The sequence below is a fragment of the Acomys minous genome (genome assembly GCF_964271855.1).
Source record: "Acomys minous genome assembly, chromosome: 16".
In the NCBI taxonomy this organism is placed as follows: domain Eukaryota; kingdom Metazoa; phylum Chordata; class Mammalia; order Rodentia; family Muridae; genus Acomys; species Acomys minous.
Genome location: NC_140498.1, coordinates 2,184,233 through 2,253,048, shown reverse-complemented (window position 1 = coordinate 2,253,048; position 68,816 = coordinate 2,184,233). Strand labels below are relative to the sequence as shown.

The 68,816-nt window shown below is 50.8% G+C and overlaps 3 protein-coding genes, 1 long non-coding RNA gene and 1 pseudogene across 7 annotated transcripts; 3 read left to right on the top strand and 2 right to left on the bottom strand.

Annotated features, from left to right (window-relative positions):
- Positions 1–4,375: 4,375 nt before the first annotated feature.
- ASGR2 (asialoglycoprotein receptor 2) lies at positions 4,376–25,981 on the top strand. Of its 2 annotated transcripts, XM_084764108.1 has the most exons (10): positions 4,376–4,493; positions 7,614–7,692; positions 12,852–13,065; positions 17,054–17,170; positions 17,919–18,014; positions 18,781–18,852; positions 19,028–19,114; positions 19,199–19,344; positions 25,386–25,492; positions 25,742–25,981. In XM_084764108.1, exons 3-10 carry the CDS (start codon positions 12,942–12,944, stop codon positions 25,896–25,898), a joined length of 906 nt encoding a protein of 301 aa, XP_084620234.1. In that variant the 5' UTR covers positions 4,376–4,493; positions 7,614–7,692; positions 12,852–12,941; the 3' UTR covers positions 25,899–25,981. The 2 variants fall into 2 exon arrangements, with proteins under 2 accessions (XP_084620234.1, XP_084620233.1); XM_084764107.1 differs by lacking the exons at positions 4,376–4,493; positions 7,614–7,692 and adding an exon at positions 12,444–12,589.
- A 14,379-nt stretch (positions 25,982–40,360) lies between these two features.
- LOC311587385 (large ribosomal subunit protein uL24-like) lies at positions 40,361–41,062 on the bottom strand (annotated as a pseudogene). Its single transcript has one exon. The product of its transcript is annotated as a large ribosomal subunit protein uL24-like (transcript).
- A 720-nt stretch (positions 41,063–41,782) lies between these two features.
- On the top strand, positions 41,783–49,521 carry LOC311587380 (C-type lectin domain family 10 member A-like). Its single transcript, XM_084764104.1, has 10 exons — positions 41,783–41,920; positions 46,285–46,431; positions 47,236–47,352; positions 47,751–47,846; positions 47,932–48,003; positions 48,239–48,310; positions 48,458–48,544; positions 48,640–48,791; positions 48,877–48,983; positions 49,115–49,521. Exons 2-10 carry the CDS (start codon positions 46,323–46,325, stop codon positions 49,272–49,274), a joined length of 972 nt encoding a protein of 323 aa, XP_084620230.1. The 5' UTR covers positions 41,783–41,920; positions 46,285–46,322; the 3' UTR covers positions 49,275–49,521.
- On the top strand, positions 41,895–67,706 carry LOC311587381 (C-type lectin domain family 10 member A-like). 2 transcript variants are annotated; one of them, XM_084764106.1, is made up of 10 exons: positions 41,895–41,920; positions 64,577–64,679; positions 65,462–65,578; positions 65,965–66,060; positions 66,146–66,217; positions 66,377–66,448; positions 66,596–66,682; positions 66,778–66,929; positions 67,035–67,141; positions 67,287–67,706. In XM_084764106.1, exons 2-10 carry the CDS (start codon positions 64,613–64,615, stop codon positions 67,441–67,443), a joined length of 927 nt encoding a protein of 308 aa, XP_084620232.1. In that variant the 5' UTR covers positions 41,895–41,920; positions 64,577–64,612; the 3' UTR covers positions 67,444–67,706. The 2 variants fall into 2 exon arrangements, with proteins under 2 accessions (XP_084620232.1, XP_084620231.1); XM_084764105.1 differs by lacking the exon at positions 41,895–41,920 and adding an exon at positions 63,289–63,658.
- Positions 60,875–65,452, bottom strand: LOC311587387. Its single transcript, XR_014775842.1, has 4 exons — positions 64,870–65,452; positions 63,603–63,748; positions 63,003–63,295; positions 60,875–61,214 (listed from the first exon to the last, which is right to left on the bottom strand). It is a non-coding gene; the product is annotated as an uncharacterized lncRNA (long non-coding RNA).
- Positions 67,707–68,816: the final 1,110 nt, after the last annotated feature.

Sequence of the window (68,816 nt, the reverse complement as noted above, 5' to 3'; positions counted from 1 at the left end):
TCATCGGGGCTTGCAGAGTAAGCAACATGGTGGTCTAAATTCACGAGAGGCTTCTTCTGTGCCTCATATGCACTGATGTTCAAAAACACCATGCTTTTTTTTTCTTTCTTGTTTTGTTTTGTTTCTTTAAAACCACGTTCCTGCTATGTAGTCCAGCTCGGCCTGAACTGAACTCCCGAGTCTCCTGCTTGTGTTTATTGGAGGTTGGAATCATAGCCCAAACAATAAAATGTGATCCGCTGGGGGCAGAGAGATGGCCCAGCAACTAAGAGCACTTGGCGCTTTTTCAGAGGAACTGAGCTCAGGTCCTGGTGTCCACATTAGGCAGTTGGCCATGAAATTCTGCCACGATGAAATGTTTGTCTGAAAACAAGATGCAGCTGGCCAGCCAGGCTCAGTGGCTCACACCTGTAAGCCCCGTGCTCATAGAGGCAGAGTCAGGCGGATCTCTGTGAGTTCAAGGCCAGCTTTGTCTACAAAGTGAGTCCCAGGATAGCCAGGGCTATACAGAGAAACCCTGTCTTGAAAACCAACCAACCAACCAACCAATCAAACAAACAAAGTGAAAGTAAAGGCAGCAGAGAGCTCTGGGAGATTCCGTCCTGATCTGAAGGCTCTCGCTCTCTTCAGGGCACAGCTCTTCACCTGGCTGGAACTGCCTTGGGTTAGGTGGGTGGAAGGCAGGGTCCAGGGTTGATGGATGTGCTGAGCCCCTGGTCCTGAGATCAAGCTGAGACGGAGCTTGTTGTTGGGCCTGGGGTGGGAGTGCCAGCCTGCCCACTTGTCCTTTCCTGTTGTCTTTCTAAGTTCCTCATTCCTGTATGTGGAGCCACCTCAGAGGGATCAGAATCCTCTCTAGACCACAGCTTCTTTCACTTCCTGCTCTTGAGCTTCCTCAGATTGCTGGAGTCTCCAAATCCCCCAGGAGAAGTTCTGCTTTTATCTCCCAGGATGACCTACTGGAGTCGGGGGCGCTCTGCGGTGGGGTCATTCTGATTCCTGTAATTTCCAGAGGAGTAATGTGGACCAAGGAGCTGGGCTGGGTGGGGCTGGGTGGGGCTGGGGTGGGGCTGGGGTGGGGCTGGGTGGGGCTGGGGGGTTTCTCTGTAGCAACAGGGGTGGGGGTGGGGTGAGGAGATGAATGCACTTTTCTCAGTACTTACTGTAACCTGGGCTCTGGGTAAAGGCTCGGCATTAGGCCGGGCGTGGTGGCGCACACCTTTAATCCCAGCACTCGGGAGGCAGAGGCAGGCGGATCACTGTGAGTTCAAGGATAGTCTGGTCTACAAAGTGAGTCCAGGACAGCCAAGGCTACACAGAGTAAATCCTGTCTCAAACCTCACCGCCCACCCCCTGCCAAAAAACAAAAAAGTTTTGATTGTTTAACTCTAAGGCCCAGTCTGCTTCCCAATCCAAAAGTGAATCATCAAAAAAAACAAAAACAAAAAAACATATATATTCATGGTCTGTCCCCAGTTTCTGTTTAAAATTATCATTATTTATTTTATATATATGGAAATTTTGACTATGTGCGTGCCTGGTGCCTGTGGCAGCAAGGAGAGGACATTGGTTCCCACGGAATTGGAGCTGCAGATGGTTGTGAACATGATCTGGGAGCGTCCAGTGCTCTTAACCATGAGCCATCTCTCCAGCCCCACCTCCCCTCCCCCTTTTTTTTTCTGAGTATGGTTCTGGGCACGGAGTAGTGAATCAAGTAGTTCTTCATTGAGCACAGACAAGATCACGTGGTTTACACTGGCAGAAGAACGCGTGGAGAGACAGTGGAGACACTGCCGTTATCCCTTCTCACAGCACACCTCCCGAGGTGTCCAACTGCCACAAGGCCCTGGCTGGTGCTGATGGCTTACACGTGAAGAGACAGCTTCTGCTCACGTGGCATCTCTCTTCAAGCCTGTGCGGAAAGATCCCTAATCGACAGGATGCATGCTATGCTGAACGGTGACAAGCCATATGCAGACAGAGACGGAGAGTGCTGAGCGCAGGGGGCCAGGGCCGGCTGTCCCCCCTCTTGGTCTTTCAGGCTGGCACTGGTGAAACTGTGTGCATTCAATCTGGACTATTTGCTTGACGAGAAGGAGTTTAGGGTGCCCCTGTGTGTGTGTGGGATGTTATCGGTATGGTTGGTGAGTTTTCTTAAGTGGCTTGCCCTGGTCCCCAGACCCTTGGCGTGTTGAACTCAATGTCAAGGTGAGGTTTTTGCTGTCTGAGGTGGTAGTTGTGCACGGAAAGAATTATTCACTGTTTCTTGTCTCACCAAAAGTTAATCTAAAATAAAGTTCAGGGTTTCACTACACAGCTGGCCTGGAACTCGTTATGTAGAGTGGGCTGGTCTTGAACTCATAGAAACTTGCTCGCTCTTGCTCCTAAGTGCTGGGATCGAGGTGTGTGGTGTCACTACACCCAGCAAGGTACTCCATGTTCCAGTTTAACAGCCAGATGTGATGAGCACTTCTGCAAGCCCAGGACTTATGAGGCAGAGGCGGGGAGGAGTGTGAGTGAGAGGACAGTTAAGCCTCCATAGGAAATTCAAGGCTGCCATGGACTACATAGTAAAAGATCTTGCCACAAGCAAATCAACAAACAAATAACTGATATTTACAGGGCTAATTAAAAAATTAGTATACTAAGCCAGGCAAGGTGGTGCACACTTGTAATCCTAGCACTCGGGAGGCAGAGGCAGGTGGATTGCTGTGAGTTTGGGGCCAGCCTGGTCTACAAAGCGGGTCCAGGACAGCCAGGGCTATAGCAGAGAAACTCTGTCTCGAAAAAAACAAAAGAAAGCAAAATTAGCATACTGATTTTTCTTATATATTATAATACCAAATATAGATTATTCTTAAATTTAGCACATGTACTGATATGTTTGATTTACCTTATTATCTCTTTTATTATTAATTGCTTGTTATATTAGTGTCTGTGTGTCTGTGTGAGTCTGTGTGTGTGCCCAGAGGTCAGCCTCAGGTGTTATTAATGTGTTGGGTTTTTTTTTCCCCCCTGAGGCAGGGTTTCTCTGTGTAGCTTTGGCTGTCCTGGACTCATTTTGTTGACCAGGCTGGCCTGGAACTCACAGAGATCTGCCTGCCTCTGCTGGGATCACAGGTGTGCACCACCTCACCCTGCTAATGTGTTGACTTTTTTTTTCCCCCCAAGGCAGGGTTTCTCTGTGTAGCCTTGTCTGTCCTGGGCTTGTTTTGTTGACCAGGCTGGCCTCAAACTCACAGGGTGCTGGGATCGATCCCAGGGTGTCCCACCTTGCCCTGATAATGTGTTGACTCTTTAATATTGGATCTCTCATTGGCCTGGAGCTTGCTATTTAGGCTAGCCTGACTGGTCAGCAAGCACCAGGGATCTGCAGGTCTCTGCCTCCCCACTGCTAGGTTACTTAAGTGTGAGGTACTACGGTCTTCATAAATCTGGATATTTTAGGTGAGTTCTGGGGATTGAACTTAAATCCTCATGTGTTCAAGGCAAGGACTTAACAACTGAGCTGCTTCCAAGTCCTAATTAGTTTTGTTTTAGTAAGAAAAATGGGAATTAAAAAAAAATTTTTATTTGTGTTTGGTTTGATTTTTTTTTTTTAAGACAGGGTTTCTCGTTGTAGCCCTGGCTGTCCCAGAACTCAGTCTGTAGACCAGGCTGGCCTTGAACTCAGAGATCTGCCTGCCTCTGCTTCCTACATGCTGGGGATCAAAGGTGTGTGCTGCCGCCGCCGCTGCCTGGCTCTGACGAGTCCGTTTTGAAGTGATGGATGAGTATGTTGCTCAGGTTGGCTTTGGCCTTCTGCTTAAATAATCTTTCTGCCTCAGCTTCGTGGGTGCCGGGGACTGCAGGCCTGCAGCCTTGTGCCCACTTTGTCACGGATATGTTTAATTTCAAACCTTCCTGTGGTTGAGATACACGTTTTTGAAGGAAGAGCACAGCTCGCCTGAGACTGCTGGGGTGGTCGGGTGGCCCCAAGCTGCGTGCTGGTGGACCTGGATGTATGGGATCCGGTGTCCTGGGACCCCAGGAGATGTGCTGTGCCCTCTCTAGGCCTTAAGTCCACGTTTCCAGATGGCCTTGGGCTCAGGGCCTGTGTCCCCTGCACCCTACACTATTTTGGCTTGGATTTGAGTCGATGGGATTGGGCATAATCACCTTGTGGTGCTTTGAGTGAGAATGGCCCCCACAAAATACATTTGAATGCCTGGTCCCCATTGACGGAAGTGTTTGCAAAGGATTGGGAGGCGTGGCCTTGTTGGAGGAGGTGTGTCACTGCCGCCATGCCCCTGCCGCAGTGCCGCCGTGCCCCTACCGCAATGCCGCTGTGCCCCTGCTGCCGCGCCCCTACCGCAATGCCGCTATGCCCCTGCCGCCGTGCCCCTGCTGCAATGCCGCCATGCCCCTGCCGCGGTACCCCTACCGCAATGTCGCTGTGCTCCTGCCGCCACGCCCCTGCCGTGATGGTGATGGACTCCTGTTCCTCTGAAACGGTAAAGCCCCTAATAACCCTTCCTTCTATAAGTTGCCCTGGTCACCGTGTTTTGTCATAACAGTAGAAAAGTAACTATGACAAACCTCCTTCATGTTGCTGCCTTTGTGTAGGATACAAAATTCCCTTTTTGTTATTTTTTGTTTCGTTTGTTGTTGCTTTTGTTTGTTTGTTTGTTTGTTTGTTTTTTTTTTTTTTTTTTTTTTTTTTTTTTTGGTTTTTCGAGACAAGGTTTCTCTGTGTAGCCTTGGCTGTCCTGGACTCACTTTGTAGACCAGGCTGGCCTCGAACTCACAGCGATCCGCCCGCCTCTGCCTCCCAAGTGCTGGGATTAAAGGCGTGCGCCACCACGCCCGGCTCGCTTTTGTTTGTTTTTTGAGACAGGGTTTCTCTGTGTAGCCCTGGCTGTCCTGGACTTACCTTGTAGACCAGGCTGGTCTCGAATTTAGAGATCTGCTTGCCTCTGCCTCCCATATGCTGGGATTAAAGTTGTGCGCCACCACGGCCATCGATGCAGAATTCTTAATCATTTATTTTTTCCAGATTTACTAGGATCTAACTTTATTCTGTGTCTGTGCTATGCTGTGCTGGGCTGACAGCCTGATGGGGAATCTGACGACGTGGATGTGTTATTTAGGGAAATTATGGGATATTTTGGGCCCCGGAGACAAAGGCCTCAGGGATGGAGTCAGGTTATGTCTCCTCTAGTTCTGACTCAGTTCCTGCTTCCCTGTTGGCTGCTGGGTGTGAGGCCCTCACACTGCTGCCACTACAGCACTGCCCACTGCCCACTGCTCACCTCCACTGCCCACTGCTCACCTCCTGCTGCCCACTGCTCACCTCCTGCTGCCCACTGCTCACCTCCACTGCCCACTGCTCACCTCCACTGCCCACTGCTCATCTCCGCTGCCCACTGCTTACTTCCACTGCCCACTGCTCACCTCCTGCTGCTCACTGCTCACCTCCACTGCCCACTGCTCACCTCCTGCTGCCCACTGCTCACCTCCACTGCCCACTGCTCACCTCCATTGCCCACTGCTCACCCCCTGCTGCCCACTGCTCACCTTCACTGCCCACTGCTCACTTCCACTGCCCACTGCTCACCTCCACTGCCCACTGTTCACCTCCACTGCCCACTGCTCACCTCCACTGCCCACTGTTCACCTCCACTGCCCACTGCTCACCTCCACTGCCCACTGCTCACCTCCTGCTGCCCACTGCTTACCTCCACTGCCCACTGTTCACCTCCACTGTCCACTGCTCACTTCCACTGCCCACTGCTCACCTCCACTGCCCACTGTTCACCTCTACTGTCCACTGCTCACCTCCTGCTGCCCACTGTTCACCTCCACTGCCCACTGCTCACCCCCATTGCCCACTGCTCACCTCCACTGCCCACTGCTCACCTCCTGCTGCCCACTGCTCACCTCCACTGCCCATTGCTCACCTCCACTGCCCACTGCTCACCTCCACTGCCCACTGCTCATCTCCGCTGCCCACTGCTCACTTCCACTGCCCACTGCTCACCCCCACTGCCCACTGCTCACCTCCACTGCCCACTGCTCACCTCCTGCTGCTCACTGTTCACCTCCACTGCCCACTGCTCACCTCCACTGCCCACTGCTCACCCCCACTGCCCACTGCTCACCTTCACTGCCCACTGCTCACTTCCACTGCCCACTGCTCACCCCTTGCTGCCCACTGCTCACCCCCACTGCCCACTGCTCACCTCCACTGCCCACTGCTCACCTTCACTGCCCACTGCTCACCTCCACTGCCCACAGCTCACCCCCACTGCCCACTGCTCACCTTCACTGCCCACTGCTCACCTCCTGCTGCTCACTGCTCACCCCTTGCTGCCCACTGCTCACCCCCACTGCCCACTGCTCACCCCCACTGCCCACTGCTCACCTCCGCTGCCCACTGCTCACCTCCACTGCCCACTGCTCACCTCCACTGCCCACTGCTCACCTCCTGCTGCCCACTGCTCACCTCCTGCTGCCCACTGCTCACCTCCTGCTGCCCACTGCTCACCTCCACTGCCCACTGCTCACCTCCGCTGCCCACTGCTCACCTCCTGCTGCCCACTGCTCACCTCCTGCTGCCCACTGCTCACCTCCTGCTGCCCACTGCTCACCTCCACTGCCCACTGTTCACCCCCACTGCCCACTACTCACCTCCTGCTGACCACTGCTCACCTCCCACTGCCCTCGCCCCCCAAAACCACCAAAACCCCAAAAAACTAAACTAAACTAAACACAAAAATATGTCTCCTTGCATAAGGTTTATTCAGGCTAACAGAGACAGATTTAAAGATATATATCTAACCTCCTTGTTTTTATGAGCATTATTAACACGCAGCTATTCTTTATGAACTGAGTCATACAAGGAACTGTAATGTTCTATAATGGTACACCACGTAAGGACCGAGGGCCCACTCTACATCAAAAAGTCTTATATTGATACTGAAAGGGCTTCAGTTCAGAAATTTTCATTTTTATTGTAAACTATTAAGGATCAGAAAAATACAAATATACAGTTACCTTATAAATGATCACATTCTTTGAGATATTCAGAACTGTAGTTGTCGTCATGCTAAATACTAATGCTGTTATTTGGCCTCCGTTTTTTTTTTTCCTAAGATCTAATCTAAAGTAAACAATTAAAAACAGAAGAGGACCAGCCTGGTTTACAAAGTGAGTCTAGGACAGCCAACACTACACAGAGAAACCCTGTCTCAAAAAACCAAAAAAACCAACCAAACAAACAAAAAACCAAAACAATTTAAAACAGACGAGGATTGTTTAACTTAGCTATGCTCAGTGGATACTAGCCTGTCAAGCCTGTCAGAGATCTTCTGAGCAGGCCATTTAAGACCCTTAGACCTATGACAGACAGAGGCTCTCAGATCTCAGCAGTGGTACCTAAAGTCCCCAAGAAGATAAAGGGCACAGCAAAGACTCCACCTGGATTGTGGTAGCACTGACCATTGGGCAAGACTGCCCCAGTGCCTTGCCCAATGCTAGAGCCCAACAAGCAGAGACTAGAGAGTTGACCGCCCCACTTTGCCTAGACAAAGTAAGGTCAGCCTGGCCCATGCTCCTCTTCCACAACCTCTCAGATTTGCTGGGTCCGGCAGCTGTCAACAATGAAGCCATTAACACCACAAGAGCCTGATGGGATGGCCATCTGGATAATGAGTAAGTCTGTCATTTTATTTTATTATTTATTTATTTTTTTCGAGACAGGGTTTCTCTGTGTAACCTTGGCTGTCCTGGACTCACTTTGTAAACCAGGTTGGCCTTGAACTCACAGCGATCCCCCTGCCTCTGCCTCCTGAGTGCTGGGATTACAGGCATGTGCCACCACTGCCCAGCAAGCCTGTCATTTTAATTCAAACACAGGCTGTTTGGATTACACTTCCTGCCATGCTTTATCCTTCTCAGATCCCTGGCGGCATCGGTGGGTAGGCTAACTGTAGGTTTGTCAGCTTGGCAGCAGCGGGCAACCAGCTCCTTTCCCCGAGGCTGCAGCCACCTTATTAGTGCATTTCGTATGTGAAAATCAGGCCTTGCTTTTTCTAGATCAACTAGGTCTCTTGTTAAGGGAAGGCAATCAGGTTTGTCCTGCTAACAGGCTTCATATTAAAATATAAACAGGTTTCATGTGTAACTTTTTTCCCCCCCAAGAAAGGTTTTCTCTGTGTAGCCTTCGCTGTCCTGGACTCACTTTGTAGACCAGGCTGGCCTTGAACTCACAGCGATCCACCTGCCTCTGCCTCCCAAGTGCTGGAATTAAAGACATGTGCCACCACGCCCGGCTCAGGTGTAACTTTTTCTTTTTTCTTTTTCTTTCTTTCTTTCTTTCTTCTTCTTCTTCTTCTTCTTCTTCTTCTTCTTCTTCTTCTTCTTCTTCTTCTTCTTTTTTACTGTTCTTTTATTTAGGAGAACTTGCTTTGCAATGACTGCTCTCAATAATAACTACTCATGTCTCTGACAAGTGATTAGACAGAAGAAAAAAGTTCTAAGATGTATAAAGGCCTGAGATATGAAAGCTTAAATAAGTTCTGAGGCTGTAAGTAAGTGACTTGAGGTATATATATATATATTTAAAAAGGGAAATGTTTCAGATTTCCTTCCCTCTCTGCGCTATTGCTGGATGATGATTTAAAAAGTCCAGATTTTTAACATTGATACCTGGAGTTTTGAGGAGCTGATGGAGCCCGGCCGCTTACAGTTCAGTCACAAGCTCAGGGCTTTGAATTTTCTCCTGCTGTCTTCTAGATAAAACTGGGAGAAGCTTTTCATTGGCCTAAAACATCTCTGTCCGATCTCTGAACAACAACAACAACAACAACAACAACAACATCATGCCTTTTAACCTAAAGCTATAGTTTTCTCTGGGACTCAAAGGCTCGAATCTGCTCCTGTTGTTTACAGACATCTGTTAACTGCCTTTTCTACAGCATGGATATCAGTGTAATGGTAATGCTGATATGTCTAAACTCTTATCTCCTTCTCTTTCCTTCCTTTTCTTTATCTTTTTTCTTTTTTGTTTTTGTTTTTTGAGTCAGGGTTTCTCTGTGTAGCCTTGGCTGTCCTGTACTCACTTTGTAGACCAAGCTGGCCTTGAACTCAAAGAGATTCACCTGCCTCTGCCTCCCAAGTGCTGGGATTATAGGTGTGTGCCACCACACCCAGCTTAAAAAAAATCTTCTTTTCTAAACTAAAAAATTATATAAACATCAGGGAAGCAAAGAAGTCATGATTGGATCCGTCTGCCACAGATCAAGTGGACTCCAGACTAACACAGCCTAAGTTTCTGCACTGTCTGTTCCTGAGGGCAGGCGTTTCCCCTCATTGTGGGATTCTTCCTCTTTCTTGATTACTAGGAAATTTTAACTTCTGTCCCTAGTCTATGTTTGTCTCGGCAGATTCCCACCTGGCTGACAACCGTCATGCAGGGAGCACCTGTGGACTGCAAACTGCGGAGCTCTGGACTTACTGAAAGCTGATGTGAACCAGCCCGGCTGATGTGATTGCTCCCTGTTTCTTCACCTGGATGTTTCTGAAAAAATGTCCCATGGCCGAGCTTTTGACTAGCCTTTCAGTCTTCCCAGGCCCTGACAACTGACACCCCAGTTTCAGCTGGAAGCAATTACAGAAGAGAATACATGGCCATTCCTGATCCCTTAGGCTGAAATGCTAAGTCAAAAAATAAAATTCCCTTTGGGAAAAACTTGTTGTTTTTATGCCATGCATTCAGGAGCAGTCTGGAATACTTTAGCAAAAATAAAGCAAACCCTTTAGCTAGGGAGGCGCGAGGGAGACAGGTCGATAGCTGGTTCTGGGATCCCTTTGATTGGCCTCTTTGGCTAGCTGCCTTGCTCACCACCTTAACCAGACCACTAAGCCCTCCTGTTCCTCATAGGGCCTTGCGCTATCAATGCTTTAGCTAAATTTATTCAGTCTAGAATCAACTCAATTACACTCATGGTGCTAAGAATCCAATAGAACCCCCTATACTTATAAACAGATAATTAAGGATTTGAATTAGGTACAGAGACAATGGGGAAATGGTGAGAGCAAGCAGGAGAAACTTGTTCTAACTGCTGCCATTTTGTTTCCAGACTCCATTTAATCATAGGGGGAAACTAAGTTCAAGGTCCGAGGTCCTAGGGGAGCTGGGGACTTCCCAACAGCTGAACAGCCCCTGTTGTAAGGGGACAGTAGTCTGAGTCCAGCCATCACAAGGACGACTTCTCCATCTTCTGGGAAGGATCAAACTAAGTTGATGTTCCTAGGCCCAGGAACCTACTCCTATCCTGATTGGTGGAAAAATGTAACAATAACTTGGTGCAGATGTTTGTGGTTTGCAGGCTTAAATACTGTGTGATATTCTGGCTCGGGGCCACAGTTCAGCTCCCTAGAGTCTGTTCTGGGGCCCTGATTGATCATTAGCAGTTGTCATCTGCATTGACCTGGTGCTTGAGTTATCTAAGTGGACCCCAAGATAGTTCAGATTCATCATGCATTTGCTCTATTGATTTGGACCCATAGTGCGGCAGTACATCACGACAGAGGGAGTGGACTGGGCAAGGCTGCGTGGCTCCTGACTGCAAGGGAAAAGAGAAGTGGGATCCACAGTCACCTCTTGGAGGCATGACTCCCCCAAAACTGGAGGATGCTTCCCGAACTCCCGGCATTTTCAAATAGTGTCACAGTCTGGGGACCAAGCCTTTAACACATGAGTTTTGGGGGCGACATTTCAGATCCAAACTACAGTATCAGCCACCTGCACCAAGTCATTTACTCTCTTGTCTTCCACTGACAAAAGTATCAGAGCTCACAAGGTGTTTTGTTGTGAAGGTTAAATGAGAAAGCGTCTATAGACAATGTGTGTGTGCAGGCGACGTGTGCTCACCTGTGCCAGTGTGTGGAGGCCGGAGGTTGATTTTTAGTGTCTTCCGCTATTATCCTCTACCTGTTTCTTTTGAGGCAGAGTTTTGTTGCGGCTACACTGGTCCCATAGATCTGCCTGTCTCTGTCTCTTCCCCAGTATGCTATTGACATAGGTGTGTGTTGTCATGCATGGCTTTTTCTTCTTTTCTTTGGTTTTTTCTTTCTTTCTTTCTTTCTTTTTTTTTTTGAGACAGGGTTTCTCTGTGTAGCCCTGGCTGTCCTGGACTCCCTTTGTAGACCAGGTTGGCCTCGAACTCACAGCCATCCACCTGCCTCTGCCTCCCTGAGTCTTGGCATTAAAGGTGTGCGCCACCACAACTGGCCATGCCTAGCTTCTTACACGGGAGCTGGGGATACAAACTCAAGTCCTCACGTTCACGAAACAAGCAATCGACCCACTGAGTCACCTCTCCTGTCCATACGGATAATGTGCGTAGCACTTGCAGGGCATGGGGACAGATGTTTGTGTCCCTGGAGTTGGTGTGGTGTTGGGATTCTGATGTTCATATTTTGAGGAGGGTACCCACTGAAGAGCAGAAGTGAAGACCCACAACTGAGCAGTGCAGAGTGGGGGCCTTTGGGGCGCTTGGTCCTGAGTGGGATGTCTTCATCAAACCTCTCCCCACTGAAAGGGGGAAGTGGACTCTGGGTCCCACTCCTAACCAAGGCACCATTTGCAATTGACACCCACTAGCACAGGGGGAAATCAGTCTTCTCTAATGGAGTGTCCTTGGGTATATCAACCACAATCCAGGGCCAGGACCAGGAGCAATTGGTCAACTTCACTGTGTTTTGTTTTTGTTGGCTTTTATTTTGGCTCTTTTTTGTTTTATTGGTCTTTTGCTTGCTTGTTTTGATTTTCTTTCCTTCTCTTCCCCTCTCTCCTCCTCTTCTCCCTCCCCCTGCCCCTCTCCCTCTTCCTCTTCCCCTTCCTCTTCTCCTTCCCCTTCATCTTCATCTTTGGGACAGAGCACACACAGTTGGGTAGGTGCGAGATGAGCAGGACCACAGAGGAACGTGTGAGTGAGTCCGGCCAGAGCTGGGGAGCCTGGTTCTGAGCACACAGGAAGCTATGGCTGTGGCTGGGTGCCAGGGTCACAGGCTCAGATTGGGCAAGAACAGGGAACTGATCTGTAGGTCACTCTGATCCTGGTTAGAGATATTTGGAGAAATCAACAGTTCTGGAAAATGAAGAGGCAGGAAGTGAAACAGGGGCAGGTGGAGAGGAAACAGCGAACTGTATCCTGGGCCCCTCTTGGCTCCCCTCTCTAAAGTGTGCAACGGAAGGTGGAGGTGTGTGTGTGTGTGTGTGTGTGTGTGTGTGTGTGTGTGTGTGTATACAAGAAGACCTCCTGTCTCCCTTCTGCTTGTGAGAACAGAAACATGTCCCCCACCCCCAGTACTCATTGCCCAGTTCCAACTTTTTCTATTTACTGTCCAAAGTCCCAGGGGGCAGGAGATGACAGGCTGCGTGGACTTAGACACTCAGACATAGGGACCCGGCTCTTGCCTACATCAGCCCCTTCCCACTCACCACTTAGCATCACCTGACCAGGTCTCCCAGGGGCAACTCCTCTTTCTCCTTGGGCTTGGGCTGCCTTCGGAAGCCAGAGTCAGCTCTCTATACCTTTAACAGGTAACTGAGGTAGGGGGAGGCGGGTGGGACTGGGGATGTCTAGGGCTACAAGAGGACAGTGTTGAGAGGGACACTGGGGGAGGGGTGGAAACATGTTGTACAGTGTGGTCCTCGAGAGTATGGTAGGAAGGCTCCTGGCTGCCCAAGGGCCAGGCCATCTCCTGGGAAGGGACAGGACCCCTGCAGTGTTTTTTTTAAGTCTTTCCCCAAACTAATCTCTTACCTCTGAGCCACTCACCTTGACCTGCCCAGTTCCTCTCAGTCCCTCCACAGGAATTCACACCTTAGCACAAACCCGAATTCCAATCTCAACTCCACCCCAGACGGTTCTCCATCCCTTGGGGGCCCCACCATGGAGAAAGACTTCCAAGACATCCAGGACCTGGGCCCTGAGGACAACGACCATCCGCTCAGTGGTGACGAGGATCAGGGCGCTCACGTGCAGAACTTCAGGACAGAAAACCCATTCTGGAAAGGCAAGTGGCCAGTTTCTGGGGCCTCTCCTGATCCCTGCCTCCGCTGCCAACTCCTGTGTCTCCCGGAGGAACCCCCTCACACTGACTCACTGATCAGAGTGTGCGCTCTTGCTGTGAAGGAACACCATGACCAAAGCAACTTGGAGAAGGCAGGGCTTATGTGACTGATGCCTCCACATCATAGGCCATCAGCGAAGGAAGTCAGGACAGGAACTCAAGCAGGGCAGGAAGCTGGAGGCAGGAGCTGATGCAGAGGCCATGGAGGGGCGCTGCTTACTGGCTTCCTCAGCCTGCTTTCTTATAGAACCCAGGGCCACCAGCCTAGGGGTGGCGCCTACAGCCAGATGTTATGGAAGTATTTTTCTCAGCTGAGGTTCCCTCCTCTCGGATGACTCTAGCTCATGTCAAGTTGACGTAAAACCAGCCAGCAACAGCATTGCTCTACCTGTGAGCTGCTGACGCCTCTGAGTACCGGGTCCCAACGAAAGGGTGTGTGCCTTGATGTGAGGGAGCACTTGGGAGCTAGGGGCGACACCCTCCAGACAGCATGTGTGCCTGCGTGCATGTGCGTGTACGTAGGAGGAGTGCAGAATTCCGCACTTGGAGTACGGGCGTGAGAACGAGGTGGGTGTGGACATGGCCACAGAGACCCCGGAGATCCCCCGCTTGCTCCCTGCCCGCATCCTCCTCCTGTGCATTTTGAGTACAGGCCCCACAAGGTTGGGAAAGGTTTTAGGGCAGGAGGGATTTTTGCCCTGGCTGGCTACCCTGTGTGTTCCCTCACTGTAGTTCTCACCTCAGAAGAAACTTGGCTGTCTTTTGTTCTATTCCACCACGGGGTCTCTCTCACTTTGTAGCCCAGGCTGACTTGGAACTCACTGTGAGGCCTGAGCTAGCCTTGAACTCTCAGCAGCAGCCCCTCCCTTCCCTATTTTAGCCTCTCGAGTGCTAGTATCACAAGAGTACACTACTGTTCTCACATCATTAGTGTTTTACACTGGTGTGGTCCAGCCATAGCATGTGTCACTTCTGAGTCCACTTCAGAAGATCCTGGGATCTCATTTTGACACACTCACTTATTGATTATTTCTTTGTTTTCGGTACTGGCATTCAAGCTCAGGGCCCTAGACACATAGGCAAGAGCTGTGACACCGAGACGCCCTGTCTCTTCCGTGTGTTTATCCATCTCCTGAGTCTGAGCTGTGTTTCTCTAGTTTCATTATGTCGTGTAACTTGATTGGACGCTGAGCACTGTGAGTTCTGGCTTGCTGGTGCTGGGTGCTTGTGTGCGCCTCTAAGCATCCTTTGGCATTCTGGGATTCAGGTCAGGGGGCTTAGGACCTGTCTGACTCCTTCATCCCTAACTGCCTTGGTTTCATGCTTTCAGGCCGTCTCCTGAAATCTGCTAGACTCTGTCCCAATTTCCCCTCTCTGCAAGTGGCTCGGAAAGGTTCCCTAGGTAGTGAGTGAGCATCACTGGGCAACAGGAGAACTCACCTCATGCATGTCCCCGGCTTTCAGGGATCAATGTCCTTCATGGCCTGATGTCCTGTGACTTGAAAACGGTTTCATATATACATACATGTATGTATGTAAATTTGTGTGTATGTATGTACATGTGCTCTTTTTCTGAGATAAGGTTCTATTTCATCTTGCGTAGAGCATTTCAAACTTGCCTACACAGTGATATAAATATGTATGTTTTAACTCATGTATTTCCCAGAACGACTGAGTCAGGAAGCTACATTTTTGTCACTGTCATTTTATACATGGGGAAAAAAAAAAGGCAGACTAAGAGATTGGATGACCTGTCCACCTAGTTGGTGGTGGCTCAGCTGGTTTATTCTCCATGGCTGACAGGGTCGAGGCTTCATAGGTGACAGGTCAGCTGGGAATCAGGATGAGGGTGTCTGCATGAACAGGGCTAGCGGAAGCAGTCAGGGGTTTGCTATGGGTTTCCAGCTGGGGAGACTAGTCAGAAAGTGTTTCTAGATGGAGTGTGTCCTAGCCTGCCCTGTGCTGCTAAAGCAGAGCGCACAAGCTAGGAAACTTAGGACGAATGAGTACATATATTATATATATATATATATATCGGCTCATGGTTCTTTTTCTTTTTCTTTTGGTTTTTCAAGACAGGCTTTCTCTGTGTAGCCTTGGCTGTCCTGGAGTTGCTTTGTAGACCAGGCTGTCCTTGAACTTTCAGAGATCTGCCTGCCTCTGCCTCCCGAGTGCTGGGATTAAAGGCGTGAGCCACCAACACCTGGCTTCGGCTTCGGCTCATGTTTCTTGAGTCTTGGGAGCACAGGACTGAGGGTTGAATCTGAAAGACCTTTTCATACATCAGCCCAAAGTGGGAAGGCCCAGGGAAGGGTGGAAGGGATGCCATTAATAAGGCCACTCTCTTGTCAATAATCCATTCTGGGAGGGCAGAGCCCTCAAGGCCTGAGGACCTCCCATTAGCATCTACCTCCCATGCTGCTGCACTGGGGATCATGCTGGGAGGGGTACATTCCAACCACAGCAAGAGGATGCCAGGGAAGGGAGAGGCAGGCCAGGCTGTGTTTAGGGGCTTGGGGTTGGGGAGAACTCAGAAGTATATTCTCTGTAGGTTAAGTTGGGGTCCTAAGTATGAGTGTGGTGGAGGAGAGTGACAGTCACTGGTGTGGGAAGGTGGCACTCTGGGTAATCACTCATTGGGTCAATATCTGACTCAGTGTAGTGTGTGTGTGTGTGTGTGTGTGTGTGTGTGTGTGAGAGAGAGAGAGAGAGAGAGAGAGAGAGAGAGAGAGAGAGAGAGAGAGAGAGAGATCCCTGTCTCCTGACTGAGATTACCCCCAAGAAGTGGGGTTGGCAAGATGACATTGAGACAGGGATGGCTCCAGAGTCACAGGCTGCAGCCGAGGGGTCCAGGGCAGGTGGATGTACAAAAGCAGGGGAGGGGCTGGGGGAGGAGACACTGCTCTGGTCCTGGAGAGGCAGCGGGAGAGGCAAGCCAGTTCGTGAGGGTGAAGATGTAGGCGTGTGAGAATGCACATAACAGCGCGTGTGACAGAGCGTGTGGATGTCCGTGAGTCTGAGCGTAGGAGAAAAAATGTGTTAGAGTGAAAAGAAAAAGGCGTGAGCGTGGGGCACAGGGACCAAGGGGCAGGCGAGGTTACCATGGGGTGACAGGAGGCCAGAGGGGCAGCACCAAGGATGGTGGGCAATGGAGGAAGAGGTTCTCATTTGGGGGAGAGGAATAAAGTGTGTGGACCTCGACCGTGGCTTTCCGTGGCTTTCTGGTGGGATAAACTGGACCAGAATTGTGAAGGGAGGTTATGTTCTAGTGCTGCTTGTGAGGGGGGAGCACGTGGCTTAGCCTGTCGACGCTCCACTGTGGAGGGGCAGGGCCTGTGGAAGGACAGAACTCATCTGTTGGTCTTTGACTCAAGGGCAAGAAGAAAAACCATTTGTACACCTTTTTTTTTTTTTTTTGAGACAGGGTTTCTCTGTGTAGCCTTGGCTATCCTGGACTCACTTTGTAGACCAGGCTGGCCTCGAACTCACAGCGATCTGCCTGCCTCTGCCTCCCGAGTGCTGGGATTAAAGGCGTGCGCCACCACGCCCGGCTTGTACACCTTTTTTAGGGTGTCCCGGAAAGGCCAGTTCAGCACCCAGTTTTCTGTATGTTTCCCTAACCCCAGGTGTAAGATCTCACCTGCGTATACAACTGGCACATCTTGTGTCACGTGCATGTGAGAGCACGCACATGTTTATGTGGGTGCATGTGGATGACTGTGTGTGTGTGTGTGTGTGTGTGTGTGTGTGTGTGTGTGTGTGTGTGTGTGTAGGCTCAAAGTCCACCTAATCCCCTCAGGCCCCTCCTTTGGGTCATTCTGCTTTGCCCAGGCTATGCCTCCTCAGGTTTCCGTGCCCCTGTCCGCCTCCGTGTCTTGCTCTCTGTTCTCGAGTCCTGTGGAATTGTCCTCTGACACACTCTTTCTCACAGGGCGGCCTCCCTCCACGCCTTTTCCACAGTGCCTCTGCTCCACACTCCACCTCAGTCTGTTTGCCCTGGCCTTCAACGTCCTCCTGCTGGTGGTCATCTGTGTGATTTCATCCCAAAGTGAGGTCATGGGCTGGCAGGGAGGAGGCAAGGATAGAGAAGTGTGCTGGGGGAGTGGGGGGCACAGGTGGGGGGCGGGGCACAGGTGGGGGGGTGAGGTACAGGTGGGGGGGCAGGGCACAGGTGGGGGGCGAGGCACAGGTGGGGGGCAGGGCATAGGTGGGAGGGGGGCACAGGTGGGAGGGAGGGGCACAGGTGGGGGGCGGGACACAGGTGGGAGTGGCGGGGCACAGGTGGGGGGGCGGGGCACAGGTGGGGGGGCGGGGCACAGGTGAGGGTGGGCACAGGTGGGGGGGTGGGGCACAGGTGGGGGGGCGGGGCACAGGTGAGGGTGGGCACAGGTGGGGGGGCGGGGCACAGGTGGGAGTGGGCACAGGTGGGGGGCGGGGCACAGGTGAGGGTGGGCACAGGTGGGGGGCGGGGCACAGGTGAGGGTGGGCACAGGTGGGGGGCGGGGCACAGGTGAGGGTGGGCACAGGTGGGGGGCGGGGCACAGGTGAGGGTGGGCACAGGTGGGGGGCGGGGCACAGGTGAGGGTGGGCACAGGTGGGGGGCGGGGCACAGGTGAGGGTGGGGAAGAAAAGGCGAAGAGGTGTGGGGCGGGTTCTGGGTGCAGATGGGACTCAGCGTGGGGAAATAAGGAGATGAATGATGGCAGCAGTGACGGGTGACATAGGGCGCAGTCGTGTGGACTGCAATATGGACACACTGTGACGCAGCCTTCCACCCTTCTGGCTCCAATGTCAAGGCATGCGGCTGCAAAAGGAGTTCCGGAGCCTGAAAGAAACTTACATCAACTTCTCCTCCAGCACCCTGAGGGAGCTCCAGGCTCTGGACGCCCATGGTGAGTTGTTTTGGCTGGCGCTTGCTCATCCGTGCAGATTTGCTGGGCCTGGGGCTGGGTCTGCAGGAGGGGTCCGTTTAGAGGCTGTGGGCAGACGACCCAGCCAGAGGGACTGGGTGGGGCTTCTGGAGACATTGGGCCCTGACCTGAGGAGCTCGGAGGGTGAACCTGGGCACGAAGTGACATGGTGGCGATTGGTGCCAGGCAGAGACGAGAAGGAGCCTTGACGGCTGGGGCATGAAGGAAGTCAGGGTGCATTTCGGGGCCACGCACACTGTCAGTGAGACAGGAGGTGGTGACTGATGGGCAGTGCTGAGCGGTCAGACATATGGAGGGGTCGGGCCACACTGAGAGCTGTGTGGACTGAGGGGGGCTTGGCATGACAACATGGAGCTCCAGGGAGGGAATTTGAGCAGCACAGTGGCTGCACCTGTGAGGCTGGGAGTCTGGGTAGTGCATACGTAGCATATGGGACAAGGTAACAGACTCCTGTGGGTGCCCCGCAGTGTGTGACTCCTGTGGGTGCCCCGCAGTGTGTGACTCCTGTGGGTGCCCCGCAGTGTGTGACTCCTGTGGGTGCCCCGCAGTGTGTGACTCCTGTGGGTGCCCCGCAGTGTGTGACTCCTGTGGGTGCCCTGCAGTGTGTGACTCCTGTGGGTGCCCAGCAGTGTGTGACTCCTGTGGGTACCCCACAGTGTGCGGCCAGAGAGAGAAGGACTCGCGAGGCCGACTGATGGGGAACCCGTTTGGCATTCCTCTTTTTCAGGAGGTGGCAGAGATGACAAGCTGACCTCCTGGGAATCCAAAGTGGAGAAAAAGCATCAGGACCTAAGGGCAGGTCAGAGGTCCCTCCTCCCCCACCCTTTCTGGGTCATTATGATGTGCGGTGTGGTGTGCATACGCGTGCACACGCGTGCTTCCGCGGAGAACAGCTCCAGTTCCTGTGCCTGGTCTCGACAGGCATGGAGCCGCACGTCTGACGCACTCCGTCCATGTGTGTGTCTGTCCCTTAGAGCACTCCACTTTGCTCCATCACCTCAAGCACTTCCCACTGGATCTGCGAACCCTGACCTGCCAGCTGGCGTTCCTCCAGAGCAATGGTAGGGGCAGGGAGTCTCTGGTCCTGGGTGCCTGTCTCCTGCAGCTGGCAGCGTCTCATTCCCCTCTGCCCTCTGTTCCCGCAGGCACAGAATGCTGCCCCATTAACTGGGTGGAGCACGGGGGCAGCTGCTACTGGTTTTCTCAGGCTGGGCTCACCTGGGCCGAGGCAGAGGCGTATTGCCAGCTGGAGAATGCCCACCTGCTGGTCATCAACTCCTGGGATGAGCAGGTGAGGAACCCTGAAGGTAGCTTGATCAAGCTTCTCTTATTTTACCTATTATTATTTCTTTTACTTTCTTCTTCTTCCTCTTCCTCTTCTCCTTCCCCTCCTCCTCCTCCCCTCCTCCTCCTCCCTTCTCCCCCTTCTTCTCCCTCCTCTCCCTCCTCCTCCTCAAGTGTGTATGCCATGGCACACACATGTGGAGGTCAGAAGTTAACTTTGTGGGGCTGATCCTCCCCTTTCACCTTATGTGGGCTCTGGAGGTTGAACTCCTCATCAGACTTGCATGTATCCACTGAGCCATCTCACTGGCCCTTGTATTTCTTATTTATTTACTTAGAGTGTTTGCTTTCTTCTTTCACTATTCTTTTTGAATTTCATACTTTTTTTTTTAAAAAAAGATTGATTTATTTATTATGTTTACAGTGTTCTGCCTGCATGTGTGTTTAGCAGGCCAGAAAAGGGCACCAGATCTCACTATAGATGGCTGTGAGCCACCATGTGGTTGCTGGGAATTGAACTCAGGACCTTTGGAAGAGCAGGCAGTGCTCTTAACTGCTGAGCCATCTCTCTAGCCTGAATTTCATACTTTTTACTTTTTATTCTTTCAGACAGGTTTTTCTCTGTGTAGCTCTGGCTGTCCTGGAACTCACTCTCTAGACATTGCTGGTCTGGAACTCACAGGGATCCACCTGCCTCTGCCTCCTGATAGAATTTCATACTTTCATACAATGTATTCTGACCAAATCTACCCCCTCCTTGCTCTTTCCTCCAAATTCTACCAGAACCACCGTGTCATCTGTCCCTCTCAACTTCACACGTGCTTAAAAAAGATTAAAAAAAAAAAACACCCCAATGAGTCGGATTTAGTGTGGCCAGAATGTGCAGGGCTATAGGCCCATCCACTGAACCATGGGCACCCAACCAGGGACTAAAAGCCAGAGGTTGTGGAGGATTGGTGTGAAACAGTGCATTTCTGAACGTGACAGGGCAGTGGTGCACATGAACACACAGTGGCTGTGGTTGCACGCACAAGACCTGTGTAAGATTAAGCCAACAGCCGGGGGCTGGAGAGATGGCTCAGTGGTTAAGAGCACTGTCTGCTCTTCCGGAGGTCATGAGTTCAATTCCCAGCAACCACATGGTGGCTCACAACCATCTATAATGAGATCTGGTGCCCTCTTCCAGAGTTCAGGTGTACATGCAGGCAGAATACTGAATGCATAATAAATAAATAAATTAAAAAAAAAAAAGCCAACAGCCGGGCAGTGGTGGCACTAGGGAGGCAGAGGCAGGAGGATTGCTGTGAGTTCGAGGCCAGCCTGGTCTACAAAGCAAGTCCAGAACAGCCAAGGCTACACAGAGAAACCTTGTCTCGGAAAAAAAAAAATCAAGCCAAGTAAAATCCCAGTTGGATGGAAACCCAACCACTGCATGAAAGGCTATCGGCTGTTGGCTGCTGAAGGAGGAAAGGCAGCTTCCTGGATGTAGTTCTTATTTTTAATCTAAGGAAGAATACAGACGCCGCGTGTGGTGGGTCTCAGGGTGGAACAATAACTGGTTCTCCCAGGTGGGAGGCAGGAGAGGCAGGAAGCCGTGGCCAGGTGACCCCACGGTACAGAGCCAGATGCAGGACCAGCCAAGATGACTTCAAGGCGAGGGCTTGGCAGTCAGTTCAGTGGAGGGCTGAGAGTCCCACCCTGCTGTGTCGGCTGCTGGGTGTGGCAAAAATGACACAAAGGGAAAGACTTAAATTGTTCCCCTGTAGCGGGTCGTTGGGTACTCGTTGACCATAGGTGCCCTGTGTCTTCCTTCTCCACTGCTCTTCCCAGATAGTACCCACTCAGGGTGGGGAGCCAATGTGTTACTGTAGATAGAGCAGTTAAAAAAAAAAAGATTTATTTATTATTTATACAGTATTCTGCATTCATGTGTGCATGCATGCCAGAAGAGGGCACCAGATCTCATTATAGATGGTTGTGAGCCACCATGTGGCTGCTGGGAATTGAACTCAGGACCTTTGGAAGAACAGCCAGTGCCTTTAACCTCTGAGCCATCTCTGCAGCCCTGGACAGAGCAGTTTTACACGAGGAGGGAGTGATGGCAGCATCCCTGCAGGACTTGCCACAGTTTGGGCGCGTTCGTGAGTTCCCCTCTTCGCTCCTCATAGCCCCTTAGGTGGGCACCTTTATCATCCCCACTCGGAGTTCAGGACAGCAGGAAAGAGAGAGGTTAAGTGACGTGCCCCAGAGCTGGCATGTCATGATGGAGTCAGAACTGAGACCCGCTTGGCCTTTTTGATCAGTGTTTTCACTGCTGCCCATTGCCTAAACACTAAGAGGGTCTGCTTATTTTTTTTTTTTCGAGACAGGGTCTCTCTGCGTAGCCTTGGCTGTCCTGGACTCACTTTGTAGACCAGGCTGGCCTCTAACTCACAGTGATCCGCCTGCCCCTGCCTCCCGAGTGCTGGGATTAAAGGCGTGAGCCACCACACCTGGCACACTAAGACGGTCTGGGCAGCTTTGTTCTGTATGGACTTGGAAGTGTTATGTTAAAAGCCATTTGATACAGAAGTCAGAATGTATTTATTGACTGCTTGCTGTCAGGCTCTGCAAACTTTGTTTTGCCGATTAGGTTGACGTTACTAGGTATTCAGCTGATTTTGGTATTCATTTAGTTAATGAAGACGTCGGTTTCGTGTAATTCGTCCTAAGGTTTGGCTCAACGGTTCCTTGAGCCCTTGGGCTGCTGGGCTGGGCTGTCACTGTTCAGGGCGTCACGCTTAGCGCCCTCAGCCTTGAACTCGTCTTTGGCTGACATGTGCTCCTCAGGTTTACTCACTCTCTCTCTGTTCATCGTTTCAGTGCCCACAACTTTGGGGTCTCTGTGTTTCCGCTTAGTGGTTCTCAGCCTCAGGTAGCCAATGCCAACCTTGTCTCGCACTCTCAAAGGTTCTGATCTCATCTCCGGCTCCCCGTAAGCGTTGCCCTGCAGAGCGCTGCCAGGAAGCTACGGTGAGGTAGGGCGTTGCTTGTTGTGAGTGTCACACACTACAGTTTTGCTCAAGGTGTGCAAAAGCAAAGAATCCAACAGGAGCCGCGTTTCTCGGCATGTAGGAGGGTCACGAGGAAGCTTTCCCTCCCGCCTCCCGCTCTCCCTGCCTCCCCCCCAGCCCCCTCTCACCGCAACCCTTCCCTGGCTTCCAGTCCTTTCCTTCTATGGAGCTGAGGTCTTCTTGTTCAGCCTATCCCCAACCCCTGGGCTCAAGTGATCCTCCTGCCTCAGTCTCCTGAGTACCTGGGATGATTTTAATAAGTGAATGTGTCTCCCTTACATTTAGTTTTCAAGATTTTAAATTACATGCATGTGTGTGTGTCTGCATGTGTGTGTGTCTGCATGTGTGGGTGTATGCATGTGTGCATGTGTGCGCACATGTGTGTATGCATGTACTTGCTATGCACACAGAGGCCAGAGAAGGTGCTGGGTTTCCCTTTCCCCCATCCTCTGCTGCAGGGTCGCCGCAGCCTTTTTCTGCCCCTCACTGGAACTGGGGTTACAAATTTGTTGGGGGGGAGGCCTGGCTTGTTGTGTAGTTCCTGGGTGCTGAGCTCAGTTCCTTTTGATTATAGAGCAAATGTTCTTGACTGCCGAGCCCTCTCTCTCGCTCCCACCCCTCCGACTCTTACATTGCTGTGTGAAATGAGCTAGCTGGCTTTGTTTTCTCCCTTGGCACTGTGGCACGTGGGTAGGTTAGCCTTAGTTACTGCAGTGATGACATGTACAATGCTAACCGATAGGCTGAAGCTACTGGCTTCAAAAGTTTAAGGGGCCAGAGAGATGGGTCAGCAATTAAGAGCAGTTGCTGCTCTTGCAGAAAAAGCTGAGATTCAGTTCTAGGAGATTTGCCACCCTCTACTGACCTTCTTGGGTATCGGGCACAAAGACAGAAATGCAGGGAAAAAACACCCATACACATAAAATAAGTCTATAGAATGAGTTCCAGGGCAGCCAGGGTTGCACAGAGAAACCCTGTCTTCAAACAAACAAACAAACAAACAGATTCTTATATTTGTTTGGTTGTGAACCTAGCCTTTAACAGCTGAGCCATCTCTCCGGCCCACAGATTTTTGTTTGTTTGTTTTGTTTTGTTTTGTTTTTGTTTTTCGAGACAGGGTCTCTCTCTGTTAGCCTTGGCTGTCCTGGACTCACTTTGTAGACCAAGCTGGCCTCCAACTCACAACGATCCACCTGCCTCTGCCTCCCGAGTGCTGGGATTAAAGGTGTGTGCCACCATGCCTGGCGACAGATTCTTAAAAGTTAATAGAGCCTGGGTTTATGTAACTCTCCACATGGAAGATGAGGAAGGCAGCACACTCTCCTTTTTCTGGAGACAAGGTCTCATGTAGCTCAGGCTAGCCTTGAACTTGCTATGTGGCCAGAGGACACCTTAGCTCCTCCGATCATCCTGCCTTCACCTGGATCATGCCAAGCTGGTGGGCGCAGGCCCAGGAATTCACGCGCACTAGGCAAGTACTGGGCCGGCAGGCTGCATCGCCCCCTCTAGCTCACGTCTTCTTAGGGTTCGGTGTCCTCAAAAACAAGCCGATCGATGGTTTCTGGACTGAATGACTTGTGTGCGCAGCTGTCAGTGCATGGCCACAGCTGCTTGTGAAGTGAACACCCAGTTTCCATTAGGAGGGGAGGGGTGTGAGTCCCACAGTGATTCCTTTACTGTCACCGCCATTGTGAACGGCTGCCGTCCCTTCATGAGTTCACCGAGAAAGGGCGAGTGAGTGGACGCTCTGGGCCGTCTTCTCTGGTCCTCTAGCCCTGCTTGATGAGCCTCCCCTCAGCCTTGAGCTCGGGGACCTGAGTTTTGATTGGGTACATTTGTCTTCATCGTTCAGTTTCTTTGGCGATGGCAAGAGTGACTAGAGAGAGAGGCCCCAGGCAGCCGCAGCTGGACTGTCCCGCACCCAGGTCCCTTGCCTCATCCCTGTTGATAGATCTGAACCCGTGGAGCAGCCTCACCAGCCCGGCAGCTGCTTCTTCATGCACAGGACACTCTCCTGAGTGCAGAATCCTGGACTTTACGGGTGCTTGCTGCTGTCAGGGACGCCACCCTCAGATAAGCAACCTGGCTCTCAGGGGACTGTGAGTGGAATTGGGCAGTTTCTCTCGAAATGCAGGCAGTGACTTTTCACATGCCATCAAAGGGGATTGTTAGAGCATGTGCTGGTCAAACCGGACTCTGCTTCCTTTATGAAACCAAGTGGCCATACACTCCCCTGCAGCCAACTTAAATTCCCAGGGACAGCCACGTATGTAAGAGCAAGCACCTTGGAATGGTTTTAGGCCTAGCTCAGGCACAGGGACATTTGGGCTGAAGCCCCTGACGGTTCCCTGTCTGGGCTGCCTGCCTTGGCATCTTCCTACTTTCCGTAGAGACTGCCAGATCCCGTGTAGCCAGGTCAAAGTACAGTTCTGGCCAGAGGGCCCAAGCGTGGAAATGCTGGGTCTTGGGCAAACTTCAGGAAAGGACATCGAAGCCACAGCAAGAGACCCAGGGACCAACAGAGAGGGATGGAAACAAGAGGCTTCACGAATTCCGGGACCCGCGGGGCAGCGAGGGGCGCATCCCAAGACTCGATGCTGCGTACAGACGACCAGGAATTGCCATAGCAGCGGTGCTAGGGACGGAGTGGGAAGTGGGCCCAGGCTGCAAACAAGATGGCTGTCGCAAGCGAGATACTGTTTGGCTTTCTGGGTTCTGGTAGCCACTTTGCAAAGGGAGAGTTACTACCTCACCCAACTCGGAGAGCTCCTAAAGCTCAAATGAGATGACCCCTGCCAAGCACTTTGGTGCGAAGTCTAACCGAGTAAACGGTCGCTTCTCACATCTATGCTTGCAGGGGGACGAGCAAAGACGTAGCTGTGTGGGATTTTGAGGCTTCAGCACCGGGCAGGTCAGGCTAGGGTGGGGCACAGTCGCTCAGATGCTCACATGAGTGAGGGATGAAACAGATTTGCTCTCGCAATTGTTTTTCCAGAAATTCGTCGTGAAGCACACGAGCTCGTTTCACGTTTGGATAGGTCTCACGGACAGGGATGGCGCCTGGAAATGGGTGGATGGAACCGACTACAGAAGCAGCTACAAGTAAGCAGCTGTTGCATCACCTTCTCAGTTTGCCCCAGGGACAACCACCCGGCCTTTCACCCCAGTGTGCTCCGACAGGTCCCTCAAAGGCCGGTCTCCCCAGCCCTCTCCTTCCTGACCCCAACCCTCATCTGCAAGCCTTACATCTTCAACACTTGAACGCTTCCAAGGCTGTGCTTTTTTGGGGGGACAGGGTTGTGGGGAGGTGGGGAGGTTGAACCCTGACCTTTCTTTGGCTTACCATCTTAGGGACTGGGCCATCGGCCAGCCAGATAACTGGCAGGGACATGAACAGGGTGGCAGCGAGGACTGTGTGGAAATCTTCTCAGATGGCCACTGGAATGACGACTTCTGCCAGCAGGTGAACCGCTGGGCGTGTGAGAAGAGGCGCAACGTCACCCACTAGGAGTCTGTTCCGCCGTGTCTCCCCGCCCACACACTTTGTCACCACAGCTCCTTGGGGGGGAATATTAAAGCACGGAAGGGGGTTTTGGGGAAGTGGGGATGGCCTCACACTTTGGGAAGGCTGAGATTTCACCCCTCTCCACAATTCATTGCGACTGCTGTTAAGTTTCAGCCTTCTGAATGGAGTGGGGCAGGGGGAGGCAGGAAAAAAGGAACAAACGCTTGAAACTCTGGCCTGGTTATTTGGAATCGGGGCAGAAAGGGGGCAGTAGGAGGCCTGGAGGAGGCGGTGTGTGAGTCCTTGATACTCTGACGCGTCACGGCAAGAAGCAGGAAGCTCACTGGTTAGCGTCTAGCTGCGCAGGCCTCAGAGGATCCTGGGAGAGGAGTGTTCTTTCAATTCAAAGTCTCTCCAAACTGAGGTGTCAGAGAATGCCCTCACTCTAATCCAAGGCTCTAGAGAAGGGAGGCAGACAGACAGACAGACACACTCACCCACACACATTCTCCTCTCTCTGCTTTGACCTAGAGTTGATCACTTCCAGTGTGTCCAGGGAGGGTGTTTCCTGTACACCCACACATGAATGCTACACAGAATCAAACATCTCTGTTTCTATCTCTCTCTCTTTAACTCTGCAATGTCTATGGTCATCCTTCCAATTGACAACACCACCTGACAGGGTTCAACCTCGTGGGATTAGCAGCTGTGGAGAGACCTGAAGTATTAGTGTGCCATGTTTTATTTAATTGCTCACTGCCACGAGTAGAGAGTCAGCATTTTTTTGTTTGCCCTCGGCTCTAACTCTGGGAGTTTTTGACGAGTCAGTCAAAAGAGTTTCCAACGCTTGGTTACAAACTTTCAGTCACTGTCTCCTTAAATTCAACACAGTTAGCATTTAAGTCTGAACAAGATGCTGGGAACCAGGAAGCTCCCATTAAGCCAGTCATCTCTGGTCACAGGCATGGACAGCCCCACTGTTGTGGCCTTGACATTTGCAGCCCGTGGGGCTTCTGGTCCAGCTCTCAACAGAGTCCTCGTTGCTACACTCGCGGCGGCATGCGTTCCTATCAGCACTCTAAGCACCGACCCCCAGGATTGCGCGATTCATTCTGCAGACTAAGCTTTTCCCGGTCTATTTTCTCCAAATGCTTTCAAATTCCTTCTGCAAACTGGATCCAAAGCTTAAGAGGCACATTGCGGATGGCTGCAGCCACCGCTCTTCTTCCATACTAATTTTCTGTATCAGTTGGCTCTCTGTTTTCGCTTTGACAAAATATCCAAGAGAAAGACCTAAGGGAAGAAAGGAACCATTTCAGACCATAGTCTTTGACGCCACTGACTCTAGGCCCACAGGAAGGTGGGACCACAATACCAGGAACACGTGGCAGAGAGGCAGGTACTGAGGCAAAATATGGTCTGAGGATACGCCTCCAGCTAGGCTCCACCTCCAGCTAGGCTCCACCTCCAGCTAGGCTCCCTCTCTGACGGTTTCCTGGAACCTCCCAACACAGTGCCGCTTGTCCAGGATCAAGTGTTCAGCATGTGAGTCTGTGGGGTGTTATGAGACTTGGTTTGGGCAGACGTGAACACGTGTCTATCAATCCCAGACAAGGCACTGGTGACAGACCGAAGGCAGGGTTCTTTCTACCCACATCCAGCTTAGAGACCATTGAGTCGCCTTTGAGAGTGTTCCGCCTCCCCATCCCCCTCCCCCCCAGCTGTTGTTACTGCTTTTATTACCTCAGGGAAGGGGCCTAGGGAGCTTTGCAAATTACCCAGACTCCCCGAGTCTTTTGAAACTCCCTCTCCCCTCAGGAGAGAATCCTTCAGTCTCTGGGGAAATAGTCATACAATCCTTCAGGAAATATCTCACAACCATGATGCCAAGTATATGCCATTCCAAGAGGCAAAACTGGAGGTAGTGGCTTCGTGTCAGTACACAGTTGTCAAAGCAACAGAAGGAGTAAAATCCAACATAAACAACGGGGCCAGCCAATCATGGTGTACCAACATCGGCTTCTCCGCTGCAGCAGTGAGCTGCTGATGCAGGATTCAAAAAGCAGGTGAATAAAAAGAAGAATTGCAATACACACAGGTTCCTATGCCTTGGAGAGTGTGTGTGTGCACGCGTGCGTGTGTGCCTGCATGTGTGTGTGTTGCCAGCATATACGTCTGCGCACAACATGTATGCGGTGCCTGAGGACAACAGAAGAAGGTGGCCGAGCCCGAGAACCAGACTGACGGAAGGTTGTTGGCCTCCACGTGGGGCTGGGAATCAAGTCTTCCGGCAGAGCATCGAGTGCCTTTAACCACTGAGCATCTCTCCAGCCCAGCGAAATCTCACTGACTGCCGGAGGGAGGGATCTTAAGATTACATTCTCCTGTTGAAGCACAAGAAACGTAAAACTGTACGCAGAAATAGGAAAAGGGGAATAGCTGTTCGTAACTGAATACCTTTTTCTCATATTACATAGTCCAGTAGGAAAACTGTCCATAAACTTCATGTGGGTCCCTGACAGCTGGAGCTGCGGCTGCTGACTCTGCTGCCTTTGGATCCCTTTGCCCTAACTGGGCTGCCTTGTTTTCCTTCCTTCCTCCCTCCCTCCCTCCCCTCCTTCCTTCCTTCCTTCCTTTCTTTTCTTAAAAAAAATTTTTTTTTTGAGACAGGGTTTCTCTGTGTAATAGTTCTGGCTGTCCTGGAACTTTCTTTGTAGACCAGGCTGGCCTCAAACTCAAACTCACAGAGATCCGCCTGCTTCTGCCTCCTGAGGGCTGGGATTAAAGGAGTGCGCCGCCACACCCAGAAGCCTTGTTTTTCTTATTGAGTTTTCAGAATTAAAAAAAAGAGAGAGAGGTAGTGTGTGTGTGTGTGTGTGTGTGTGTGTGTGAGTGTGTGTGTGTGTGTGTATAGGATATGCATGTGTGAGTGTGTGTCAGTGTGTGTAAGATATGTGTATTGTGTGTTAGTGTGTGTAGGATATGTGTATATGAGTGTGTATCAATATGTACATCATATGTATATCTGTGTGTGTGTCATTGTGTGTGGAATATGTGCATGTGAGTATGTGTGTGTCAATATGTATGTGTATATGTGTATGTGTGTCAGTGTGTGTGTATTGGCATATGTCTGCGGTCATGTAGGTGAGTGTCCAGGTCACACTCATGGAGGCCAGAAGAGGAAATGCAGTGTTTTCCGATCATTCTCTGCTTGGCACCTTGGGGTGGGGTCTCCCACTAAACCTGAAGCTGTTTGGTTTAGGCTAGGTGGCCAGGGAGCTCTGGAGATCTATTTACCTGCCTCTCTCTGCCTCCCGATCCTGGGGGTGGCAGGCACACACAGCCATGCCTGTGCCATGGGGGCTGGGGATTTGAACTCAGGCTCTCAAGCTTGCACACTGAGCACTCTCAACCACTCACTGAGCCATCTCCAGCCCCAGATCTCTATCTATTCTAGGCCTGAATCCCTTGTTGGGTTTTCAGCCTGCAGATGTTTTCTCCAATTCCACGACCCGTCTTGCCACTTTTGTAGCGGAACCCATTTCCCGAAGAGGATACAGCACAGTTGGAGGATCTTGGCAAGCTCACTTAAGGAACTGAGAAAAGTGACAGGGTCACAGAAACAGGAGGCTAAATGCTTTTCCTGTTCTTATAGGAATTTGGTTAGATCTTCTCAGCAAAATGCCCATGTGCTCCAAAGCCAGGGGCCAGAAGCTGGGGCACGGCAGAAGCTTGGGGGCAGAAGTTTGGAGGGGCAGAAACTTGGGGGGGTGGAAGTTTGGGGGGTGGATGCTTGGGGGTATGGAAGCTTGTGGGGACAGAAGCTTAGGGAGCAGAAACTTGGGGGTGGAAACTTGGGGGACAGAACTTGGGGAGAATGGAAGCTTAGGGGGGATGGAGCTTGGGGGATGAAAGATTGGGAGGCGGGAGTTTGGGGGGCAGAAGCTTGGAAGTTTGAGGGGCAGAAGCTTGGGGGGGCAGAAGCTTGGGGGGGCAGAAGCTTGGGGGGGCAGAAGCTTGGAGGGGCAGAAGCTTGGGGGGGCAGAAGCTTGGAAGTTTGAGGGGGCAGAAGCTTGGAAGTTTGAGGGGCAGAAGTTTGGGGGGGCAGAAGCTTGGAAGTTTGAGGGGGCAGAAGCTTGGAAGTTTGAGGGGGCAGAAGCTTGGAAGTTTGAGGGGGCAGAAGCTTGGAAGTTTGAGGGGGCAGAAGCTTGGAAGTTTGAGGGGGCAGAAGCTTGGAAGTTTGAGGGGGCAGAAGCTTGGAAGTTTGAGGGGCAGAAGCTTGGGGGGGCAGAAGCTTGGGGGGGCAGAAGCTTGGGGGGGCAGAAGCTTGGGGGGGCAGAAGCTTGTGGGGACAGAAGCTTAGGGAGCAGAAACTTGGGGGTGGAAACTTGGGGGACAGAACTTGGGGAGAATGGAAGCTTAGGGGGGATGAAAGATTGGGAGGCGGGAGTTTGGGGGGCAGAAGCTTGGAAGTTTGAGGGGCAGAAGCTTGGGGGGGCAGAAGCTTGGGGGGGCAGAAGCTTGGGGGGGCAGAAGCTTGGGGGGGCAGAAGCTTGGAAGTTTGAGGGGCAGAAGTTTGAGGGGGCAGAAGCTTGGGGGGGCAGAAGCTTGGGGGGGCAGAAGCTTGGGGGGATGGAAGTTTGGGGGATGAAAGCTTGGGGGGCGGGAGTTTGGGGGGATGAAAGATTGGGAGGCGGGAGTTTGGGGGGCAGAAGCTGGGGGGATGAAAGCTTGGGGGTGGGAGTTTGGGGGGTATCCTAGGAAGAGGCAAAAGCAAGCACCATCCAAGGGAGACGACATCTAAAGAATTCTTCCACATTGTGGGGTGCCACCCATAGTTTTCTGTGGGAAAGGGAGACGCTTCTTCATACCTTTCCTAGTTAGATGGTGGGGGGCGGTCTGGTCTGGCTCTGTGTGGAGTAAGCCAGGCCTGTCCCAGAAGGCCTCACAGGAGCCAAGCTGAAGGTGCTGTTGAGCTGCCATGGACTGCTGCTGCTTCTGTGCAACAAAAATTATTTTAGTTTTTCATTTTTACTTTGTTTTGAGGCATTGCGTGGTCCAGGATGGCTTTGAACCTGCGACAGTTTTCATGCCTCAGCCTCTCCCGTGCTGAGAGCATAGGCGCTTGGCAGCAGCCTGGCCTCTTAAGATGGGGTTTGGGGTGAGGCTGTGGCTTTGCCCTTGAGGTTTTTGTGGTAGCCATAAGGAAAGAGACACATTTCTGTTTCTTGACAGGAAGAATCTGAAAGCAAACGCCTGAGCAATCCCCTTCTCCACTCATTGGTTGACCGGGGCTGCGCTTGGCTGCCTGGCAGGGCTAGGGTACCACAGAAGAACTAGGAGCCAGGGAGCCAGAGCCCTGGTGACTGACGTCAGGGAAGCCTGTCAGGGAGGCGTTTGATCAGGGCAGCAGCAAAGCGGAGCATCTTCACCCGGCACTGCTCTGAGGACCTCCCACAGAGCCTCCTGAAGTTCCGGTTCCTGCCGCTTGCTGTGAAGAGCACCAGCCTGCGCTTTTGAACTCATGTCTCCTTTGTTCTTGAGGATCAGTAAGGAAAGAGGGGAAGATGGAGGAATAGAGGAGCCGTTGTCTGACTGAAGTCCCGTGCTCTTCGGAACGGACTCTGAGACGAGGATCCTTGAAAGTGACCCATTTCACAACGTGTTCTGTGGAGTGGAAGTCAGGGGCTGGGGAGGCGGGTCAAGGAGGGTCAATAGCTGCTCACCGTAAGATGAGGGTTCTGACCGGGCGTGGTGGCGCACACCTTTAATCCCAGCACTCGGGAGGCAGAGGCAGGCGGATCGCTGTGAGTTCAAGGCCAGCCTGGTCTACATAGCGAGTCCAGGACAGCCAAGTCTACACAGAGAAACCCTGTCTCAAAAAGACAAAAAAAAAAAAAAAAAAAAAAAAAATGAGAGTTCTGGAGAAAGTGATTCATTAGGAGGAAGCGTCTGTGGGCAATTTCAAACCAAGTCTTATGTGGTGTGGTGTTGAGGATTGTAACCCTGTGACTTCATGCCAACCCCACAGGGGAGCAGTGATGTCTGCTCTGTGTGTGCCCAGATGATGGAGGACAATGGCCAGTCCTTTGGGGAAGAGGCAAGGATGCTGGCCGTTAAGGGGTACACACCTTTAATCCCAGCACTTGGGAGGCAGAGGTAGGCGGATCGCTGTGCGTTCAAGGCCAGCCTGGTCTACAAAGTGAGTCCAGGACAGCCAAGGCTACACAGAGAAACCCTGTCTCAAAAAAACAAAAAAGCAAAACAAACAAACAAAAAATTCCAGACTTGGAGGGACTGCTCAGTGGTGGAGGGCATTAGGACCTAAGTGAGTTTAGCTCCCAGCATCCTTACCAGGCAGCTCACAGGCACCTGAACTCCAGCTCCAGGGGGCCGATGCCTTTGGCCTCCTCAGGCACCCGCAGTCCCGTGCACATACTGCCTCCCCCCATGTATGTGTAACTGAAAATAGTAAAAAGCTGAGAATGAATTAAATTTTACTCAGAACTATTGTCAGCTTGATGATCTAATGTCATCTGGGAAGAGAAAACAGCAACTGAGGAACTTTCCAGATCAGACTGCTTGTGGCCACGGCTTGATTGATGACTGACGTGAGAGGGCTCAGCCTACTCTGTGTGGCACCACCCCTACGCAGGTGGGTCTGTTAGTAAGAAAGGCAGATGAGGGGCTGGTGAGGTAGCTCAGTGGTAAAGCGCACTGGCTGCTCCTCTGGAGGACGCTGGTTCGATTCCCAGCACCCACATGGTGGCTCACAACTTTTTAAAACTCCAGTTCCAGGGGATCCCGTGCCCTCTTCTGGTCTCCTGAGTACTTCACACATGTGGTGTGTATACATACGTACATACATACATACATACATACATACATACATACATACAGGCAAAACACTCATACACATAAAATAAAAATAAACCTTTAAAAAGCAAGCAAGCAAGCTGGATAAGCAGGAACCAGTAGCTAGCATTCCTCCCAGGTTGCTTTTGGCCAGAGGGTCTCATCCCAGCCACAGAAAGCAAACCAGGATGTACTGAGTGGGAGAGAAACAGTGGGACGCATTTACTCTGCTTCACCCAGAGCTTGAAGCCCTCAGTAAGTGTTTAAAGACTTAAAATCAGAAATGTTGCATGGTCAGAGTAGAAGTGCGTGTTAGCTATTGTAAATGAACCAATAAAGAGGTGCAAAAAATGTTCATGTATTTTAAAGTTAAATAATAATGTTAAAATTAAAATATAAGATTCAGGGACCGGAGAGATGGCTCAGGAGTTAGGAGCAATTGTTGCTCTTGCAGAGGCCCCTGGTTTGATTCCCAGTGCCAACATGGTGGATCAAACCCACTCATAATTCCAGTGCCTGGCAATCTGAAGCCTGCTTCTGGTCCACGATCAGCAGGCATCACATGATGTGCATACATACATGCAGGAAAAGCATTATCATACATACCTAAAAACTTAAAAAAAATAATATAATATTCAAATAAGAAGTCACAATATACACGGACAATGTTTTGAACTGGATTAAAACAACGAGAGAATGACTCACCAGAATGACTCTTAGCAGAGCCTCTGCAGCGTTCAATGCTTTGACAACTGCTCTTCGGAGCTGTAAAGACTTTGTTCTGTAACGCCCCTCTGACTACAGGTAGTCCAGCCCTTTACATAAAATGGCGCAGCATCCACCCATAAGCCCTTCCCACCTTCTGATTTACCTAGTCATTAATTACTTATTACTGAGTACAGAGTGAGAGCCTACACACAGCTGTCATCTTCATCTTAGGGAATGCTATGAAAGTGGCCGGCGCATTCACCGTCGATGCAAGTTTTTCCCCAGACGTCTTCAGCGTGGTCAGAGCTATGGCTGTAAAATCCACAGATGGAGAGACCCCCACTGTAACTAGAAAAGAAATGCCGAAAACCAAGGACTTGGGGGTTCCGAGTGAGGGAAGGGGACAAGCAATTTGTGAATTAGGAAGAGCACAGTCAAGTGCTGACACCAGTAACACTAAAAATAACGGGGGAAAACCGAACCCCAAAAGACCAACGACGACACCAAAACCTATTATTAGAGACAGAGCCTTTCTCTGTAGCCCAGGGTGATCGAAAGCTCATTATATAGCCCAGGCTAGCCCCAGACTCACAATGATTCTCTGCCTCAGCTCATTATATAGCCCAGGCTAGCCCCAGACTCACAATGATTCTCTGCCTCAGCTCATTATATAGCCCAGGCTAGCCCCAGACTCACAATGATTCTCTGCCTCAGCTCATTATATAGCCCAGGCTAGCCCCAGACTCACAATGATTCTCTGCCTCAGCTCATTATATAGCCCAGGCTAGCCCCAGACTCACAATGATTCTCTGCCTCAGCTTGTAAAGTGCTGAGACCACGTCTGGCTCCAACACTTGTTTTTGAAAAGATCTGTAGAATTGGAGGATCGATGAAGAGATAATATGAAGGTTGAATTGCAAGGGCAATAACCAATGAGAAGACATGACTATTGATCCTATAGACAGTGAAAGGATAATTGAACACTTGCCCCAAATATACGTATTTTTAAATTTTTTTCATTACTTTTTAAAATAGAGTGTATTTTGATCCTTTCTTTCTTCTTCCCATCTCCTCTCGGATCCTCCCTACCTCAAAGAGAGATTTTTACTAAAACTGACTTAGAAGGAAATGGGGCTCAGCATGTAGCTCAGTGGAGGGCCACTTGCCCTGTGCACATGAGGCTTCATCCTCAGCTGCACAAAGACGTGTGAGACGTGAGCACACAAGGTGGCCCCAACAATTCCAGCATTCAGGCGGCCAAGGCAGTGCTTACGCTGGCATCCAGCCTGATCTACACGGTGAGACCCCAATAAAACTGGGAATCTGTAAATAAATTTAGAATGAAGTCATAAATAATTGAAAACCTGTCTTAGTCACCGTGGTGGTTTGAACAGGAACGGCCCCTATAGACTCATGCGTTTGAATGCTTGGCCCATAGGTGGGGGGGAGGTGGCACTATTAGGAGGTGTGGCCTTGCTGGAGTGGGTGTGGCCCTTTGGAGGAAGTGTGTCACTGAGGAGGTGGGCTTTGAGGTCTCCTATGCTCAAGCTACATCAGTGTGGCACACAGTCGCCTTCTGCTGCCTGAAGACGGAGATGTAGACCTCTCAGCTCCTTCTCCAGCACCATGTCTGTCTGTAAGGCAGCCCCTCCCCCCCAATCAAATGTTTTCCTTTATGAGAGTTGCCATGGTCTTGCTGTCTCTTCAGGGCAACATCCAAACTAAGACGGTCACTATTACTGTGAAGAGGCACCATGACCACAACAACTCTTACTTACGAAAGCATTTACCTGGGGCTGGCTCACAGTTCCAGAGGCTCAGGCCTTAGCGTCACGATGAGAGAAATGTGGCAGTGTGCAAGCAGGTGGGCGCTGGCGCAGCAACAGAGCTGCATCCTGGTCTCTAGGCAGAGAGAGAGAGAGAGAGAGAGAGAGAGAGACAGACAGACAGACAGACAGACAGACAGACAGACAGACAGACTGACTGACTACATCTGCACCCAACCATCTCCCTCCACCGGAACACTGTGAACACTTCACCTGAAAGAGTACTGGAGATTTCAAAGCTCAATTGAAGACTTGGTCCCTGGAACACAAGTTTCAGGGCAGAAACACAAGAAATGTGAGAGGAAACAAAACAAGACAATATGGCTCCTCCAAAGTCTCCTAGTTCCTCAGTCAGCCCGGTGTGGCTGAAGTAGGTGTCGCAGCAAATCAACAGTGATTAATTATAGGACTGCTCAGTGAGATCCAAGAAGGCGTGAGTAAACTGAATAAAATAAAAATAAGTGGCTGAATGAAATAAGGACAATGATGCATGATTAAAAAAAAAAGAGGAATTAAATAAAAAGATACTAAAATAAAATAACAGGAATTGTGGAAATGGAAAAAAAAACTCAGAATGCTTTTGTGCTGGCTGGTTTTATGTCAGCTTGACACAAGCTAAAGTCATCTGAGAGGAGAGAAACTCAAGTGAGGAAAATGCCTCTGTAAGTCTGGGCTGCAGGCAAGCCTGTAGGGCATTTGCGTAATTGGCCGATTAACTGACTGATGGGGGGAGGGCCCGTGCCATTGCGGGTGGTTCCATGCCTAGCTGTGTGGCCCTGGGTTCTATAGGAAAGCAGGCCGAGTGCACCAGTGAGCAGCTCCCTCCTGGCCTCTGCACCAGCTCCTGCCTCCGGGTTCCGGTCCTCCCTGAGTTCCCACCCTCACTGCTTTTGAGGAGTAACTTATATGGAACCGTGAGCAAAACAGACCGTTTCCTCCCCAAGCTCCTTTTCTGGTCATGGCGTTTCATTACAGCAGCAGCCACCCTAACAAGACACCCACGCAAGGCTTCACAGGGAAGGCAGAGACTGTCAGGACCTGAAGACAAAGTAGACGGACTGCTTTAGCTTCCTTCTCCTGCTGCTGTGATAAAATATCCTGAGACGCTGGACGAAGTTGCGCATACCTGTGATCCCAGCACTCACAGGAGGCAGAAGCAGGCGGATCTCTGTGAGTTCAAGGCCAGCCTGGTCTACAAACCAAGCCCAGGACAGTCAGGGCTATTACACAGAGAAACCGTCTCAAAAAACAAAAACAAAAACAAAACCAACCAAACAAACAAGTTAAGGAAGGAAGGAAAGGGTTTATTTTATCTTCCAAGTCAAAGTATAGTCCATAATGTGGGGACGTCAGGGCAGCAGGAACTTAAAGCAGCTGGCCACGTTGTAGCTGTAGTCAGCAGAGAGCCTGCGGCTGCTCAACCCCTTTCCCACCTACATAAGGCCTGGGGGATGGTACTGCCTGCAGCGGGCGGTTCTTCACGCTTCACTGAGTATAATTAAGACAGCCCCCCCCCCCCCGCCAGCCACGCTCGGAGGCCCATCTTGTAGGTGATTGTACATCAAGTGCAAGGACATGTCCGCTGCTCAGCACCCGTGGGATAAACTGGGCAGGTGATGATCTCAGCCCCGGGGGAGTGGAGACAGGAGGGGCCCTCCGGCTTGCTGGTGAGCCAGGCTAGCCTGATCAGTGAGCCACAGGTCTTAGTGAGAAACCCTGACTCAAAAATCAAAGCAGTAGATTCCTGAGGAACGAATCATTGCCCTACACATGTGCACAACAAATGTACACCTCCCCAGTGGCCCCACCCCCCACATACACACAAAAATACCATGACCCATCAGTAGTTGTTTGCAAGAAATACATCTCATTGGCAAAGACTTAGAGTGAAACAATGGGGGGGAAAAAAACCAAAAAACCAAAAAAAAAAAAAAAAAAAAAACCAAAAAAACAAACCACTTTAAGAAAATAAAACTCAAAACTGGGCAGGAATAGCTACACTCACATCTGACAAGGTAGACTTCAAAATTAGCCAGGAGAGCAGAGGACACTTCATAGAGATGAGGATACAACACTTCTCAACACATGTGCTCCGAACATGCTAACCCACTTTCATAAAACAAATACCACCAGACTCCACGTCACAGAACAGCCTCAACGCCATAACAGTGGGTGGTGTCAACACCCAGTTAACCATGACAGTCATCTGGAGAAAACAACAGCAACAAAGAAACATTACAGTTAAATGACACCATAGATCCTAAAGACATCTGCTGACTACTCAAGGCGACAGCTGCGGAATACACAGTCTTCTCAGTAGGAAACAGACCACATTTTAGGGCATAAGGCAAATCTTATCAGACATAAAAGATTTGAAATAACTTCTTGTATTCTGTCTGATCAAAATGGGATGGAACTCGAAATCACCGTCAAGAGGAACTACAGAAAACGTGTGCCCGTGGAGACCAGGAAGGGAATTTAAATATGCGTAGAACACACTAACAATGAAAATATGACATCCAGGACCCACAGAATACGGTGAAAGCAGTTCCAAGAGGGAAATTTATCGCTACAAATGATCTCATAAAAAGCCAGAGACAGCCAGGCGTGGTGGCACACACCTTTAACCCCAGCAGCACTCAGGGGAGGAGGCAGAGGCAGGTGGATCAGCTTGAGTTTGAGGCCAGCATCATCCACAAAGTGAGTCCAGCACAGCCAAGGCTACACAGAGAAACCCTGTCTTGAAAAACAAAACAAACAAACAAACACAAAAAAACCCAGAGATTCCAGCAGAGAGCTCTGGAGGCAGAGGTAGCTGGGTCTCTGTGAGTTTGAGGCACCTGCCTGGTCTACATAGTAAGTCCCAGGACAGCTATGGCTACATGGAGAGACCCTGTCTTAAAACAAAGCAAATCAGCCAGGCGCGGTGACACATTCCTTTAATCCTAGCACTCAGGAGGCAGAAGCAGGTGGATCTCTGTGAGTTCCAAGCCAACCTGGTCTACAAAGAGAGTCCAGGGCAGCTAGGGAGAAATCCTGTCTCAAAAAACAAACAAAAAGAAGGAGAAGAAGAAGAAGAAGAAGAAGAAGAAGGAGGAGGAGGAGGAGGAGGAGGAGGAAGAGGAGAAGAAGAAGAAGAAGAAGAAGAAGAAGAAGAAGAAGAAGAAGAAGAAGAAGAAGAAGAAACAAAAACAAGTCAGAAAGAGGCATGCCAAGATGGCAGATTAGAAGCAACCTCCTTGTAACGCCAACATTGGGAAAGTCAGGGAAACAGGAGACACTCTGCATCAGTGACAGAAAGAAAAGAGGAACACCAGAAACACCAGAAACCACGAAAGACATCACACAAGAGCTGAAGGGCCTGGAGAAATCCTGAGACGAAGCAGCACAAATTAGAAGACAGTGCACCTGGCTTGCTGGAGGGGGAGGAAGGCCGCAAGAGTCTTCTACAAGGTAAGCTAAGCAGGCCTGGTGTAGAGAGAAGACAGCAACCACTGTGGCCTGAGGGCAAGTGCATGGTTCTCACAGGCCCAAGGTCCAGTTGGGAGATTTGGTATAAGTGACTTTTGCAAAAACTGGGATTATTACAAAAAGTTTATTTAAAACAATTATTTGAAATTAAAATAGAGTTACACAATTTCCCCCTTTCCTTTCCCTCCCTCTGATCTTTTCCATATACCTCCCCCAACTCCACCTCAAACTCCTGGCCTCTATTTCTTTAAGTGTGTGTGTGTGTGTGTGTGTGTGTGTGTGTGTGTGTGTGTGTGGTGTGTGTGGTGTGTGTGGTGTGTGTGGTGTGTGTGGTGTGTGTGGTGTGTGTGGTGTGTGTGTATGGTGTTTGTGTGGTGTGTGGTGTGTGTGTGTGTGTGTGGTGTTTGTGTGAGTGGTGTTTGTGTGGTGTGTGTGTGTGGTATGTGTATGTGTCTGTGGTGTATGTGTGTGTGTGTGTGGTGTGTGTATGTGTCTGTGGTGTATGTGTGTGTGTGTGGTGTTTGTGTGTTGTATGTGTGTATGTTGTGTGTGTGTGTGGTGTTTGTGGGGTGTGTGTGTGGTGTGTGGTGTGTGTGTGTGTGGTGTTTGTGTGTTGTATGTGTGTGTGTTGTGTGTGTGTTTTGTGTGTGGTGTTTGTGGGGTGTGTGTGGTATGTGGTATGTGTGTGGTGTGTGTGTGTGTGTGTGTGCTCCTAAATATAAAAATACAACCTGATCAGTCTGTGTAATGTCAGTTTTATGTCTATGATTCCAGAGTTGACCACTTGATGTTGAATGACCAACTGAGGTTGCTGAGAGCAGGACGTGTGACTTCCGTATGACAACACAACATTGGGGAAGTCTGTTTTAGCACTCTCCCATACCCTACAGGGCTCTACACAGACACTCTCCTGGAAGGAGGCACAGTACCTGAGACCGAGTACTGAGACTCGGCGTCACCTCCATCGTTTGCCTGGGATGGGGCTGTCATGATAGTGGGTGACCTTCATGGGTCAAACTTGTAGGGTACGGGCTGGTTGATACCCTGTCGGCTCTCCTTCCCCATCCTATTCAAAGGGTGGGCTCCCGCTGAGAAGCCTGTCTCCCCCACCCATTCAGTGTCAATATTAGCTTGTAAAACCCTGTCCTAGCCAATCTTCTGCCCCTGAGAGCGACCCGAGACAATCGTCTTACGAAAAGGTCGGCCTTATTTGGAGTCACATTTTCTGTGACTTCAGCCTATGGCTGGTTCCATTGCGTTGTGCCTGTGGCAGGGCTGTGTGCATCATGTCAGGAGTGTGTGGCAACAAAACCACTCAGGTTCCTGGGCAGGGAGCAAAAGAGAAAGGGGAAAAGGCTGGCGTCTCACAAGAAGTCTGCCCACTCAGTTGCCTCTAAAAGGTTTCGTTACCTCCCAGTAGCAACTGTCTAGATCCAAGCTGGAGCTCTAACCAAAAGACAGGCTAGTCCAAACATCACAGAACAGATAAAACGGAGATGGAACTGCACAAACACGAATAGGGGAGTCACGAGTAACTAAATGGGGGGGGGGGTAGAGGAGGAGAGGTGCACGGGAGCCAAACGTTGGGCTTTGGTTTTGTTTTGTTTTGTTTTGTTTTGTTTTACTTTATTTACTGAGAGCTGTGCGTGAGAGGCCTCTACTCCTGCATCTTCTCGATCGTCTCCTCCTTGTATTTGCCTTTCTCCTTTCCTACTTGGCGGGACTTGGCTTTCCCTTCCAGGATCTTCTTCCGGTCTTTGTCCAGCTTTAGCCTGGTGATGACCACCTTGCTGGGGTAGATGCCCATGTGGACAGTTTTGCCGTTAGCCTTTTCTCACTGCACTGCCCGTATAGATGGTGTATTTCCCCCGTACACCTGGCCCACTTTGCCAACCTGCTGGCCTTTGTGGTGCCCTCGGACAACCTGAACTTTATCGTCCTTTCGAATAGGCATGGACCGGATGTTGTACTTCTGTCTCAGCTCCTTGGAAAGGGGGAAGACATGATCTTCCTCCGAATGTGAGAAGAGGGGGCATTGAAATGGCCTTTGCGGTTCTTGCTCTGGTCAGAAGTCACGAAGGGGCCGAACTTCATTTCGGCGGCTGAGATCTAGCGATGGCTGCCAAACCAAGCATATTTTATGACTAGATGTGTACAAATGGTCCTGACACATATCAACTCAGTAAAAACAAGTAAGTCTCAAACAACAGGGCAGTTGAAATGGGGAAAAAAAGAACAACAACAACAAAACACAAACAAGTAAAAAACCTGAAGGATTTTGCTTTTCAACACTCAGGTTTCTACTTGCAAAGGGATGTGTGTTCTGAGGAGCTGTGTGCTGACAAGGATCCTGTGAGAAAAGGGAATCTTGTGACGGTTGATGGTGCGCAGAGAGCAAGGCTGGGTGTTGGACATCACGGTGTTTGACTTTTCCCTATTTCCCACACTGCCTCCCAATAAGCCAGTGGGAATCAGTTGCCGATCCTAATAGCCTCCTTCGCAGAATCGGTGCTTAGTAAAACAAAATGCTATCTCTCTTTACTCTTCACAAGTTCTGGTCAGGACATGGTTTCTATCCCTTTCCATCCATCCTTCTGGGCAGCGTGAGGGGTGTGGAGCTTAGTGGCTTGGGACTTCACACTCAGGTGCCAGGGAGCGCACTAGGATTTGAGTCTGACCAGTGAGTGAACTTCTGTGGATCGGGTGTTCAATGACAGAGGCACCGAAGTTTTGGGGAAGTCCTGGGCAGGAAGTGAATAAAGATGAGAGAGACACAGGAGGAGAAGAATCCTCTGTCCTGTCTTGTTGTAATCCCTCTTCCCACTTATCGAGAAATGCGGAAGTCATAGGAGCCTCAAGGAAGAGGGTAAATAAAGCTCGCCCTTTGCTTGCACTCCCGCTCTTTACTCGCACGGCCTCCAGCTCCACCCACGCTCAGCTCACTCAGTGTTTACTGTGAGAAGCTGAGAACATTGGATGTTCCCAAAACAGAGCACTGGACCTCCAGACACAAAGGAGTGGATGGGCTCTGACATGCTTGTGGCTTCTGCTTGGCCCCGCCCACATCCACCCTCTGGGATATAGCTCTCCACTCTGACTGACTTCCCACCTCCAGTCGCTGCTGCCCAGGGAGGCCAAGAGTCGCAGTCTCCAGACTTCACACCGGTAACTGGGCTGGGGTTGCCAGGGAGATGTGCTGGGGGGGAGGGTAGGGGGGTGCAGGGAGGGAGGAGGACTCTAGGCCTTGGGTGGAAGGAAGTGTGCAGATGTGGAAGGGATTGTGTGAGGCTGGGGACCACACCCTTCTTCACTGGATTCTATTTGGGTCATGGCAGCCACAACCCCTCGTCAGACGAAGACTCCAATTCAGCCCTGTCTTTGGCCCTGTTCCCACCTGGTTTCCATCCTAACTTTAGCATTATTACTAACCCCAGTTCTTTCCTTAGCAGGCTTTTGGGGAAATTCTAGATCCAAACTATAGTTCTAACCTGAGATACATATGTTCATATACGTAGGTGCATGTATACATGTTCATGTATGTAGGTGCATGTATACATGTTCATGTATGTAGGTGCATGTATACATGTTCATGTATGTAGGTGTGTGTATACATGTTTGTGTGTGTAGGTGTATGTATATACGTTCATGTATGTAGGTGTGTGTATATGTGTATACACGTGCATGTGGAGGCTAAAAAACAACCATGACTGTAATTCCTCAGGAACCATTTACCTTATTTCGTGTACGTGTGTGTGTGCATGCACATATGTGTGTGTGTGTATGTGTGTGTTGTATTGTATGCATGCATGTGCACTATATGTGTAGGTGCGCTCATCCATGCACACATGGGTGGAGGCCAGAGGTTAACATCAAGTATCTCCCTCCATCACTCTCCACCTTATTTTTTTTTTTTAGAAAGATTTTATTTATTTATTATATATGAGTGCTCTAATTGCATGTACACCTGTTATGCCAGAAGAGGGCATTAGATCACATTACAGATGGTTGTGAGGCACCATGTGGTTGCCAGGAACTGAACTCAGGACCTCTGCAAGAGCAGACAGTACTCCTAACTGCTGAGACATCTCTCCAGCCCCACCTTATTATTTTTTTTAAGACATTTTCTCTCACTGAACCTGAAGCTTGTCACTCGGCCGAGTCCAATCTGTCAGCAAGTCCATCTGTCAGTGATCTGTCCCTGCCCGACTCCCACAAACATTGGGGTTACAACAGCATCTCACTGCAACCAGCCTTTACATGGGTGCGAGGGACCCAAACTCGAGTCCTTGGGCTTGTACAACAAGTGCCTTATCCAGTGAGCCATCTCCCCGGTCCTACATCTTATTTGTTTGTTTGCTTTTTGAGATAGGTCTCTTACTGACCTGGAACTTGCTAATTAGGCTTAGCTGCCCTGGTGGCAAACTGCAGGGATCTGATCTAGCTGTCTCTACCTCCCCAGAGATTACAAACGTGACGCCATGTCTAGCATGACGCCATGCCTAGCCTTTTCCTTCCCTTGTTTAAACCCTATTTAGTATTTGAATTATGTGCATTTGTGTGTCTCTGTATTGGGTGTGTGCATGTGAGTGCAGGTCTCCTCAGAGGCCCAAGGACTCGGCTCTCCCTGGGCCTGGAGACGCGGGCAGCTGTGAGCTGCCTGGTGTGGGAGCCGGGAGTCAACCCAGGCACCTGCAAGAGCTTTACACGCTTTTAACCACTGACCCGTCTCTCCAGCCCGATGCCCAGCGGTTTCACATGGGGACTGAACGCAGGCCCTCGTGTCTGCAAGGCAGGCACCTCAGTGACTGAGTGAGTGACTGAGTGAGTGACTGAGTGAGTGACTGAGTGAGTGACTGAGTGAGTGACTGAGTGAGTGACTGAGTGAGTGACTGAGTGAGTGACTGAGTGAGTGACTGAGTGAGTGACTGAGTGAGTGACTGAGTGAGTGACTGAGTGAGTGACTGAGTGAGTGACTGAGTGAGTGACTGAGTGAGTGACTGAGTGAGTGACTGAGTGAGTGACTGAGTGAGTGACTGAGTGAGTGACTGAGTGAGTGACTGAGTGAGTGACTGAGTGAGTGACTGAGTGAGTGACTGAGTGAGTGACTGAGTGAGTGACTGAGTGAGTGACTGAGTGAGTGACTGAGTGAGTGACTGAGTGTCCCTATAGCCCCCTAGCCCGGCCCTAGCCTCAGCTCCTACTTCAACCCTGACCCGTTTCAGCCTCAGCTGCAAATGGAATCTTCACACAGGTCCTGCCCCAAATCGGCCCTGCGCAGCTGTTTCCTTCCAGTTTTGTCGCAAGCTTAGTCCCAATTCCTTCTATGCTACTGACTGCGTACTGATGCCAGCCTCAGCATGAGACACAAAGCCAAGTTCAGCTCCATTTTAGACCCAGAAGTAGCACTTTTTTTTTGAGGCCTTAACATTTAATTTTTATTTGCAAATATTCCAAAGAATAGTGTGACCTTGCTAAAGTTTTTATTTGGAGTGGTAAGTCCTAAATTCTTTATATTTTATATCTTTGAATCATACACCATCATAAAAATTAGCTGTTTGCTTTTTACACACACACACACACACACACACACACACACACACACACACACACAAATTATTTGTAAGTGGCTATGAAAATGTTAAGAAAGGTTCTGAAGACCATGTATTCCAAGTGGTCAAATTGGTTCCTGAGATATTAAATAGAATCTGTGGGGGAAAAAACAAAACCAAAAACAAGTTTTTGGGCCATGGAGGTGGCTTCTGGGTAAAGGAGCTGCCAAGCCTGATGACTTGAGTTCAGTTCCTGGAACCCACATTGTGGAAGGAGAGACCCAACTCCTAGCACTTACCCCCCCCCCCCCCCCCCCGGCTTCCATGTGTTTACTGTGCACACGTGTGTGCTGTGCACATATGCACAATGCAATAATTACAAATAAATGATAAACCAAAATAACCTTCCTGATTCCCTATCATTTCTAAATGATGGGCCAAACAAACAAACAAACAAACAAACAAACCCATTTTCTTCTTCTATCACACCTTCCATGCTTCAGAACGGAAGTGTGGTAGGAGGCCTTTCAGGAGGCAAAGGCAGACACGCCGCCTCAGGCTCCCAGAGTAAACCGAGAAGAATGCCCTCCTACACATGGCGTTTGCCAGCAGTGTTTGAGGGGATCTGTGTGCAGACTGTGGCCAGACAAGGCCGCCTTGGCCCTAAAGAGACTGTATGTTGTCATCTTTCAAACACTTCCTCACGTTGGCTAACGCTTCAAGGGACAAAGAACAGAGAATCGTATGTCCTTAGCTCCAACGTTGCTGCCACACTCAGGCCCAGGCTCCTCTCCTCCTCAAAGGCTGGTCCAGTTCTGACTTCCTGTCTGGCCTCCGCTGCAGACTCGTGCCTGTCTCTGTCCTCATGGCAAGCCAGGCTCAGCCCCAACTGGAACACCTCACTGCACCGCACCACAGCACACAGCACTGCACTGCACCGCACTGTGCCTCACCGCACCACACAGCACCGCACCGTACCCTAGCACCGCACTGTGCCTCACCGCACCACACAGCACCGCACCATACCCCAGCACCGCACTGTGCCTCACCGCAGCACACCACACTGCAGCACACAGCACCACACTGCACCACACCACACTGCACCGCACCACACAGCACCACACCACACAGCACCGCACCGTACCCCAGCACCGCACTGTGCCTCACCGCAACACACCACACTGCAGCACACAGCACCGCACTGCACCACACCACACTGTACCGCACCACACAGCACCACACCACACAGCACCGCACCACATTGCACAGTACCGCACCGCACTGCACCACACAGCACCGCACAGCACCACACCACACAGCACCACACAGCACAGCACCACACTGCACCGCACCACACAGCACCGCACCACACCGCACCACACCACACCGCACCGCACCACACTGCACCGCACCACACAACACCGCACAGCACCACACCACACAGCACCACACAGCACAGCACCGCACTGCACTGCAGCACACCACACAGCACCGCACCACACAGCACCGCACAGCACCACACCGCACAGCACCGCACCACACCACACAGCACCACACAGCACAGCACCGCACTGCACTGCAGCACAGCACCGCACCACACCACACTGCACCACACAGCACCACACTGCACAGCACCGTGCACCGCACTGTACAGCACCGCACCGCACCACACCACACCCCAGTACCACACCGCACAGCACAGCACTGCACTGAGCCTCACCGCAGCACACAGGACCCCAGCACTGCACTGCGCCTCACCACAGCACACAGCACCCCAGTACCGCACTGAGCCTCACTGCAGCACACAGCACCCCAGCACCGCACTGCGCCTCACCACAGCACACAGCACCCCAGTACCGCACTGCGCCTTACCGCACCACACCGCACCGCACGCAGCACTGCCCTCAGCTCAGCTCTACTTCTTGCCTCCTTCTTGGGCCTGGTTGTACCCCAAACTGAACCCTGGTCTCTCCATTTCAGTTCTGACCACCCCAGAAACGCCTTGTGTTTGTCTAAACATGACAGTGACGTATGAAAACTTCCAGAACTTGGAGAGTGAGGAGAAAAACCAGGAGAATGGAAAAGGTGGCAGGAAAGGAGGAACAAGGTCTCCTAAGCACCCACTAAGTAAGTTAACCAGTCTCTGCTGTGCCTCTCACTATGCACCAGTGCCCTCAGGGGCGCTCCAAGAGCGCATACAAGGTCCTCAGAGAGACTGGCACAGGAAGGCCTGACCGATCTGGCTTCCTGTGCTATGTGGGAGGGGACGGGAGGTGTGCACGGTGTGTAGGTGGGTTTGAAAAGCTCATCCTCTGCACACACAGTCATGGCCTGGCTGTCCCCAGCTACCTCTGTGTCCTGGTATTAGTCCTCCAATGCAAGCTCTCACAGGGCACCACTGTCCTCGTCTGTGTGGGCTCGACGTCTGTGCATTCCCACACCTGTGCACATGAGTCCTGCCAGTACGAGGATCTTCTATCAGTGAGGACATATGTGGTCCATGAGAGGTGGAGCACCCCACCCCATCTTACCCTTCCCTTTTACCACATTACCAGGGCCAGACAATTACCCCTAGGTAGGTCGCTGGGGGCCACACCTCCTGTATCTGTCACACTCTAACTCAGAGGTTCTCAACCTTCCTGATGCTGCGACCCTTTAATACAGTTCTTCATACTGTGGTGACCTCTAGCCATAAAATCATTTTGTTGCTACTTCGTAACTGTAATTTTGCTACTGTTATGAATTATAATGTAGATAACTGATATGCAAAAGTATCTGATATGTGAGCCCCATGGAAGAGCTGTTCAATTTGCCGGCCCCTGCCCCGCCCCTCACCCCGCCCCGCCCCCCACCCCAGCAAAAGGCGTCAAAACCCACAGGTTGCAAACCGCTGCTCTAGACCTTTTAATCTGGCCCCCTTTTCTCTTCCAGCGCCTCCTCCTCCTCAGTTCCTCCTGTGCAGCGTCCTCTCCTGGACCCACATGCTCCTGTTCTCTCTGGCCCTCAGCCTCCTTCTGCTGCTGGTTGTCTCCGTGATTGGATCCCAAAGTGGGTGCTCAGGGTGGCAGGGAGGAGAGGAGTGTGCCCGGCAGGGTGGAGGGACCTAACCCTTAGCAGGGGCAGTGAGGGTCATGGCGAGGACAGGGTTAACAGCCAGAGGAGCATACTGGACAGTGACCTGAGTGGGGACACTGGTGGGGACAGGAAGGACGCGTGGTGGGGGTGGCCGCTGGCCGCGTGTCACTACTTTGCTTGGGATCTACCCTTGCATTGCCTCACCCGCTAATCCTCGGTTCACGCATGCGCAGAATTGGGTAACAACAGCGCTGCCCCTCTGGGTCTCCGCGAGGGCAGAAGGCTACTCTGCGCACAAAGTGCCCTGCTCACCGCTGCCGCAGAGGGGACCTGAGCAATCTTGGTTCTCCTCATCCTGTCGCCCTCCTCAGATTACCAGTTAAGGAGGGACCTAGGTGCCCTGAGAGCCACTTTGGCCAACACCACCTCCAGCACAAAGGCTGAAGTCCAGACTCTGACCTCCAGGGGTGAGCTGGGCTCTGACTGGGCTCTGGGCTGAAGTGGGACCGGGTAGGGAGGACCGAGTCCTGAGCTGCAGACCCTGTTCTCCAGGTGACAGATTGCAAGAAAATATCAGTTCCATGAACAGAGAGGTGGAGGACCACAGGCAAGAACTGCTGGCAGGTGAGAGGCTCTGGCCTCCCAGAGTGTGCTGGGGGGCGGGGCCGGGGGCGGGGCCTGAGGTGGGGGACCGGGTCCGGGAGGGCGGGGCCTGAGGTGGGGACCGGGTCGGGGGCGAGCCTGGGGCGGGGCCTGAGGTGGGGGACCGGGTCGGGGAGGGCGTGGCCGGGGGCGGGGCCGGGGCCTGAGGTGGGGGCCCTGGGGGGTTGGTTCCTGGTGTTGAACTGTTGTCTCCCAGGCAGAAGCTTGAGCCAGAAGGTGGCTTCTCTGGAAAGCACAGTGGAGAAAAAGGAGCAGGCGTTAAAAACAGGTTAGGCCAAGGTTCCCTTGTGCCCTGGGAGGAGGTGAAGAGGTGTGAGTGCGTGCAGTGTGGTGTGAGCACGTGCAGTGTGTGTTGAAATTCCTGAGCAGGTGCCACCGCTGGAGAGCTGCTCTCACTCCCATCTGTGTGTGCCAGATCTATCTGAAATAAGTGAGCGTGTCCAACAGCTGGGGAAGGACCTGAACGTCCTGACGTGCCAGCTTGACCGCCTCAGAAACAACGGTGAGGAGGGCGGCGACGGGCGTGGGTCTCCCGAGTCCCTGGCTGACGTCACCCTGTGGTGCACCTCAACCCCTGTACCCCCTCTGATGCCTCAGGCTCGGAGTCGTACTGCTGCCCCCGTCACTGGACGGAGCATGAAGGGAGCTGCTACTGGTTCTCTCAATCTGAGAAGTCGTGGCCTGAAGCCGACAGGGCCTGCCAGCTGGAGAATTCTCACCTGGTGGTGGTCAACTCCCTGGAGGAGCAGGTGACATCTTGGGGTGGGAGGCTCTTCTCAGTGTCGTCTGTCAGAGGGAGAAGTCATCTCCTCCCTGTTTTTTCCCTCTCCTTAGAAATTTATCGAGGACCTCAAGGGCCCTGTGCACTCCTGGATGGGCCTCACGGACCAGAACGGGCCCTGGAGATGGGTGGATGGGACTGACTTTGACACAGGATTCAAGTATGTGTGCTGCCTACAGCTTGCTCCCTATTTTTTTTTTTTTTAAGCATGTGACCCTGGAGATTTAGGGGCAGCTTCTGTAAGATGGCTGAGGGTCTGGCCTCCTGGAGCTCACAGCTGCTTGTTTTCAGGAACTGGAAGCCACAGCAGCCGGATAACTGGCACGGACACGGGTTGGGAGGAGGTGAGGACTGCGCCCACTTCTCTTATGACGATGGCCGCTGGAATGACGACGTTTGCCAGAGGCTTTACCGTTGGATCTGTGAGATGGAGCTGGGCGGAGGCAGCTGAGCCCCTTCCGGTGCCTCGGAGCCTCCGCGCCGGAAGCCTGCAGCGCTGGCAGTGGTAATCCCTGCATCTTGGTATCCCCACCATCTTGAGGCAGGCTTTCTAGGACTTTAAGGGGTAGATAAGGGATGGTATCTGAGTGGTGTTGTGTCTGGAAGGGCGGGGTTACCGGAACCCCCGGCACTGTGCACAGTGTGCAGCCCATTATTGTCCACTTATGTTTTAGAGTAAATGAAGAGAGAGATGCATGTTCTGTGAGTTGTCCAGTCGTCGGTGGTTAGGAACTGGTGGGGAACTGGCTGGCATTGGGAAGCCTTGGGTGGGTGCCCGTGACAAGGGAATTGAATGAGTTTGGGCCAGATGATCTGGCTAGGAGCGCACGCCTTTAATCCCAGCACTGGGGAGCCAGAGGCAGGCAGATCTCTGAGTTTGAGGCCAGCCTGGTCTACCAAGTGAGTCCAGGGCAGCCAAGGCCACACAGAGAAACCCTGTCTCGAAAAACCGAAGTTGGGGAAAGAAGTCATCCTGTTATCCAAGTCTCTGTTGTCACATAGGATTACTGCTGCTCAGTTGTCTGTGGCACTACCTCCCCGGGGAACTGAACTACTCCAACAGTGCATACTTTAAAAGCGCTGAGTGATCTTATTGGTTGGTTATATTAATCACAAGAGAGCAGAAGATAATACATTTGCAGACAGGCGATGCATGATATAGACAGACCGCCCAGAACCACCAAACACTGATGACAACCAGGCCCTCAGAAAAGAAGCGCTGATGTTGTAGCCAGGACAAGCCGCCCAGGGCCCACAGGCACTTGTGGAATAAGTAGCAGGCACAGACAAAGAATTTGCCCGTAAGTAAGTCCTCAACTAAACATGAGCAGGAATGGTTCTCTGGGCATGATAGAAATAAACACAAAAGTCCATCTCAAAAGACTTGACAAAACAGATAATGTTTTTTCCCCCCTAAATCGTTTTGGATGTAAGAGAAAGTCAAAAGGAAAAACGTCAAGTGACTTGGAAACGAAGTGTGTGATGGGCTGGAGAGATCTCTCAGAAGCTAAGAACTCTGGTTGCTTTTGCGAAGGGCCTAGGTTTGGTTCCCAGCACTAGCGCGGTGGGTCCCAACCATCCGTAACTCCAGGTCCAGGGGATCTGATGCCTGTTTCTGGCCTCCAAGGATGCGAGGCACACATGTAGCACACATCTCCGCAGGGAAAGCACTCATCAAACAAATAAATCTAATTAAAAAAAAAAAAAGAAATGAAATACGTGACTATCCGAGGCAGCCCTCCGGTGAAGTACATGTAGCCATGTGTTAAAGATTCACGGCGGCTTCATCAGAATCAGTTATGATCAAACCCAGGAGGCTCAGACAGACCCAGGCATCAGGGCGCACGCCTTTAATCCCAGCACTCAGGAGGCAGAGGCAGGCGGATCGTTGTGAGTTCGAGGCCAGCCTGGTCTACAAAGCGAGTCCAGGACATCCAAGTCTCTGTGTAACAGAGAAACCTGTCTCAAAAAATAAAATAAAACAAACAAACAACAAAAAGGTTTATTTTGACTTTCTTTACTTTTATTCTAACAACAGTGCTTTAAGTCTTAGCCATAGTAATACATTGAAAGAAATAAAAGGGAGACAAGTAGGGAAAAAGATGGACTTAGGCTGTCTTTAGTCTCAGACAGTACAATCATTATACACAAAAGGCATCAGGGGCTCTGTCCTGTAGGTTGATCACATTCGTCAACGGTAGAGGCTTATCTAACCCAGGGTTCCATCCTCAGTACCACGAAAATAAATAGAAACACAGTAAGTACTCCATCACAGAACTGTCGAGCATGTTAAGCAGTTATAGGATCCAAAATCAATTTGTAAAAAGCAGTTATCGTAAAAGTGACTTTTATTCACCAGATGACAGGATGAGGTGAGGGTCAGACCCAGAGTATTCCTCTCTCTGTTCTAACTGTCCCCAGGCCTAGGCCTGAAAGCGGCCACATACTTCCTGCCTCCATTTGCTACCCGGGGCCTAGAGTGTTTCAGCCCCTGAGGCTTGCTGCTGAATGAGCTCACCCTTTCTGGCTCTTTCTGAGCTCTGGGCTGGCTGGTTCAACTCAGCTGTTCTGGCTCAAACTCCTCTCCAAGATGACTGACTCAATCTGGCTTCTCTCAGCTCCTCACTGAATAGCTCTGCTTGGCCTGGTAATTCTGGTGATTTGTTCTTTCCTATTCTCTGACTTAGCTGCCTCTGCACAAACTCATGAGCGAACTAAACTCCACTATACTGCACTCACTCAGCTGAACTTCACCAAACTCAACTCCACTCAACTGAACTGACTGAATATCAACTGCCATGCGAGCTGCCACTGCCTCTCACCTGACTCCCTGCTCACTGCCAGCAACTGACTGGCCTCAACTCAACCGCACGCAACTGCAACACACCGAACTGCCTGTAATGTACTGAAGTCAACTCTCTTGTAGTGTCTGATCTACTGAACTCCCTACTGTCTTCTCCTCCACCGTAGTGTCTCCTCTCACCCCCCATGTGTGCTACTCCCTTCTAAGCTGCTTCTCCTCCCTCTTCTCATGAGGGTTAAGTGTATCCTATCTCTGACTCCTGTCAACTCTCTCTCTGATTTGCCACTTTGTCTCTCTCTCAATTAGACAGCAATTTCAAACATGGCTGCTTCCTTCTACAAACTAACCTTCGATACAGTGTTTGGGGAGAAAGGTGTGTGGTAAGGGCGGGGTGTCTGTATTCTAGCCAGAGGGATTAAAGGTGTGTGGCATGTTTGCATTCCAACCAGATCACACACACCTCGGTCTTTGGATATGATCCCCAGAGCAGCCATGTTGCTGCATTAAAATTCCCCTACAGTTACCTTTTTTATATACCAAGAGTGAACATGCAGAGGAAAGAAATCAAGAAAACAATCACAGAGAAAGGGAAGACCCAAATTGATAAAACTCAGGTGTGAAAAGTGAAATATTACATAGATTCTAATGAAATTCAGAAGATATTAGGGCATACCGTGAAAAATCTATATTCGCATAAATATATAAGTACCACCGGCTAAGTCCATTTAGCATGGCTTGGGTAAATATCACCACTTGGTGTTAGATAATCTATAAATTGGAAAAGATAAAATAGATACATTTCTAGACTTACATGATCTACCCGAGTTAAAACAAGATATAAACAACTTAGTCGATCCATAGCAAGTAATGAGATTGAGGTAGTAATAAAACGTCTATCAACTAAAAAAAGACAGGAAAATAAAGTTTTCAGGAAAAAAAATGAATGGAACTGGAAAATATAGTGAGTGACGAAATCAAGGCCCCGAAAGATAAACTCTGTATGTTCTTTCTTGTATGTGGCTCCCAGCTTCAAATTTTTAGATTTGTGTATTTGGAGTGTCTGTTAGTGGTTAGGAGGCTAGAAAGGACCCATGACAGGGATAGAGGGAGGAGGCCCTGCAGGTAAGAGACTAGTAAATCACATGGGATACGAGAAGGAAAAAAATACTGGGATGTGTTGAGATTTAAACTGGGCATCTGGAGAGATGGTTCAGTGGTTTAATGCACTTAGTGCTCTTACAGAGGATCCAGTTCTGGTTCTGAGCCTGCATGGTAGATCATAACCATCTGTACCTCTAGGTCCAGCTGACCCAACACATGGTGTGTGTACATACATACAATCCGACACTCACACAAAAGTAAGTTAAACTAGACAAGAATAAACTAACCCCCCTCCCCACCCCTCACCGTGGCGGAGGTGTTGCAGTGTAGCCAAGGGCAGGAGGGTGATCCCAGATGAGCCCCCAAATGTTATGGGTTCAGGAGTAGCCACACATTAACCATTCAAATACCAGACTCAGATTGATGAAAGCTTATTGAACTTTGAACAAAAACTGACCGATTAGGACCACAGCTTGGATTCAGGAACCAGACTATGATGCTGGTCTGTTTCTAAGGCAGGCTTTTTATATGAAAAACAACAACCAGGTAACCAGGTATAGGAAGCGTGTGTGTGTGTGTGTGTGTGTGTGTGTGTGTGTGTGTGTGTGTGTGTGTATGTGTGTGTGTGTGTTGGAGGGGCCAACATTAAATCATTTTGACTAGCTAAACATAATTTTGTTCTGAGCACAATGTATCCAGGTAGCTAGACAAAGCATTTTAAGCTGATTGGCTAGGCTGTAGGCTTGGGGACTTTCCAGCTCTCCTCCGTCCCGGGAGAAGGCAACATAGCAGAGTGTTTTGGTCTTAACGCCAATAGAACATACATTTATCACCTATTGTTTTATTCCAAGCAGCATCCAAGCAGCAAGTATTGAACTGCCCTGGTCTCGGGCCTGAGAACTTGACTTAATTTTACCTTATGCTCAAAATTAAGACTTGGAGGCAAAACAGCTTCTGATTAGTTAAAGGTGACACCAGGTGTTAACAGAGGAGCCGCAGTTATGCTAGGAATTAAATTAGGTCTCAACAGAAGGGCTATAGAATTTAAGCAGGCAAAACAGGTTACAACATGTTAAGGATATATAATTCATTGCTGATTTCAAGGTTAATTCCATTACCTGAGGACAGACTGTGTCATTCGGGGTCCTCTGGAGGAATAGAACTGACAAAATAATATCTACATATTAAAAGGATTTATTAGAGTGTCTTACAAGCTGGAATCCAGCTTGTCCCACAATGTCCGTCTCCTGACAGAAAGGCCAAGAATCCTGTAATCGTTCACACAAGGCGTGTGGTCTCATCAGTCCCACTGGAGTCCTGGAGAACAGATGGGCTTCTGTCTTGGTTGGAATCCCAAAGAAATGGATTCTCCACTCCCGGTGGAGGAGTGCCCCAGCAACAGCACGGATGAACTTACCAGCATGAGTGAGGGCAGGCAAGCAAAGACAGAAGCTCCCTTCTGCCGTGTACTTTAGTGTGGGCAGCCACCGGCAGGGGTGGCCCAGATTTAGGATGAGTCTTCCCAACTCAAACGACCCGATCATTACAGGTAGGCCCAGCTGCTTGGGGTTTAATTGATGCCAGACGCAGTCAAGGTGAGACCAAGATCAACCATCACACATGCCGGATGCAGCCATGGTCGTCTTGTCTTGTGGAGGTCTGAATTTGGTCCCTGACAGCATATAGATCTGGGGAGGTTGCATGTGGATTTGAAAATGGCGTGTGTTCTGCCACTGTGACTGTTAATGATGTCAGTCAGCTTTAGCTTGTTGAAGGCATTTTTAAAAAATCCTCTAAGGCTGGGTATGGTGGCCTTTACTCCTAGCCTTTAATTAATTAACTAATTAATTAATTAAAGGTGCACACCTTTAATCCCAGCACTCAGGAGGCAGAGGAAAATGGACCTCTGTGAGTTCAAGGTCAGCCTGGTCTACAAAGAGAGTTCCAGGACAGCCAAAAGAAATCCTGTCTTAAAAAACCAAGGTGGATTTCTGCAAGTTTGAGGCCAGCCTGGTCTACACAGTGAGTCCAGGACAGCCAAGGCTACACTGTTGGTGTTAATTTAAAGGTAGAGTCTAATAAATGCTTATTATTAGTCCTATAATTATTATGGTGATATTTCCTAACCTGCTATCGATCAATAAAAACACAGGCACCTGTTATATTTTAAAATAGCCTTGGTTCACCTGGGGCAGGGCAGATATTAATCCCCTAAACTGTCTCCCATATCTCTCTGCCCCAATCCCATGCCATCTGCTTCTAATAACTTCTATCAAGCTACCTCCCACCCATAATCCCAAATACTCCCTAATGTTCTTCATCTGGGTCAAATCCTCCATCCACGCTGGCCATGTGCTTCTCCTCCACCTCACCCACGGCTCAGCCTCCTTCCTCCGCCTCTCTCATCTCCTTCCCAAGATCCTCTTCTGTTCTCTCTGACTGCTTCCTTTCTCAAGACCAGCCTGGTCTACAGAGTGAGTTCCAGGACACCCAGGGCTACACAGAGAAACCTTATATTAAAAAAATCAACCAACCAACCAACCAAACAAACAAAAAAACAAAAAACAGACTAAACCAGGCAATGGTGGTGCACGCCTTTAATCCCAGTACTGGGGGCAGGGGGCAGAGGCAGGTGGATCTCTGTGAGTTCGAGGCCAGCCTGGTCTACACAGTGAGTCCAGGACGGCCAGGGCCTCTGAGACAGATAAAGTGTGTCTTCAAAAACAAACAAACAAACAAGTGGGGGCTGGAGAACCAGCTCAGTGGTTAAGAGCACTGCTGCTCTCCCAGAGGATTGGGGTTCAGTTCCCAGCATCCACCTGGCAGCTCACAACTGCCTGTAACGCCAGGATCCACACTCTCACACAGACTTACACGCAGGCAAAACACCAATGCACATAAAACAAACATAAATATGTTTTCCTTTTAAAAAATTATTCACTTTACATCCCAGTCACAGCCCCCTCCCTCCTCTCCTCCCAGTCCCTCCCTGTTTCCCCTACCTCCCCCCCCCTACTCCTCAGAGAAGGGGAGCAGAGCCCCCCACCCCCCACCCCAGCACATCAATTCACATCAGGACTGAGGGCGTCCTCTTCCCCTGTGCCCTGTTGAGGCTGCCCCACCAAGGAGAAGTGATCAAAAAGCAGGCAACGAAGTGTATGTCAGAGTCAGCCTCCACCCCCAGCACTAGGGGACCTATATGAGGACGGAGCTACCCATCAGCTGTATCTGAGTAGGGGGCCTAGGTAAATTATTTTGAAAAAAATGTCTATGTTACCTGCTTGCCTGTATGTGCACTGCATGCATGTAGTACCGGTGGAGGCCAGAAGAGGGCATCAGATCCCCTGAAGCTGGAGTTACTGCAGGTGCTCGTGAGCAGTCTGACAGAGGTCCTGGGACTCAAACCAGGGAAGGGACTCTAGGCCATGTGAGCACAGCAAACATGGCTGTGGTAGGCCTTGTCCTTGTTCCGCATTCCCTCTGCCTTTCTTTGCTTTTCTTTTTTCTTTTTTTAGACAGAGTCTCTCTGTGTTAGCTTTGGCTGTCCTGGTCTCGCTTTGTAGACCAAGTTGTCCTTGAACTCACACTGATCCCCCTGCCTCTGCTTCGCGAGTGCTGGGATTAACGGTGTGCACCACCATGGCCGGCTCCCTCTGCCTTTCTTAAAACCAACCCTTAGACTACATTTCTGAAGCTAGCCACCAAGGTCACTTGGCCACCTCCTCCTCCTCAGGCTGACCACCAAGGTCCAGCTGTTAAAGTATTTGAGTTCAGCAATAGAAGCCCCCTTTGGCTCACCTAATTAACATGGGGGGGTGTGGGGGAGATAAATCCCCTTTAATGCTGAGAACTTGGTCTTGGGGGTCTTGAACCAATGCCAGTTCCTACATGCAGGTTCTCTGCGAGAGCAACACGTGTTCCTAACTGCTGAGCCGTCTCTCCAGTCGCTCACAGATTACAGTGCACTGAAGGACTGCTGGCCTCAGCACCACTCTCATTGCCAAGTCTGTTTGGTGAAAACAGCTTAATTGAGAAACATTTTGTAAAAGATTTATGATTTATGTGTGTGTGTATGCTCCCCCTCATGCAGGTGTCCGTTCCATAGAAGCAAGAAAAGGGCTTCGGGTCCCCCGGAACTCAAACTACAAGAGTTGGGATCCACTCCGTGTAGACGCTGGGAAGTGAATTCTGGTCCTATGGGAGAGTAGCCAGTGCTCTTAATTGGTGTAGCGTTGCTCCAGACTAATTGCGAAACTGATAGCCATAGCTCTTCTTAATCTTTTGTCATCAACAGTTTTGACATTTCTCAGAAATTCTCAAATTCATTGGAAATTTTTTCGTTAAGTTATCTTTTTTTGTTTTGTTTAGTTTTTTCGAGACAGGGTTTCTCTGTGTAGCCTCGGCTGCCCTGGACTCTTTTTGTAGACCAGGCTGGCCTCGAACTCACAAAGATCCGCCTGCCTCTGCCTCTTTGAGTGCTGGGATTAAAGGTGTGTGCCAGCACACTCAGCTCATTAAGTTTTCTTAAATATAGCTTTCTGATAAAATCAAGACTGCTCTGTGGTCATTGCGAAACTGATAGCCACAGCTCTTCTTAATCTTTTGTCATCAAGTTTTGACATTTCTCAGAATTTCTCAAGTTCATTGGAAAAAATGTCATTAAGTTATCTTTTGTTTGTTTGTTTGTTTTGCTTAGTTTTTTCCAGACAGGGTTTCTCTGTGTAGCCTCGGCTGCCCTGGACTCTCTTTGAAGACCAGGCTGTTCTTGAACTCACAGAGATCCGCCTGCCTCTGCCTCCCTGAGCGCTGGGATTAAAGGCGTGCGCCACCACACTCAGCTCCTTAAGTTATCTTAAATATAGCTTTCTGATAAAAACAAGACTACTCCGAGGTTAAATTGTATTTCTCCTAAAACTTACTTGGTAATTGGTAAAGAACTTGGTAATCAGTAAAGAACTTGGTAACTGGTAAAAAGAATTTGGTAATTGGTGAAGGACTTGGTGATTGCTGATCTCCCATTAGCTGACACCCTCAGGCCCTGAGCAGAAGGCCGTGGGCCGGACCTGAAGGAAATCCAGGCTCCTGAATGGGCTCAAGGTAGCTCGACTTTGATCGCACACTAGCCAGTCCCCGTCCTCTGTCCAGAATCTGTAGGAGTGTCGTCACGTACCACTCAAGCCTGCTTCCTCGTGGCACAGACCTCTCTCCTCCTGCTCGGCTACGAGATCTCTTGACTAATGGACCTGAACTCTTTCAACCCCGTGCTATGTCGGGTGTTATTTTAGCCAGGACAGGCAAGGCTACCCACAGAGAATCCCTGTCTCAAAAAAAAATCCTGAGAGACAGACTCTCTTCCACGTCTCTCTGGAACCTCCCCTGCAATTCCTCCCTAAGGTCTAAGGTCAGTTTCAAAGATTCCTTGGAATTTGGAAAGAGAAAATTAAGTCTCTATAAAACTCACTGTTTTTGAATATAATCTCAGAAGTTTCCCCTCAGAGAGGCAAGACTGTTGTCGTTTGGCCTGACCAGGAGCTCCCACTTGTAGCATTCACCTTGTTTTGGTGTGACCCAGAAGTCACGGAGACCCCATCAGAGTTAACTGCATGCTAGCCCCATTGCAGGGTAAGGATGCAGGGGATTGACACTTGCCAGAGTCTGCTGCTTCTGCCTCCAGCTCTGCCCAGCTCTGCCCAGGAAAGCCTACTCCTTGTCTGCAGGGGCAATGAAGCTCTCCTCATGGTTCACACGGCAGCGGATGGATTCTTTTACCTAGGTCGAGGGTCTTAGACCCCATACCCTAACCGTCTCCCAATGGAAGCAAAGAGCAATTACGTCAGCCTGCCACCTGACTGGTGTGGCTTTCAATTCTTCTTCTTGTAGCAGAAGCTACTTTCAGGGCTGAGACCCCCAAGAGAGTTTTAAATAATACAAGACAGAGGCTGCCACAGGGCCACTCAAAACAGCAGGCTCAAGTATAGATACTCATTTAAACACTGAACCACAGGTGTCTTCCTGTGGATCCGCCATGCCTAGGTTAAAAACAAAAACAAAAACAAAACAAAAAAAACCCAACCAAACGAAAAACACTCCCTGATGAGGAGGAAACACAGACCGTGAGAATCCACCCAGCCCAGCCTCCCCAGGCCATCTTCCTGAGCTGGAGGGACCAGCTCTCCAACCCTGCTCCTCTTAGAAACTCAGAAGCCAGGACCTTCGAATGACAACGCCTCAGAAACTCAGCTGTGGACACTTGGAGGTGGGGAGTGTGCCCTCCGTCCCTTCTGACTCATGTAGTATCAGCCTTAATGCTTCCCGTGGGGCAAAATGCAGATGGCTCCCTGGGACTGGACGCGAACACAGCACTTTACTGGATCTGCTGTACCTAAGTAATAGGTTTACAAAAATTGATCTAATTTCTTTAATAAGTTATGCCCGAGTATACATTTGAATAGCCTTTATAAACAATAAATTTAACAGGCCAGTGAGTTCTCCTTCTATAGCTGGTTTGACTGGAATCCATGACTGGCCACCTTGCTCACTGGCCCCATGGGTCCTCTCGCCCTTCTCTCCTGGCTTTTTTTATTTTTAAACTAATTGGTACCCAGTGCCTGACCCATGATAAAAATTAAAGATTTAAAAGTAACTATAAGAAATGGGAGGGGGTGACTAAGGAAACACCCTTTATCCTGGTTCCGTTTTGTGTTTGCAGTTCTCGGCTCTCAGATCTGCTTCAGTGACACACTTGACATTTCCATGGCCTTGACCACGATCTACATGTATTACCCGAAATAATCAATGTTTCCTAAAACAACTGAAAAAAATATAAGTTAAATATCATTGTCTTGTGATGTCTGAAATAATTACTATGCTCTGCCAGGCATGAATATTTCAAGGCTACTCTGACCCTCATATACCTTTGATGTGAGATTTTTTTTGCCTTTGAAAATGCTATATATACCCCCAAGTTTTGGCAAGAAGGGACTTGGAGGCAGGAGAGCCCTCGCTTGCCCAATGAAGGACTCAGGTGCTTTCAGTTGGCCTAGTGAGTGTGGTTGTCTGTATTTTTCTCAGATGGATTATCATGGTTTTCATAGGTGGTTGGAGAAGCTGGGATGTATTCTGCGGGATCTAGAAGGCCAGGCACACGCCCTCAAGTTGCCTACATGCCCAGATGCCTGGCAGTCTCTCACCACTGTCTCAGCTTGAGGCTCGGCACAAGCAAGTGGTGAAGGAGGCTACCGCAGGAGTCTCACAGGCTGGTGGACTGACAACGTGCTCCACGCGCTCACAGGTGCTTGGCAAAGACTAGGAGACTTATTATTTTGTCGTTAGCCATCTGCTGAGCTAAGGGACCAGAGACGTCAGGGCCACATCTGAGAAAAAGTAAAAAGTGTATAGAATCAAGTCAGGAAAACCACCAAGCTAAAGCGTGACAGCACCAGCAGGAGCAACAGGCGACAGCAAACAACCTTGGCGAAGAGGGATCTTATTCGCAGAAACCTGCTGCCTCCTGCCTGTTGGCGCAACACTGGACAGTTTGTGTGGAGATATCGCAGGAAGCCCTTGAGCTCTCCGAATGGAAAGCTAAAAATCCCTCCTCCACACTTCCGGGTATGCTGGCTAATAGATAGCTCATATCCTAGATTCAGTCTCAGTGTCAGCTTCGCACTGGTCAGCTTTCTCTGAAAGAGACCTCATGAGAACAAGACTTATTTTAGCTGATGGTTTACTGTGTTTTTTGTTTGTTGTTGTTGTTGTTTGGGTTTTTTTTTTTTTTTGAGACAGGGTTTCTCTGTGTAGCCTTGTCTGTCCTGGATTTGCTTTGTAGACCAGGCTGGCCTCGAACTCACAGCGATTCACCTGCCTCTGCCTCCTGAATGCTGGGATTAAAGGTGTGTGCCACCACTGCCCGGCTGGTTTACTGTGTTCTAACTCACACTTCTAGAGGATTCAGGCCACACCTGACGGGCCCCATTGCTTTGGGTCTGGGGCTCACACAGGTCATCCTGGCAGGATGGTATGGCAGTCAAACCCCTCACCTAAAGCCTGGTTAATCCCAACACTTCAGAGGCAGAGGCAGGTGGATCGCTGTGAGTTCGAGGCCAGCCTGGTCTACAAAGCAAATCCTGAGTTCAAGTCTAGCCTGGTTTGCAGAGAGAGTTCTAGGACAGTTAGAACTACACACACACACACACAAAAACTCCCCTCTCAAAAACAAACAAACAAACAAACAAAACAAACCCTTATCCAAAAAACCAGGAAGTGGAAGGGAAAGGGTTTGGGTCCCCATCGTTTCCCTTAGAGGGTAATGCCTGTTCCCCCACTCCACCCCACCCTCCAATCCTCCATGTCCAGAACACATCTTGCTAGGCCTCACCTCTTAGGTGTTCTACTGTCTCTGTATAGCATCAAGCTGGGGCCCAGGGAGGATGTCGCAGATCCAAAGTATAGCGCTGGTCTTTGATTAACAGCATGCCGATCAGAACACTAACAAAAGCCAGAGCTAATCCAAGTTAGAAACAACCTACGTGTCTAACACTAAGAAGATGTGCAATGGGTAAATTGTTGTTCCTGTGATTAACATAAGACACGGGCAGCAGCTAAAGCATGCTGGAGCCGCTGTGGAGGGAAATCTCCCAGGCCCCTCACTTAGAAGGGATGTGTGCACAGATTCACGACAGCCTCGTCCGGGCACTGGCCAGGCTCACTGAATGAACCGGAAATGTGTTTTGAAGACAGAACATGTTCAGAGCCAGGCCAGGATGGCAGGCAGCACTGGGGTTGACTTCTGTCTGTCTCCCTTACGAGCCTCTTGACTTAGGATACTCACAGAACATTCTAAGCCCCTGGTTCATCATGCAAACTGCACTCGTGCTGCTTGTAGGAACAGAATTGCTAACACGAGGGACAGTTGCTTGGTGGCAATGGGCTTTTATCATAGGCATCTTCTTATAGGATTGTTTTTCTCTCAGTAAGCTATGGTGTTTAGGGCAACGGCAATTTAACTTTTTAAGTGACAGTGACAGGGGTTAGGACTCTCTCTCTCTCTGATACCTGGGCTACACTGTAGAGAGGACGGCGGCCAAGAATACCAATCCGGCTGCTTTGTACAATATGGACTTCTTTAGGAAGCTGCCCTGTGACCACAGCAGCAGGTAACACTTAGCTCAAGCTGCACTTTTTACCATCTTAAGCCTCAGTGAATTCTAGCAGCCATTTTTACCCTGGTTGGGGGGGGGGGGAACACTTCCTTCCTCCTGTCAGCTCAGAAGAGAGCACACACAGCCCATTGTTTGCATGAAGGAATATGTTGTGACCAGCGAAACCGCCTCTGCTCGCCCCCTCCCCCTCCCTGGCTGAAGAAGGTGTTTGGCTTCACTGGTGCAGTTAGCAAGGAGAAGCCTGAATGGTCTGTGCCGACAACGCAGACCAAGGCCCAGCGAAAGGTCTCACCCGGACGTCCTTTTCTTTGGTTACTTTTGATTTTCACTGAAAGTAGAGCAGGCTGAACTGGCAACATGAGGAGGAGACAGCGGAGCAGCAGTGGCAGGGGGCAGAGGTGGCACAGGTAACAAAAGGACAGGAAAGGTTGAGAAAGGACCAACGCAAGGAAGAGACCTCAAGCCATAGTCACTGGAAGAGTCACATGGAGTTACTAAGCCCTACGGGCCACAGGTCTTGACTCCTGAGGCTTGAGAGCTGTGACACCAGCTGGCAGTGGCTGTTGCTACCAATAGTGGCTGCTAAGAGCTCAGGATTGTACAGGCCCCTGGGTGGCAGGCCATCAGCAGTCAAACCCTGGAGCATCAGTCCCCTCCAATCCCAGTACCCCAAGCCATAATAAGTCTTCCCGCTAGAGCCTTGGTTGAGAACTTGAGCCAGGGCTTAGGTCTATGGTTTGCCAACTCATGACTTCTAGCTGAATGCAGGGAAGTAGCAAGCCCTCGCTAGTCAGATGCCGGGGGCTCCCGATAGGAACGGGCTTTGGGATTAACAACTAACCCCGAGAAGCTAGAGGTTCTTGGAAACAGAGACGCAGGAAGTAAATGAAGATTGCGAGGCGTAAGAGAAAAACAACAGATTGTCCTTTCTGGTCACCCCCACTCACCACACACTCTCAAAATGAGGAAGTCATGAGAGCTCCCAGAAAGAGGAATGGGAGAGGACACGCCCTCAAGGATAAGTGCAAAGCTAGTCCCAAACCCACCCCCACCCCCCACCTACCCACACCCAACCTCTGCTCGTGTACCAGTTACCATCCACTCAGTTACTTACCGTTAAAAGTTGAAATTGGATGGCCCAATGTCCGGGCTGGCCAGACAATCAGCCGAGACCCATGGACCCCTAGGGAGAGAATGGGGGGACAAGAGACGCAAGGAACAGACAGCAAGTCAAAAAGATCTGATCAAGCTGACAAAATTTTATTTTTCTCAAACTGCTTATAAGCACAAGGCAGGATGTGGGGTGGGGGCAGAGGGGGAGCTAGTGTGAGAGCGAGGTCAGCCCCCTGCTGCTGCACACCGCACGATGTTCCCTTCATGGTCAGGAAGCGCTGCACTGGCAGTTTTCTAGAAGCGTGGGACAGCGAGACCAGGCACTAACTTAGGTAAACCAGATCTATATCCGGTTATTGAGGAAGCTAAAGACAGGAGGTCTCCTGGAGAGTTCTCCGAGAAGTCTCTGAAAGGGAGGGGGCAGGAGAGGTTTTTGTCAAGCAGAACACAGGAGGTCCAAATGTCATATTTGCTGAAAGCACCCCCATCAGCCCAAAATATAGACCACTGGGCACAAAGTCATGTGCATCGGTGGCTTCTGCTTGGCCCCGCCCACCTCCACCCTCCGGGATATAGCTCTCCACTCTGACTGACTTCCCACCTCTGGTCGTTGCTGCCCAGGGAAGCTAAGAGTCACAGTCTCCAGACTTCACACAGGTAACTGGGCTGGGGTTGCCAGGGAGACCATCAGGACAAGGGATGTGTTATGGGATGCAGGAAGAAGGGGGCCTTGGGGCCTTGATGACCCTAAGTGGGAAGAGATACAAGAAGAGAATGTAGGATTTAATTTCCCTTCGCTGAATTCTAGATTGGATTAGAGATGCCTCAATCCCGAGGGAGGACAAGGACCCCAGACGTGGCCCCAGCTCACCCCCAAAGTCCAGCCCTACCCTAACCTCGGTTTCACCCCCAGATCCAGTTTGGACATTCAAATCAGCCCTGATCAAAAATTGAACACTATTTTGCTCCTAGTTTCACTGCTGGGGCCCAGTTCCTCCCACGGCTACAGTGTGAGCAGAGGTGTCAGTCCCAGGATAGGACCCAGCCTGGCCATGGCAGAGCCAGCAATACATTGTTGGCCTTTCACATCACCTCCAAACTCCAAACTCAGGCGACCCATGGCACTAAGCCCCATTCTGACCGCATTTGCATTTCAGTTGCATGACATCCCTCCCCCCTTTTTTGTTTTTGTTTTTTGTTTGTTTTGGTTTTTCGAGATAGGGTTTCTCTATGTTATCTTGGCTGTCCTGGGCTCGCTTTGTAGACCAGGCTGGCCTCGAACTCACAGAGATCTGCCTGCCTCTGCCTCCCAAGTGCTGGGATCAAAGACGTGCGCCACCACCCGGGGCTCAATTTTCAATTTTAATAATTTATTGATTTGACATGTGTGAGAGTTTTGCCTGCATGTCCATTATGCGCATGTGTGAATGCTCTGAACCACTGAGCTTTCTCTCCAGCCATTGCCAGGCCCTTTTCGGTCTAGCTCGAACACAGTCCCAGTCTTAGCTCTACACTGCTAGCTTTCTCCTTGGACCCAGCTCTGTGCTAGCCTGGGTCCTGGTCTCTCCATTTCAGTGCAGGCAGCCCCAGAGGCCTTGTGTTTGTCTGAGCATGACAAGCATATATGAAAACTTCCATAACTCCAGGAGTGAGGAGAAAAACCAAGAGACTGCAAAAGGTGAGAGAAACGTGCACCCGCGAGCGCGCGCGCGCGCGCACACACACACACAAACACACACACACATGTATACACACATGCACACACACATGTATACACACATGCACACACACAGACATGCATGCACACACCACACACACCACACACACACACACACACACACACACACACACACACACACACTCCTTACCCATCCTCTTCACTTGTCCACTGGGATTTCTGTTGTCATAATCACTGTGGGTGTCCACCCTGGACAGTGTTGGGTTCTTCACTCCGGTGGACTCAGGACTTAGTACCAAGGGCCCATTGTGAAGAGGGCACAAGGTTCTCCAGAGCACAGGGCTAAGGAAGAGCCCAGGGACTTAGCTTCCTGTGCTCTGCGGGGGGAAGAAGTATGCGCTGCAGGTGGCTGGGTTTGGAGGGGAGCTCACTGATCACACAGACATGCGTGAACCCATTAGGGACCTGCCTGCTCCGATCAGTGTCCTCCCGGCATCTCCCCCACCTGGCTCGGATTTACTTACTGTTGTGCTTGTTCCTGTTCGGGTGTTAAACACGCCCTCAGAGGAGCGTGAGAGGCCCAAGAGCCTGCAGATTCACCATGCTTCCGAGGTGTCAAATATCCGGGCACCTGGAGCCCCATGATTCTCTGGATGTGCCCCCTACAGAGCTTTCACTGTCCTCCCTCCCTGCCCCCCCCCGCCCCCCGTTCCCCAGATTCCTCCCTTCCCGTTCTCTTACAGCCTGCATCCTCCGAGTGTTGACCCCCTTTTCTCTTCCAGCGCCTCCTCCTCCTCAGTTCCTCCTGTGCAGCGTCCTCTCCTGGACCCACCTGCTCCTGTTCTCTCTGGCCCTCAGCCTCCTCCTGCTGCTGGTTGTCTCTGTGATTGGATCACAAAGTGGGTGCTCAGGGTGGCAGGGAGGAGAGGAGTGTGCCCGGCAGGGTGGAGGGACCTAACCCTTAGCAGGGGCAGTGAGGGTCATGGCGAGGACAGGGTTAACAGCCAGAGGAGCATACTGGACAGTGACCTGAGTGGGGACACTGGTGGGGACAGGAAGGACGCGTGGTGAGGGTGGCCGCTGGCCGCTGGCCGCGTGTCACTACTTTGCTTGGGATCTACCCTTGCCTCGGTTCGCGCATGCGCAATATTGGGTAACAACAGCGCTGCCCCACTGGGTCTCCGCGAGGGCAGAAGGCTACTCTGTGCACAAAGTGCCCTGCTCACCGCTGCCGCAGAGGGGACCTGAGCAATCTTGGTTCTCCTCATCCTGTCGCCCTCCTCAGATTACCAGTTAAGGAGGGACCTAGGTGCCCTGAGAGCCACTTTGGCCAACACCACCTCCAGCACAAAGGCTGAAGTCCAGACCCTGACCTCCAGGGGTGAGCTGGGCTCTGACTGGGCTCTGGGCTGGAGTGGGACCGGGTAGGGAGGACCGAGTCCTGAGCTGCAGACCCTGTTCTCCAGGTGACAGATTGCAAGAAAATATCAGTTCCATGAACAGAGAGGTGGAGGACCACAGGCAAGAACTGCTGGCAGGTGAGAGGCTCTGGCCTCCCAGAGTGTGCTGAGGGGCGGGGCCAGGGGCGGGGCCTGAGGTGGGGGCCGGGTCGGGGAGGGCGGGGCCGGGGGCGGGGCCGGGGCCTGAGGTGGGGGCCCTGGGGGGTTGGTTCCTGGTGTTGAACTGTTGTCTCCCAGGCAGAAGCTTGAGCCAGAAGGTGGCTTCTCTGGAAAGCACAGTGGAGAAAAAGGAGCAGGCGTTAAAAACAGGTTAGGCCAAGGTTCCCTTGTGCCCTGGGAGGAGGTGAAGAGGTGTGAGTGCGTGCAGTGTGGTGTGAGCACGTGCAGTGTGTGTTGAAATTCCTGAGCAGGTGCCACCGCTGGAGAGCTGCTCTCACTCCCATCTGTGTGTCCCAGATCTATCTGAAATAAGTGAGCGTGTCCAACAGCTGGGGAAGGACCTGAACGTCCTGACGTGCCAGCTTGACCGCCTCAGAAACAACGGTGAGGAGGGCGGCGACGGGCGTGGGTCTCCCGAGTCCCTGGCTGATGTCACCCTGTGGTGCACCTCAACCCCTGTACCCCCTCTGATGCCTCAGGCTCGGAGTCGTACTGCTGCCCCCGTCACTGGACGGAGCATGAAGGGAGCTGCTACTGGTTCTCTCAATCTGAGAAGTCGTGGCCTGAAGCCGACAGGGCCTGCCAGCTGGAGAATTCTCACCTGGTGGTGGTCAACTCCCTGGAGGAGCAGGTGACGTCTCAGGGGGCTCTATTTTTCCGGAAGCAGGGGTTGGGGTGGGTGGGGGGGGCGCTTCTGGTATAAGGAAATGGTTACCCCACCCTCTTCTTTCTTTAGAATTTTCTACAGAATCACTTAGCCCATGTGGTCACTTGGATCGGCCTAACGGACCAAAATGGGCCCTGGCAGTGGGTGGATGGAACTGACTTTGAGAAAGGTTTTAAGTGAGTGTGTTTTCACATCTGCTCTCAGGGCCTTTGCCTGGGCCACCTCTCTTTCCAAGGCTGTGGCCCTGGTGTAGATGGGAGAATTGTGGGCACGTGGTTTTGAGTCTGGTTTCCGGTGGCCCACATCTGTGTCTGTTCATAGGTACTGGGCCCCTGAACAGCCGGACAACTGGCATGGCCATGGGCTGGGAGGAGGTGAGGACTGTGTCCACTTCAACTCAGACGGTCGCTGGAATGACAACGCCTGCCAGAGGCGGTTCCGCTGGGTCTGCGAGATTTCGCCGGCCAAGGCTGCCTAGGGAGCCGCGCCACGTAATTTATGTCTTTGGTGCCTTCAGCTATGAATGCTTGAAATTTGGAACCCTCCTATCCTGTCTCAACATTCTTGAGGATTTTTTTTTTTAATCAAGAATTTTAAGGCGAGGAGAAAGGACTGTGCATGAGACGGCAAGGGTGGTGATTGGAAGAACGGGGTTGTTGAAATCTGTGATAGTCCGTGCACTGTGCAGCATATTGTAGGAGACTTTCAAATGTAACAAAAATTAAATACTTTTTGTTGGTCTTGAGCTGTCTGATTCTTATCAAAACTGGGTAATAAGACAGAAAGCCATCTAGACCACAATCTAGCATTTATCCTCTTTGACTGAATAAAAGCAAATTCAGAATGTGAGGGGGGAAACTACTATTCCTAAAAGGTTTACAGAAAACAAAGTAACCAGGGTTCTGCCTGAGTCCCCCAGGAGCTCCGTGTTCAGCAGCTGCGTGGGGACTCTCATCACACTGGGAGGAAAACGCTGAAGCTGCTTATGCTGTTTCAGGCCTATGATTTCAGCACTTGGGGGGCTGAGGCAGGAGAACCATGACCAGTCTTGGCTACGTAGTGAGTTCCAGGTCAGCTAGGGCTACACGGAGAGGCAGCATCTCAAAACTAAAGCAAGAGGAGCCTTGGGAAACCATCTTGGGAAAAGTAGAAACAGACACTTGTCAGCTGCAACTCACTGGGAAAGGATAGCAGAGAATGCGCTTTTAGAATCATGTTCTGGCCGGGCTCAGTGGTGCACACACACCTGTAATCCCAGCACTCGGGAGGCAGAGGCAGGCGAATCGCTGTGAGTTTGAGGCCAGCCTGGTCTACAAAGTGAGTCCAGGACATCCAGGGCTACACAGAGAAATCTGTAGCGGATGTAAACATTTTTTTTTAACCTCAAGTGTGGGATGGGGAACAGACTTGTGAGAGAGCAGGTGATGTTTATCCACTTAGAAGTTGAACCACTTTGTTATGGGGGGCAGGGGTTGTTGCCAGCTGAAAAACATCCTGGTACAGACTCTGAGAGGAGCTATCAAGACAGGAGGCGGGGCTTTTTGGGTTGGTGGTGTTTGGCTGCTCATCACTCCATTTCGAGACACTCTAGAGAGAACTGCTCTAACAGAGCTTCGAGGCTCTGGGTTCTGGTTGCTTCGGGTTCCAGCAGCAACTTTGGTGGATTTGCTGGTCTGCTGAAATCCTGCCGACTACATCGGGAGGAATCACTTCCAGGAACTGAATCCAACAAGGTCTACTTCTCCTGTTCCCATAAACCTCCTTTCTCTCCTATCTGGGGTAGGTGGCTTAGAAGGGAGGCATAAGCCTTTTTAAAACCCCAAATAAAGTAGGTTTGGAAAAGGTGAAGCC

What these genes read in the sequence shown, in the direction of transcription:
- LOC311587380 (XM_084764104.1), top strand. Translation starts at nt 46,323, where the DNA reads ATGACAGTGACGTATGAAAACTTCCAGAACTTGGAGAGTGAGGAGAAA. An exon ending in GTCTCCTAAGCACCCACTAA is followed by an intron (nt 46,432 to 47,235) that starts GTAAGTTAACCA and finishes TTTCTCTTCCAG; the next exon opens with CGCCTCCTCCTCCTCAGTTC. An exon ending in TCAACTCCCTGGAGGAGCAG is followed by an intron (nt 48,792 to 48,876) that starts GTGACATCTTGG and finishes CCCTCTCCTTAG; the next exon opens with AAATTTATCGAGGACCTCAA.
- LOC311587381 (XM_084764106.1), top strand. Translation starts at nt 64,613, where the DNA reads ATGACAAGCATATATGAAAACTTCCATAACTCCAGGAGTGAGGAGAAA. An exon ending in TCAACTCCCTGGAGGAGCAG is followed by an intron (nt 66,930 to 67,034) that starts GTGACGTCTCAG and finishes TTCTTTCTTTAG; the next exon opens with AATTTTCTACAGAATCACTT. An exon ending in GACTTTGAGAAAGGTTTTAA is followed by an intron (nt 67,142 to 67,286) that starts GTGAGTGTGTTT and finishes GTCTGTTCATAG; the next exon opens with GTACTGGGCCCCTGAACAGC.
- ASGR2 (XM_084764108.1), top strand. Translation starts at nt 12,942, where the DNA reads ATGGAGAAAGACTTCCAAGACATCCAGGACCTGGGCCCTGAGGACAAC. An exon ending in CTGTGTGATTTCATCCCAAA is followed by an intron (nt 17,171 to 17,918) that starts GTGAGGTCATGG and finishes TCCAATGTCAAG; the next exon opens with GCATGCGGCTGCAAAAGGAG. An exon ending in TCAACTCCTGGGATGAGCAG is followed by an intron (nt 19,345 to 25,385) that starts GTGAGGAACCCT and finishes TTGTTTTTCCAG; the next exon opens with AAATTCGTCGTGAAGCACAC.